Below are 72,089 nucleotides of genomic sequence, written 5' to 3'. Positions count from 1 at the left end.
TAGTTCACTAACTAACCAAACGGTAACAGATGAACAATATAATCATGCTAAGTTGGTGTGGGAGATGTTTAAAATCAAGGATATGGGCCAATATACTGATCTTTATTTAAAAACTGATGTACTGCTTCTTACTGACATATTTGAGCATTTCCGAAAAACGAGCAAAACACATTATCGATTAGATCCAGCATTTTATTTCTCAGCGCCTAGTCTATCATATGATGCAATGTTGCTTAAAACCGGAGTCACTCTAGAGCTTATACACGATTTTGAAATGATTCGAATGATTCAAAGCGGTATTCGAGGAGGCATATGTTTGTGTTCGAATAGATATGCTGAAGCTAATAATATTTATATTGAAAATTATGACAAAAATAAACAAGACTCATATATTGTGTATATAGATTGTAATAACCTGTATGGTTATAGTATGTGTCAGTACATGCCTTATGCTGAGTTTCAGTGGTTGAACAAAAATGAAATTGAGACATTTGAAGTTATGAAAATATCTGATGAAGGGACTTTCGGTTATATTTTAGAAGTAGATATCCAGTATCCTAATTATCTTCATGACACACACAACGACTTGCCGTTTTGTGCAGAGAAAATGATTCCTCCTGGTGGAATGATGGAGAAATTGATACCAAACTTATATGACAAATACAATTATGTCATACATTACGTTCACCTTAAAACTTGTCTTAGTCATGGTCTTAAATTAAAAAAAATCCATCGTATTATCAAATTCCGGCAAAGCTAATTTCTTAAAGAATATATCGATTTAAACACAGAATTAAGAAAAAAAGCAGAGTCCGAATTCGAACAAGACTTCTTTAAATTACTAAATAATAGTGTTTTCGGTAAAACGTTGGAAAATACTGAAAATAGAGTAAATGTAAAATTTATCAATACTTGGATTGATCGTAATAATATTTCTAAAAAGAAAACCGGAGCGTGTGATTTAATAAACAAACCTAATTTTCATCGTATTTCAATTTTATCAGATAATTTAGTTACAATTCAGATGAAACCAGAATGTGTAGAACTTAACAAACCAATTTATATTGGTTTCACAGTACTAGAACTATCGAAAAGCCACATGTACGACTTTCACTACTCGGTTATTAAACCACATTATTCTGATCGTGTAAGTCTGTTATATACAGATACCGATTCATTCGTTTATTCCATCAAAACGCAAGATTTTTACAAAGACTTGCGGTTGTGCTTTTTAGACCACTTTGACACCAGCAATTTGGAACCAAAAAACCAGTTTAATATTCCATTTGTAAGAAATATTTTTATTAATTGTTAATTTCAAATATAAAACACTTGGTCTCGTAAATAGTAAGTGTATTGACGAACAAAATACGTGATCACGTGGTTTATTAAAACGCCTGATCGTGACGTCACGTCCGAACGAGGTGGCGCCATTTTCGCCAGGTTAAAGTCGGCTGATTGTGACGTCACGTCCGATCGAGGTGGCGCCATTTCGCCAGGTATAAAATACCTGACCAACTGATGATCGGGGTCTTTTTCGGTTGAGCTGTGAAACCGTTCACACCTATCTAAGTATTTAAAATAAGTGTTCTAGTGTAAACAGCAACTTATTAAAATAATAATTAATATAATTTTGTAGTGAATTATTTTAACATAATAAAAACCAAGTGACTGAATTTCTGGTGTTATACTTTTGGCCACCCTATTTCTCATATCAGAAGTGGGCATACATGAAGTACATACATACATGAAGCATGACGGGACGGAGCAAAAGAAACAAGCCAAGTCGAACGTCTCGTTCAAGGGACCGACGTTCACGCTATAAGGATGCAGTGCATGGTACATCCAGACGAAGAACGAGTCGGCGAGACCGTAGTACGAGTAGCAGAGAGCGATCCACGGAGTCCACGGCGAGCCACCATGGTGGGAAGCGGAAGTCGAGATCAACGCAGCGCAGGTCGCCATCGAAACGACGGCGGGTAGAACGTCATCATGAGAGCTTGGTACGAGAACGGTCTCCACGTGCTTCGAATTCTAAGCGACAGAGTTACACACCGGCACGAGAAATACAACAGGCGAGTAACATGTTTTGATTTTTTTTTCCTGAACAAATGACTATATATTTTTTTCCTCAAGGGATAAAATATGTAGAAATTTTAATTCGTGGTGATTGATAACACGATTATTGGTTAATAATAATAGTGTTAGATAATTATACATTCACAAATAAATCTAAGGTTCTTTTTTTTAATTATTTTTTTATCAGTAAGAAAAGCATGAAATAAATAGAATGTGTAGGTTTTATAATAATTAGTTGATACAGCAGTTGGTTAATAGTTTTTTTTTATCATAAGTATAGACTTCTAGTTTCTTGTTTTGTGTGTTTTGTGAGTTTCTTTTAGACGATTTAACATTCACAGTATATTAGGAAAACTGAAGAATTGCAAACATATTTGAGTAGTATTATGTTTATGACTACAAAATAGTAAGACCTTAATCTCTGAATTCCAGCAAGAGTCTATCACAGAACCAATGAAAAGGTTAAGAGGTGCTGAGCTGGCAGATGAAACGGATGCGGTGCCTGCACAGCGACAACGAGACGAGAGAGTGGCGGACCAGCCGGTGTTGGAGCCAGGCGAGGGACAGGAGACGACCTCAGCAGCTTCGCGAGATAATGTCGAGGTACCGATGTTAACTTCTAGTTTGACTGATGTTGCAATGTTTTTTCAAAAATTGTTAAAGTCTAATACACATAAAATGTCATATGATAAAAACATCATTCCAAATTTCGATCCTGCACAAAAGAACCAAAAGATAGAAAATTGGATAGCCAAAGTAAATGAGTGTGCTAAAATTTATAGTTGGACGGATGAACAAACTTCTCATTTCGCCTTACCTAAGTTAGCCGGTTATGCTAAGAAGTGGTACGAGGGGTTGCAGTCTATTCTTATGACGTGGTCAGAATGGCAGGAACGATTGACTAGAGCGTTTCCTTCAGAAACAAATTACGCTGCTTTATTAATGGAGATGTTAGATAGGTCGTTAAAACACGGAGAATCAGTTGACGAATACTATTATGACAAAATGATTTTGCTTAATGCATGCGGCATTAAAGGTAAACAAGCTGTCGATTGTTTAGTTTATGCAATAGACGATAAAATCATGCGTTCGAGTGCTATGGCAGCCCGCTTAACGGACCCAGAAGATTTGTTAAAATTTTTAAAGGATTTTTGTAAAGAAACTAGCCTGAGAACGTCTAAGCGACCAAATGCAAGCGCTTCCAATGATGTTATCTGTTTTAAATGCAACAAATCAGGTCATCGCGCGATTAATTGCCGGAATTCTAACAAAACAGAGGTTACGTGCTATAACTGCAAAGAAAAAGGACACATATCAACTAAATGTCCTAAACCAATTGCTAAGTGTGATAATTGTAACTTGATGGGCCATAAGTCTAATGATTGTTTTCGGAACAAATTGAATACTAAAAATACTGATAAGAAAACAATGTTTGCGCAAAGCCGAAAACCTGATTCAAAATATTATAAGCCTGTGTTTATAAACAAAAATATTGAGTTGCAAAGTTTTGTTGACTTTGGAAGCGATTGTACTTTGATCAGACAAGATGTTGTTGATAAACACTCATTACCAAAATCAGAGAGTGACATATCTAACATTAGATTTGGGCCCACTGCATATACACCATTAGGACGTGTAAAGTTCAGTTTGACATTAGGGGAAGTCACAGCCGATGTAGACGCTTACATAGTAGACTCTACTGTATTAACTGACGAAATTTTAGTAGGGCAGGACTTTACAGAAAGACCCGAAGTTTTAGCAGTAAAAACACATGAGCGACTAGACATACTAAAATGTGATACAAACAATACGAACATAGATTGGGCTACCCTGGCAAATAATGTTGAATCTACTAGTGAAAAGGTAGTTCTTAGAATCGTAACTGACACTAAGGTAGGCGCGTTTGAATTTGTGGACTGTAAAAGTAGTGAACAAAGGAATTGCGACATCTTGATTAACGATAGCTTACGGTCTCAGAAAAACATGGATTATAGTGTTGTAGGAGGAGTCTATAGTTTACATAACGGAGACTGTAAAATTGCGGTATGTAATCAATCCACGAAACCAATAACATTGAAGGCTGGATCCTTGTTTGTACGCGCGGATGAAGTCTCTGTTGTTGAATCTTTAGACGAATCAAAAGTCTCTTGCAATAGAATAACTGATCAGACTACTCTTACACCATTCACTAAAGATGATATTAAAATGAATCCAAATTTATCTGATGACCAATCAAAGATTGTAATTGATTTAATCAATAAGTACAGGCCATGTTTTGCACAAAATTTATCAGAATTAGGGTGTACAGATGCGTCAGAAATGGTTATTGAGCTTAAAGACCAAACACCAGTTGTCTACCGACCATATAGATTGAGTTATACAGAGCGGCAGATAGTTAGGGATATGGTGACAGAACTTATTGAGAATGATATAGCTGAAGAATCTAACTCTCCATACGCGAGTCCTATTTTATTAGTTTCAAAAAAAAACGGTGGGCGAAGACTTTGTGTAGATTTTAGGGCACTAAACCAAAAAACTGTCAAGGATCATTACCCAATGCCTAGGATCGAGGACCAGTTAGACATGTTAAATGGGAATAAATATTATTCAAGCTTAGATCTTGCTAGTGGTTATTACCAGATACCTATACGTGAAGACTGTAGACCATATACCTCTTTTATCACTCCTGATGGGTTATACCAATTCAAGAAAATGCCTTTTGGTCTTGCAAATTCACCGGCTGTATTTCAGCGAACCATTCATAAAATATTAGGCAATTCCCGATTTAATTCCACACTCGCTTATATGGATGACATACTTATACCTGGAAAAGATTTTGCTGAACAAATAGTAAGATTAGAAAATACATTTAAACTGTTACTAGACGCGGGACTAACTCTAAATTTACAAAAATGCAATTTTCTTCAAGACGAACTAGAATATTTAGGTTATGAAATAAGTGCGAAAGGAATTAAACCGGGAAAAGATAAGATTGCTGCCGTTGCAAGTTTTCCAACACCACGAAACGTACATGAAGTGAGACAGTTCATTGGCCTAGCAAGTTATTTTCGGAAGTTTATTCAGGGGTTTGCGCTCATAGCTAGACCACTTACTGATTTGACTAGAAAGGACTGTTCTTGGTGCTGGACACCAGAACAAGAACAAGCATTTCACCAACTGAAAGAGTCACTTACACAACGACCCTTGTTAGGAATTTATAATCCACAAAGCGAAACGCAGGTACATACTGACGCTAGCAAATACGGCTTAGGAGGAATTTTAATGCAAAGAGACTATACGACAGGCAGTTTCCGTCCGATAGCTTATTTCAGTCGCAAAACTAGCTTAGAAGAACAAAATTACCATGCGTATGAACTTGAAACCTTGGCTGCTATCTGTTCATTACAAAGATTCAGAGTGTATTTGGTAGGCTTAAAGTTCACTCTTGTTACTGATTGTAGCGCGTTACGAGCAACTTTTGCTAAGAGAGATCTCGTTCCTCGCGTAGCACGGTGGTGGATTGCAATGCAGGAGTTCGATTTCGAGATTCAATACAAACCAGGTCATACTATGTCTCATGTCGATGCACTCAGTAGGAACCCTCAGCCTTGTGGACCGGAACCAATTCAAGACCCTATACCTTCAATATTAAGAATCACACAGGAAGATTGGCTACTTAGTCTACAGTTAAATGACGGCGAAATCCAGCGGATACGTAAAATTTTAGAAGATAAAGAATATTCCGAAATAAAAGATAATTATTTGGTTAAAGATAATAGACTATTTAGAAAAGTAGGTAGTGAGTTAAAATGGGTTGTTCCTAAAAGTGCAAGGTTTCAATTGTGTAAGTTTAATCATGACGACATTGGTCATTTTAGCGTTGAGAAAACTTTGGAGAAAATAAAGCAAGATTTTTGGTTCCCTAAGATGAGACGCTTTATAACCAAGTATGTCCGTGCGTGTATTGAATGCGCATATAGTAAAGAGCCGACGGGACCTAAAGAGGGTTTTTTGCATCCGATCCATAAGGTTGACAGACCCTTTGACACTATACATATTGATCATTTAGGGCCTTTTGTAAAAAGTGCAAAGAGTCAGTCGTATCTCCTGGTATGTGTGGACGCGTTTACCAAATTCTGCTTGCTGAAACCACTTCGAAATCTTAAATCTAACTTAACGATTCGAGCTTTAGAAGATATTTTCACGACATTTGGCTATCCCAATAGATTAATTTCTGATCGAGGAACTTCTTTTACTTCAAAAGAATTTAAGAATTACTGTGAACGATCAAAAATTAAACACATCCTTAATGCGGTATGTACACCTCGAGCTAATGGACAAGTAGAACGATATAATCGGACGATACTTGATTCACTGACGGCGTACGCAAATAAGTTAGGTGAACGCTATTGGGATACTATTTTAGGGAAGGTACAGTGGGGGTTAAATAATACCATGAATAAGGGGATAGGCAAAACGCCTTCAGAAGCAATGTTCGGAGTTAGAATGGTCAGTAAAGGCGATAATGCTTTTTCAGAAATTTTGCACGAGACACGACAAGTCGGTACTATAGAGGATATTAGGGCAGAAATAAGTTCACACATTGGGAACGATCAAGCATCCCAAAAGATACGGTATGACAGTCATAAGATAAAGGCCAGAACTTATAAAGTAGGAGATCTCGTAAAGATACTGAAACCAACCCCAAGTAATGAAGGTCAAAGCAAGAAATTATTGCCCAAATTTACAGGACCATTTAGGATTACAAAAGTTCTCGAAAATGATAGGTATGAAATAGCTAGTATTATAGGGTCTAACATTACACAGAGAAACTATTGTAATGTATGGGCAGCTGATCGTATTAAACCCTGGATAAATACGCACACTGATGATAATGGTGATGACTTTACAAGTAGCTCTGAATCCGAAAGTAACGACCATTAATGAGTTCTTGGTGCACGATCGAAAAAGATTTCATAGTGATTTGAATATAAAACTTATTCGTGTGTGTAGAGTTATGATTAAGTATATCATTTTATATGTATGTGTGAAATGGATAAGAGCTGGAAATAGTAATTGTATCAAAGATATTGTATATACGAAGTTGTTGATCCGAGTAGTTAGCAGTGGCTAAGTGAGAAGAGATAATCATTCGTGAGTGAGATTGAATTGATTTGAATTGGTAGTTAACTATCGAAGTCATCTCAAACTCATAATTCATTAGCTATATGACAGCATTTAATGATGATTGGATTATTAGAGTTATTTATGTTCTTTGTCAGTAATTATTCATAGTAAATATAGTAATGCTAAACTGATTTTAAAATGTTTTGATGATTAGTATTGGTAGTATGGTTAGCAAGGATAGTAAGGGTAGTATGGTTAGTATGGCTAGTATGGTTAGTATGGCTAGTATGGTTAGTATGGTAGTATGGTTAGTATGGCAGTATAGCAAGAGTGGAACGACGGAATTAATAATATGGTTGATGTGTGATGATACCGATAATATGTAGTCATGATTGAGTGTGATTAAAAGTCAGTTATGTAAAAAAATAAAAAAAAAATAAAAAAACCTGTGTACGATATCATTTCAAATATTATGTAGTCCAGTTTGTAATCTTAAATAGGATATGTATTGATGACCATGTTAATCTTTAAGTACCTAAGTTTGGGACAAACTTGATGTCAGGAAAGGCCGAATGTAAGAAATATTTTTATTAATTGTTAATTTCAAATATAAAACACTTGGTCTCGTAAATAGTAAGTGTATTGACGAACAAAATACGTGATCACGTGGTTTATTAAAACGCCTGATCGTGACGTCACGTCCGAACGAGGTGGCGCCATTTTCGCCAGGTTAAAGTCGGCTGATTGTGACGTCACGTCCGATCGAGGTGGCGCCATTTCGCCAGGTATAAAATACCTGACCAACTGATGATCGGGGTCTTTTTCGGTTGAGCTGTGAAACCGTTCACACCTATCTAAGTATTTAAAATAAGTGTTCTAGTGTAAACAGCAACTTATTAAAATAATAATTAATATAATTTTGTAGTGAATTATTTTAACATAATAAAAACCAAGTGACTGAATTTCTGGTGTTATACTTTTGGCCACCCTATTTCTCATACATTAATTAATAAAAAGATTCCAGGGTTATTTAAAGACGAGCTCAAGGGTAAAGTTATAACGAGTTTTGTTGGGTTGCGATCAAAATTATATTGTATCACGACAACACCTCAGGGTACCGACTGTACCAAAAAACCCTATACGGTGAAAAAGGCAAAAGGCGTTAAAAAATCTGTTGTACGTGATCTTAAAATTTCTGAGTATACGGATGCACTATTTTCAGATCAAATAATACGCAAAAAACAAGCGCTGTTTAAGTCAATTAAACATGAAATATTTACGCAGTTTGTAAATAAAGTGGCATTATAAATAAATAAATAAATAAATATTAGGGGACATCTTACACAGATCAAACCTAGCCCCAAACTAAGCAAAGCTTGTACTATGGGTACTAGGCGACGATATACATACTTGTATAGATAAATACATACTTATATACATAGAAAACAACCATGACTCAGGAACAAATATTAGTGTTCATCACACAAATAAATGCCCTTACTGGGATTCGAACCCAGGACCATCGGCTTAGCAGACAGGGTCACTATCCACTAGACCAGACCGGTCGTCAAATTATGTAACAATTATGTAACAAGGATGATAAAAGGTACATTAATACAGACAAAATGTCTACTTTATCATGGGGGCATAAAATGCTTCAAATGTAATAATACAGCACTGTGCAAGTAAATAACTTTCAACATATATTTTATAACATGTATCAATATTTGTAATAAATGACTTTTTTTTTAAGTGTATATGTAAAACAATAATGTATGTGAGGTTTTTATGTTTACCGTATGTATGTAATTAATATAAAAGGGTTTAATAAAGGGTAAAATAAACGATAAACATGTTTTTTTTTACCAATTTTTTCCTTGCAAATCAAATCATGTCAAATTGTTAAATAATTCAGTTTGATATAATATTGAACAGCTTACAATGGAGATGTCAGACGGAACCATTATTATTTTTATTTCTTTGAAAGATGAGTAGTAGGTACATTATTTCGTTGACCTCGACTTTTGTTACCGCATGCATAATCGTGGTATCTGACTGAACTACTATAAAACACCCGCAATATGTGTACCTATATTTATTTATTATGGAGGTAAAAACTGTCTGTATAAACGCATTATACGCCTCAATATTAATCTTTATCTGTCGTTTTGACTTCGGAATTTATTTGTAAGAAACGAATAAAACACAAATTAACTAATCGAGACTTGTGAAGTATAATGCATAGAGGAATATATTTGTATTATAATTTAATACCTCCAGCACCAGTATACCTATGCATGATCTACTCATACTCATACGATAAAATATCTGCAAACAAAAGATAGACAAATACGAGTATAGCGCCAACGCCAACTGCGCGCCTCTGGGCTTTATCTTATTCTTTGAACCTCGTGGCGGTGCAGCGATACAAAATTCACGTACGATCGCAGCGAGCGGGGTAAGCGGGTGGTGCGGGTACAGAGCGCTTAGCTCCGCCCAGACGCTCAAGGGCATTGGGCCTACCTAGCGTCTTAAAAACAAAAAAAAATACTGTAGGAGTCACCACTCTACTTTATAAGTTGCCAAGATATGGACGTTTAAATATCGACATTTATATGGCACTATTTAGCCATTTGTAAGGTGCTTTTGACATCTTTATGGCATTTTTTCGACATTATATGGCAGTATCAAAATTTTTATAGCACTATTTATTATTTTTGTGGCATTTGTAAGACCCTGACGACACTTGTATTGCACCTTTTCGACATTTGTATGGCACTATGTCGACATTTGTATGCCACAATCGACATTTGTACGGTTAAAATAGCCATATAAATGTCGTCATACAAATGTCGCCAATAATATTTTTTTGCGAAATTTCCTACACAATACAACCGATTCACTTATTTATTTTACTAATATATTTTAACACTATATTTGCAACTATTATTATAAAATGGAAACCAATGTTAAGAGGACCATCTCCCCTGTGACGAAATAGCTTCTTGCTTCTTTTGTGGACTTAGTCGCCTCGTACGACACCCTATCCTATGCGAGGACATTGATTTGCAATCCATCTAGGAGAAGGATACTCCAAAATAAAACCCGGAATGGAGTTTCAGTAAGGCGCGAGTAGGGTCCAACCTGAAATATGCGGCAGATTCCTGCAGCCGACCTGTCTCCACACGTATTGGCTCGCCTTTCCTGTGGGATAAGACAGTGAAGCCGAGAGGGTAATTCAGGTGCTGGGCATCCCTGCGTTTCCTTAATTCCGTCCCAGGTGGTGTAATGTATGTTACACCATAAATTGTCTGCAATAGACGCAAAGGCCATTGATGATATTATAAAATACACATTTTTATTTCGACTGTGTACCATCATATTAAGCGTCCATACAAATGTCATTCTAGGCGTACTAAAATATATCGAAAGAGATTCTTACCTGTTTTTATATAAATTAAACTGTTTCCGCATCTACACTCGGTGGTAATCGACGCCCAACTAACCGCTTTTAGACAAAGAAGATTTTAGGGGGTATCTTTAAGTCATAACAAAACAACTGCCGCGCGGGACAACGATAAAAAGGCTTCCCTTGTTTTATTAAATAATAATGCATTAATTTATCCAAATGATTAAATCAACTCTCTAGAATGCTCTTTATGAAAATACAAAGTTAATAATAATACGTTACCTACATCCAAAGTTGTGATTTTTTTTATTGGGCTATGCCGCCACTGGGACATGCGAAAAAGTGGCAGATTTTGCCGTTTTTGGAACTTCAAATGCGATTTTGTCAGAAACAAATAATATTTAAGGTACAATTGTATATTATTCTTAAAGCTTATAATACACTGAATGAAAATATACCAAACCAAACCAAACCAAATGCTAAACCAAATGGCATTTTTTGTACTGAAATTGTCCGAATGGGGTCACGAAACTAGTGTATTGTTTACTGTCTGGATGCATTTTGATTTGATGGTACCCTGCCGCTAAATCTAACTTCGTAAATACTTTGTCACCACTTAACCTATCCAACTGATCCTGAATAACCGGTAATGGGTAACTATCCTTTTTCGTGATTTTGTTTAGCTGACGGTAATCGACGCACATTCTGTATTCTCCTGACTTTTTCGCAACTAATATGACTGGGCTGGCGTATGGTGAGTTACTGGGTTCAATTACCTCTTTATCAATAAGATTTTGTACTATGTTGCGAACAACTTCTTGTTCCTTAAGAGACATTCTGTACGGCCTATGATAGAAAGGCACTTCTGTTGTTAGTTCGATCTTCATTTCTACGTTACATTCACTAGAATTTGGGCCGGAATAATCGTCAAAACAATGGTTATATTTTTGTAATATACTCTCTAGGCGAGTAATATCTTGACTATCTAAATCCAAGTTGATTTGTTTACTTTCACTTCAGGAATCGCAAACCTTAAAATATTTGCACTAATTAATTGAGTTAGGATTTTGTTAGTACTCTTTAATTGAATAGCAAAAAATATAAGTTATGTATTAGAAATACCGTTTTTATTCGATTTTTAATTAAGTAATTATTGTTAAACTTATTTTTACCGTGTGGTGTCGGTTAAAATTTCACTAGTAACATCATTTGGCGACTAGGGCAATAAAAGTCGACACCATAACCAACAAATTAACAAACAACAATAACCAACAAATTAACAAACAACAAAAATTTGCCGTAATATTCCAAAACTCGACTGAACGCAAGCGCACCGAACCGTGTCGCTCCCCTGACGCGACTCACTGTCAAAAAACGTAAGGCCGTGGTATTAACGACAGCGGATAGCTGAGCGGCGAGCGGTGACTGCAGGCGGCAATAAGGTGTTCAGTTAATGTTTTTATAATTTGAAATGACTTCGTTTCCATGTAGAAATAACCAAACAGACTTTAGAAGCATTTCATATTTTATTTGTGGCCGTATAAATTATGTTTTATTGGTAAATTAACTACAATTATTCATATTTGTGGATAAAACAATATACATACTATAATGAATACTAAATTAACATTAAATAAATACATTATTTATGACATAAAAATACATTGCGCGTATTTAACTACTTAGCACTGTTTAATTACGATACTTGCAAGCAAGTAGTAAAGTATATGACTCTATCCTATCCTGTACCACGATATAGAAGCGATAACATTTTTGCGACAGTTTTGTATAGATAATGGATTTGTCGCTAGAAAATTACGATATCGAGATAAAAGTCAGGTCTCTGAGCGCTATTGAAACGTTAAATGCTTTTTACTTATACATGTTTTAAATTTGCCGCGCTTTTTCTAGTCAAGCTGAATGTGTTTCACTATAGAATAGTAATCGAATTGGTTCAGATTTAACGTTTAATGCATATAAATAACATAATTTTGGACTAAGTACATTATACATACCTACATGACATCAGGCTATGGTTTGGCGCACCGTGACCCTGAACGGCGCGGTAATGTGTTACGGCTGTTAAGTGAAGTCCAGACGGGATGATCAAATCGACCGATTTGATCTGAAATGAAATTGGGGTCAATCTCCAAATTAAGCAACAATTAAACAACTGTACCCATATTTGGAACCTCAGAATAATATACCCGGCCGGATACCGGATAGTAACTTTGCTTGATTTCAGAGTAAACAAATTGGATTTAAGAAACAGTCACGGTCCTATTGTACATTACTCGTTTATTATTTCAAAACAATTTAAACATCCACTCACTTGCACGCGTAGGTACCTACTCATTTCGAACATAGAAATGAGTCCGCGCCAACGTTCACCACGAAACAGGTTAAAACCTGCACAATGCGCACCTAAAAACCGAAATGTAGGTATTGTTAAATTTAGTTTGTAGTTAATTAGTTTTTTGGTGTAAGTGTATGAACCAAGGTCTGAAATAAATGATTTTTTATTTTTTTTATTGTTCCGCCGGCCGAAGATTCGGCGGTCGGATACCGAATATTTGGCCGACGGTCAGGCCAAATATCCGGTATCCGACCAAACAACTATCCATTGCATTTCTAATTGAGAGTGGCAACACTATCGTAGGTCGTATTGCCCTTTTCTAGCATATACGTCCCTCGCTCCTACACTCCCACCACACAGGCAGGTTGCTTTGTCAGTTATACAAGGCAAATTTTCAAGTCATTGGCTTGCTGTTTTTCCATCTGGAAGGTCGTGAAGCTAAACTGCTGGTGAGTTTTTGAATTTGTACCTCAGTTTAGCTGACTATATTGAAATAGTTATTTATTTTACAAGGGGGCAAAGTTGTTGTTTAACCGCTCGTGCTAATATTGATACTGGAGCAAGTAAAACATTCGAAACGGAATCTTGAGCGTTGCGAGGGTTTCAAAGCACGAGGGTTAAACAAAATTTGCCCCAAGTGAAACACAAAATGTTTCACCACACCAACCCAAAGCAAATATTAAATGTAAAAATATCATACAAAATCAAATACAAATGAATTTTATTAAATATTTATGATTTAAAAGTCAATTCTACCAGCAAACATAAGAAAACAACTCAAAATTTGCATTTGATTCCTTTGCCTCACTTGTGAATAAAATGAAACTTTGCTCTCAGTTTTTGAAGTGCAAAGTAAGCCTTTCCGAGCTGGTGTGAAATAAATAATTAAATTTTTCACGCCACTGTTCGGAAATGTGGCAATAGATGGTCTAAAACCAAGCTGGAAAGTAGGCAATAGCTGTAGTACCTGAACCACCACTACTACAATGTTTCATTATTATCATCATCTGTCATTGGTGACAGTTCGCTACAGCAATGAGTATAATTTAAAACATAAAAATCAATAAAAGGTCTTTTTTGGCGCAACTTTTTCCTTCAAAAATAAATTTAGGTTATTTATAGGACCAATTTCTTGTTTAAAAAAAACGAAATGTCAAACTATTCATTCATTCAGACAATTCATTCGATTCACGCTTCAGGTGTTTTTTACTTTTGTAACTGTTTGTGGTTTTTTAGCAAAATCGCTTCTAAGTTTAGAGTCGGTTTGAAGCAAACAACATAAAAACGCCTCTTAAATGTGATAAAAAAGAAAAAAGGCGGGATCGGAAAATTCTCACTGAATTGGATAGTACTATAAAATATAAGAAACACGTATCTACGCTCGCTATAAAAATGAGTTCTTCTAGTGAAGAAAATGATATTCTTACGCTGACGCCTACCGAAATTCAAGAGACAGCACAGGCAGTGGCTAGTAATTTGCTACCAGAGAAATCGCGGGCTAGTACTTATAGTTATCCAAATGTTTCCTTATTTCCTCGCAGTAGTCGTGAAAAGCACTATGTAATGCCTCGGCCGGAAACGCTAAAGATGGAGTCGTATTATTCGAGGGCTTCCACCAACGTGTCGGCCCTCAAACTCACTCGTCCATCTTTTAGCGGTTTTCCGCCCTCTCCTACAATGTACTATAGTTGTCCATTAAATTATCTAGCAAATAAAAACGATCCGGAATAGTGATGTGAAAGTGCAAGAGGATATTAGAAAGAGAGATGCCTAAGAGTAGCATACCATAATGAATACATGTGTCTTAGCTGTATATTGTATTGTATGTTAAATAATGTTAAAAATGCTTTATGTTGTTAATGTGTTCCAAATTGTGCCGCTTTGGCATTAGCTGTAAGGTGCAATTTGTTATTTGAAATAAATAAATAAATACAATAAATGTTAATTTTACAAAATGTATCTGTCAAGTTGTATACTTTACTAAATATCTCTCTCCTCACAGGTGTTACAATAAAGGGTGTACGTACTACATAATTAATTAAACACTCATAATATAATTATATTACGTACACATAATAAGTATATCATAGGATATGTATAATCACATTGGTTTGGCGTCTTCCCACCACCAGGCGATAACAAACATGTTTCAATATTATTCTTATGTTCCGAATATCGGTACAGCTGTTTAATGACAGCATTTACACAAAAATAAAACGCTAATTAAATAACTTATCATATTCGGAACTACAGATGCAACGGATAGTTGTTTGGCCGCATACAGGATACCGGATGTACGGCCTGATCATAGGCCGAATATTCGGTATTCAGCCGCCGAATATTCGGCCGGCGGAAATATTCAGGTTTTTCAGGTGCGCATTGTGGAAGTTTTGGCCTGTTTCGTAATGAACTTTCGCGCGGTATATAGGTCTATCACTAGGTACGAAATTAGTGCGCGAGCTAATGAATGGAACGTTTAAATTGTTTTAAAATAATAATCGAGTACGATTATATTCCGATATCAAGCATAGTTATTTAGTACCCTTATTTTAGTATCCGGTATCCGTCTGGATATTAAAATAAGGGCGAGATAGGATACCGGATAGTAACCGAATATCCGGTGCATCTCTATTCGGAACCTAAAGTTTTAATCCTGCATGGTGCAAATATGTATAATTTTGAGACAATGACTTGAAAATTTGTCTTGTATAACTGACAAAGCAACCTGCCTGTGTGGTGTGGGGGAGAGAGGGAGGTATATGCTAGAAAAAGACAATACGACCTAGGGGCTGTCCATACAGGACGTCATCTATTTTTGACGATTTTTGTCGCCCCCCCCCCCCTAAAATCATCAAAAAATCATGCTTCGAATGACACCGTTTATTCCTGCGTCGTTCTACCATCATCCGATGTCCAGACCCTCCCCCCCCCCAAATTTGAAATGACTTAAATTTATGAATAGGCCCCTACGACAGTGTTGCCACTCTCAATATTATTTATTCTTAGGTTCCGAATATGGTAAGTTATTTAATTAGCGTTTTATTTTTGTGTAAAACGCTGTCATTTTAAAGCCGTACTTTTCGCCTTATTGCAAAGGAGTAAGGTGCAAAAGTGTAAACATATATTTCACGTCGACTCTTATTATACTATGTTATACTTATTATGGAACTTACTGTTATACTTATTATGGAACGTAAACTATGAATTGAAAGAGCACGAAATAGTCTATATAATACGTTTGTTGAAAAAAAAAGTCTACAGACGCTTAGGCGCGAAGGGTTATTGTCTCATAGAAAATTTGAATTTCGCGCCTTTTTCTACTGACAAAGTTGTTGGATAGACGTTAATATCAAATTAAAGAGGGGGCCTACACACTTCGCTGTGACAGAATGTGAAAGTGTCACCAAAACTGTCAAATGACTACGATAATAAGTATTCCTTTTATAATGCCACTCCACACTATGCCATTCTGAAATTAAATAAGAACGATAGATAGTCATGCGCAATTTTAATTTTTGTAGTGGGTCATAATTGACGTATATAATTACGAATATAATTTGAACATCAACCAATAATATTGGAAATGATATCAGTTATTTTTAATCAGCTATCATTCACGCGCGCGTTCATTTTGCTTAGACTTGGCCGCACAAATATTTGGTGCGAGCGAGACGCCCGCCCACGTTCGAATTGGCCTGTCACTTGTAGCAACTTGTAGGTAAGTACATACTTACCTACATACTATCCACGCGTCCTTGGCACGAACTCCCGCCACCGCCCGCATTGAAACTGTCCCCGCGCGCCGCAAGGAAATGTAATCCTTAGCATTAGCGCAAAGAGTCCAAATTTGGTAGTTTCATTTAGAGAAATTTGTTAAAATGCACATATTTATTACATTGACCATATTTTTGTGTGATTATGTATTGAATATCACTTTGAACGTTATCAGAACAAAGTCTGCAAGAAATTATATCTATAACCATTTTTTCTAGCATGTTTAAGGCGTAAATATATATACAAGTGATACAAATAATATTGATGTCGGATTCTCGGATAAATAGCTTAATGAGGTAGTTTTATGGTAATTCAATCAAAGACCTAATTATTACTTTTTTTTTATATCAAGTTACGACGTATATCCGTGAGGCCCCGCCATTTATTGAATTAGTTATTTTCCGTGTTAATATTTTGACTGATTCCATTGTCGACTCAGGTGCCCTATTGATATTCCGAAAAAAAATACGCCGATTTTTGTTTCGCCGACAACAATTCGCAGACGGGTTGTTTGGCAGAGTAACGATTCGCCGAATCTCGTTACGCATAATAGTCGATTGCGAGAGTAGTCAATAAGCAGAACATTGATACGCATATTTACTATTCGTAGAATAATCATTTAGTAACTGTCATAATTACCCGAGAAACCATTGGTCGAAACACAATAGGTCGAATGTTCATTTGGCATTAATATTGAATGTTCGTTTTTTTAGCATTAGAAAAAAGGTAAGTAAACAATCTTGACGTGTCTTTTAATTGAAAAACTCTTTTTAAAAATAAGTCATGGCAAATATGTAACATTCACGAATCTAATACGATCATTTATATTCTTCTGCTTTCATAAGTAATACTTAGTTACTGATTTTTAAAAAGCGTTTTTCAATTAAAAGACATGTCAACTTCGCTTACCTTCTTTCTAATGCTAAAAAAAAATTATAAAATAAGGTGAGATTTCAATTATTGATGAAGTGCACCTGATGATGATTGTTGATGATAATGATGATGATTTTTTTAAAGTAGTATGTTTAGCGATTACTCCAGCACCCATGGTCCGATTTGAGTTATTCTTTTTTTGTTTGAAAAAAGTTACCTGCGAGGTATTCCCATAACAATTTTGGTTCTGATCTGATGTTGTAATCCATGAGGAATTGACGGAACCCCTCAATTTTTAAAGGCATGTGTATTATGATTTCGGTATTTTCTAAAGTAACTCAATCATTTCCTCCTCAAATCCACCAATTTCATGAAGTGCAACTGTAGCCTTACCACGAGTTTGACACCACATATTCGCTAACTTCTTCGTAACTTTATATACATATACTTAACGCATTTACTTAAAAAATGATAAAATTTTATTTCATTCTTTTGTTTCGAAAATAACGACTTATATGTAAAATGTGAAACGTTATTCGACTAAACATTGCTTAAACGAAACGATTACTCTGCCAAATGGAAATCGTCCAATAATAGTTCTGCGAATTTACACAGAAGCAAACTGAACGGTATGTGAACCAAGAGTCTACGTAACGTTAGTTGACCAGAAGTTACATTGACAAATAAATGACTCTGCGAAACGATGTTCGGCGAATCGTTGTCGGCGAATCGATGATCTGCTAAAAGTTTATCGGAGAATCATTAGGTACCCCGAATACAGAACCTCCTCCTTCTATGAAATTGAAGTCGGTTAAAAAAGAAACTATAAACATGCTTTAAATACAGTTCACACAAAAACAACTACTTTTCGGTCATTAGTTAGATACACCACCAAAATTGCATTAAAAAGTATTTTAATACACCAAAATTAGATACTTACGCGTTTGCTGGACAGATCTAGCGTCATACGACACGTGCATCATCGTTCAGTGCCAGAGCAGACCTGAAAATTAACAGGTTACTCCACGTTTGTTAGCCTTGTTGCGTTTCGTTCGACCATAAAATTCATTTTCAATATTTACCACCAAAATTTACTATTTTACCAGGACAACTAGTAATGCTTAGTTTAGAGTATCAATTCACTAATCTTCACTTTTATTTTCTTATAATATACGTAGACTAATAACGAGTAAAAGTTTGTGAAGTTTTAGTTAAATCAATGGATGTTATGGTTCTACTATAGAAATCATTCAAGAAAAACGGATTCGGGACACTACACCAAAATTATAATTGCGGCGAAAAAATTTTTTTTAATAAATAACAATAACTTTTATAACATTTTGCGATTTGTCTTAAGATAATAATTTTTTAAGGTTTTCAGAAAAAAATACCATTGTGAAATAATTAGTCCACACTGTCATTATCAGCTCCGCCGCAAAAAAAAATCGTTGAGATAATCACCCTGGTGTGTAGCTAGTCAATTATATCTGCGAGAGTTTTATTAATGTCATCGTTAAAATTATTTATGTCATCTGATTTAATTATTAGAGTAGTGTCATCAGCAAACATTATGCAATCTTGTTTAATATGCAGTGGCAAGTCATTAATATAAATATAAAATAAAGAATAAGGGCCCTAAAATACTCCCCTGGGGTACACCACAGCTGTTGTGGCTGTACTGTGATCGCTTAGTTATCAGTTCTCCATTTTCAATAGTTTGTATTTCCGTACATTGCTTGCGATCTGAAAGGTAGCTATTTATCCAACTGTAGGCATTCCCTCTTATACCATACCACTCAAATTTAAAAAAAAAAAGGATCGAATGCTGGACAAAAATCAAAAGCCTTGCTCAAGTCTAGGAATATAGCTGCTACGGGCATTTTGCTGTTTATCGAATCTGTCACTAGCTTTATAGTAGTTATTCATCATTGTTTTATCATCTTTTTTGTATATCGGTTTAACTATTGATAATTTGAGATCTTTAGGAAAAATGCCTTGTTTAAAGGACAGATTTATTATATGTGCCAAAGGTTTACTGATATATTTTGCACAGAGCTTTATGGCTTTGGTACTTAACTCATCCACACCCAGTCACCCACTGCATTACTGCCGTGTCAAGCCAAACTAACGTATCTTGAGATACAGTAGTTTGGGTTAACCGGGCTAAATCGATTTAAAATAGTGTCTTTTATATGATACAATAAAGATTTCATTACTTTTTGCCCTAATTTTCACATAAAACTAAGTTGTCAAAATACTGTAACTCCGGTTTTAACTACTTATTTATGCCGGATCCATATTGGGTTGCATACAAGTTTAAGTCATATCCTTGATGCGCATAACAACTTGTGTCATAATCATCATTGCGCATACAAATGAAAAGTCATATTATATTGTGTCATACATTTTTAGCCATAATATTTGATGACATACTCAGCAGTTGTCATATATTTTTTGTGCATAGGTATAGGTTTTGATTATAATGAATCAAATGTCATACCAGCTAAAAGCATATGAATCGATTCTTATAATGTTTTTACGTATAACGGTTTGTAGCATAATAATTTTCAACCATAATGGTTTACATAAATAATTTAAGAAACTAATTTTAGCCTCTCAACAACTCCTTGAAAAAAACCTTTTCCCTGATCTCCGTCCAAACACTTAATTCGACGGAGCCCCGCTCACGCGGGGCTCCTATTTCTGCGTAGTTTGCCCTTCGGGCATCTAAAGAAACCTAACGAACCTAACCTACCTACTATGATTAGTTTCTTTTATAAAACCGTTTCAGGAGAAACGGTCCTACTGGAGGGGGCTCCTCTTCTTTGATCTCCTCTTTTATACGGTCTTTGTGTGGTTATGATTAAGACTAAAGTAATATTTGCTTCATAGGTTGCTCACAACCATATATATTTATTATTCATGCTTTGTAACATTTATGAAAAATACATATTATGACCACTAAATATATGACTTAATTTTTTATGTCTATATTAATACTATGCACTGCAATACTTCGAATGAAAAACAATTATGGATTTCAAGCAGATGACTTAAAATATTATTACTTACATTTATGACAAAACCCCAGTTATGCTCAGGAATAATTCTGACTAAAGATTTTTTAAGTTACCATAATAAGCTTAACAAGCGCGACACGCTCGAGGTTTGCCAATCTGTGGTAACTTTCGATAGGTAGTAGCACGGTAGTAGGCAGGTACATGAGTTCGGCGTAACCGTACTAGTAGATACCGCAGCATGTGTAAGTTACGGCAATGAAGGCTTGATGGTTTAATGGTCAAATTATTAATTTTTATGTCCAAAAAAAAAAGTGATATCAAAAATTATGTTGAAATTACAGATTAAGTACTATGTTTATTATAGAGGTCCTTGGAGGTTTGGTGACCATTTTTTATTTCATACAGAATTTACCGTTTATTATGTTAATTATTACTGTATTCATTAAACTACTTTCCCAAAAATGTGACTTTTCTTTAAGTGTTACCTATGTGATTTCATAGCACTATTAAAATACTGGAGATCGGCATAACACCGTCCGTATCTGTTGTGCTGCCAACGGATTAAAGGCCGACGCCATATTACCGTATCTGTAGATGCCGCATTTCGCGTAACTTAAAATGTATGCAATTTTAGACCGTCCATATTTTAAATTTGGCATAATTAATTCATATAAATACAATTTCAGTTTTAAATACGTCTTGTCGGTTGTTCTTGGACTTCTTATTCATATTATATAAAAAATTAAAAAAACGGACCATAATTTTGTAAGTTATGATAAGTTCTTTGTTTTAAACTTTAAAGTCGTTTTTCTCGAAATGGCCATTTCAAAGATACGTGAGTTTGGCTTGACACGGCAGTGCATGACTATTGTTTAGAGACATAATAAGTTTAAAAATTTATTTTTCATCACACGGATTAAGAAATATCGTTTTTGGATTAAAGGGTACTGATGGGTGGTTGCCAGTTTAATTATCATTAGTTTGTTTTGTTAGGTTTATGTAGAAATCGTTAAAAAGTGTAGCTATCGTAGTGGGATCAGAATATATTGTGTGGTCGGTAGTGATACTAGTTATTGTGGGTTGTGTGTGAGTTGGACCACTAATAATTTGCCAAGTAGCTCTCGATTTATTTTTGGCCTGTGCGATAGTTCTTATATTATGTAGCTGTTTTGCTCTATTTATACATTTTCTCAAAAGTATCGTATATCTGGCCCCAATTTCACCACGGTGACAGGTGCGACAATTGTAAAATCACTGTTGCTGACGTCACAGGCATCCATGGGCTACGGTTACCACTTACCATCGGGCGGGCCGTATTCCTGTTTGCCACCATCATTGTATTATTTAAAAAAACTGTATTATATCGGAAAAAAACAGATATTTCTTTTGCGAAGTTTCTGACAATTGTCAAGATTTAGAAGAATTGTAGGTAATTCTTGACAGGTAATGAGTTATATGTCGGAATTTCGTGACAATTGTAGTGTTTCTTCCCAAGTAACAATTTGTGGTTCTATAGTAGTCGATAGAACGTTTCCCAAATACCACCTAAGGTCCTATAAAAGACCAAAGAAGATTGTATAAAGCCGAAATGGCGCATCTTATGTGCCATTCAGTGATATAGTAGACCTGTAGCAGTGTCAGTCGTGACGTTTTAGGTCTATAAAAGTGATGTGATGATCACTTTTGTGCTAATTTGTTGTCAGTAACGCCATTATAGTGTTAATTTATACTATAGTGGCATTGGAGATTCCATTATAGTGCTTGTTTTATACTATAGTAGTATTTGAAATTGTATTATAGTGCTTTTTTATACTATTGTAGAATTCATAGTTCCTTTACTACGAAATTTGCTATCAAGTTTTCCATCAACTGTTGTGAGTGGTTTTGTTGGGTGTTTACTTCACAAAAACGGTACTAAGTAAAATGGTGATAAGTAAAGACTTTATATGAATATGCGCCATTTAGATGTCGAATAATTCGGTCCTTAGTGCAAAAAGTATATGGGACGGAAGTTTTACCGTTAGAATGGTATTAGTTTAATGAGGAATTTTAAATGCCCCCTCGATTTATTTATGTTTTTAATAAAATAATTTAATAAAATATTATGATATTCACCATAGTTACTACTATACAGCCAAGAAGTAAATCCGACGCTTTTATAGGCTAACTATAGAACTTACGACGAAATATTCACCGCCATCATGATTAAAATTAGGGTTCCAAAAGAATTTTGCTGTGACCCAGTTACACATACAAACTCTTTAGAAAGATATAGGATATTTTTTTAATTTAGATGTAGTCATTACTGTTGTTTCCTTTTTCAGTGTGATTGGTAAAAAAAATGTGCTAATAATGGATGTCGATAAATATCTAAACCGTCACGATTTTATGCTTGTATTAAATCATTGATGATAAATCTCACCTACAATCACTAATATCACTGGGGTCTTTTTTATCAATTCATTAAAATATAAAAATATTTTGTACGGAACCACATTATGTGGCTTAGGCCTGAACTTATATAAGCAAGATATAAGTAGCCATTACAGATCAAATTTATCATTTACAAGTAGTCGTTTTCTACCTTTATGTATCTAACTCGGTTTATATAAGACATAAAAACTCAACTATAACGCTGTTGTCTTTTAAAAGAAAAAACAAAACCACTATACAACAGTTTTGTTATATAAAAGAGTCATTGTGACGTTTACAGCGATGAGATATAATAGGGATTTAAAAACTACTAAAGCGCTTTTTAACGCTATAAATATGTCCCAAAAACGCTACTATAGAGCAAAACAGTTCTATAATAGTGTTCATATGACTACTAAAGTATTATGTACTATAGCAGTGATCTCTAAAGCCACTATATCCTATAATCGTTGTATAGTTGGGTTTTTGTCACTGTTTAAACACAAAACTATAGCGGCTTGCAGGGAACCTTAATAGCGCAAACTACTAAAGTATTATGTACTATAGCAGTGATCTCTAAAGCCACTATATCCTGAAATCGTTGTATAGTTGGGTTTTTGTCACTGTTAAAACACAAAACTATAGCGGCTTGGCAGGGAACCTTAATAGCGCAAATTAGTTGCATAAAAGTGATTCCAAATACTATTATACAGTAATATTGCTCTATAGTAGTTATATTTGAACCTGTTATAGTACACGCCTATAACGGCTCTATAAAATGATGAAATAAAGCTTTACATCAATTGCTTATAGAATATATTAGCTGTATAAGCCTATAGAGCAAAAAGGTGTTGCCAAGCGCTTTTATACGACAGGTGGTCACCTCTGAAACCTTAATACGACGTCTATACAAGCTTTTAGCGATAAAAACTAAAATTATAGGACTAAAATGTTACTTGGGTTGTGACAATTGTCATAAACTTAGCAAGAGAAATATCTGTTTTTTTCCGATATAATAAAGTTTTTTTAAATAATACAATGATGGTGGCAAACAGGAATACGGCCCGCCCGATGGTAAGCGGTAACCGTAGCCCATGGATGCCTGTGACGTCAGCAACAGTGATGGTTCACAATTGTCGCACCTGTCACCGTGGTGAAATTGGAGCCTGGTGTATTTCAGTCACAGAACACCGCCTCTAGAAACCTAATATTGGCCATTTTGTTCCCGACGCAAATCACCAAACTGTGAGGTGCGGGAGGGGTGCTCACGGCGTTGCGATTGGTCGTTTCAAACATGGCGCGCTGACACGTGTAAGCGTAGGGATGGGACATGTTCATTACAGTGGGTACTGCTACCAGTGACACCGAAATTTATTGTGGTAAAATTGTTACCAATTTAGTGTACTTAGAGTAAACTTACTTAATAATTATATTGATTAATTTAATATTTCATTAAGTAATTTAACAATGTACCTGAAATTTTTACTTAACATATTAGGGCATTTCTGTTTAAAGTACCCAGAACATGAATTTTAAAGTTTAGAATTTTTATATTATTTCTACTCAGAATCGCAATCTCTTTCGATACCTACGCGAAAAAAGTGTCGGCAAAATCTCATACAATTATTTTCTTTTGTCCGTTTTATTAAGGTCATAGAAGGTTGTATTGAAAACATATTCAAATGGACCAATAACATATGCCTATTACAAATCAACTCCGACTTCTCTCGCACTTCTTTGAAGTTCATCATCAGGTCCATATCGTGACATGAGACCTACCTGCTCACCTAGAGGATTCTAAAAAACCCATACAACATATGTCTATCACAAACCAACACCGAGTTCCCTCACACTTCTTTGAAGTTCATCATCAGGTCCATCTCGTGACATGAGACCTAACTGCTCACCTAGAGGATTCTAAAAACCCATACAACATATGTCTATCACAAACCAACACTGAGTTCCCTCGCACTTCTTTGAAGTTCATCATCAGGCCCATCTCGTGACATGAGACCTAACTGCTCACCTAGAGGATTCTAAAAAACCCATACAACATATGTCTATCACAAACCAACACCGAGTTCCCTCGCACTTCTTTGGAGTTCATCATCAGGTCCATCTCGTGACATGAGACCTAACTGCTCACCTAGAGGATTCTAAAAAACCCATACAACATATGTCTATCACAAACCAACACCGAGTTCCCTCGCACTTCTTTGGAGTTCATCATCAGGTCCATCTCGTGACATGAGGCCTAACTGCTTACCTAGAGGATTCTAAATAACCCATACAACATATGTCTATCACAAACCAACACCGAGTTCCCTCGTAGGTACTTCTTTGAAGTTCATCATCAGGTCCACCTCGTGACATGCGGCCTAACTGCTCCGCTGGCCTAGAGGATTCTAAAAAAACTTACACAACATGTTACCTATATATTATGTCTAAAATGGTACAATACGGTATGACGAAGCACGAAGTTTCCGCAACTGAAAAACCATCATCGTCACATCACTAGTCGAAAGGGAAAGGGATAGCGCATTGCATTTTCAAGTTGACGAAAAGGGACGGACATACTTCGCCTCTGCTTACTGACCAGTATAAAATGAACCCCGCGGACAAGAAACATTATTCAATGAAATAATGAATTTGACTTTCCCGTGGGATGTTATTCCATCTGTTTCGTAAGTAGATGTCTTAGATGACTTGCCACACCATATTACGCTGCAATATCCCATGATTTCCCAATGAATTCAATAGTTTACGATTTATTTTCTTAGACTCGTGCACACTGCTAACAGGTCGTAACCTTGGGCGCAACTGATCGGAGAGGCGCGCGAACAATCTTATATTTGACCTATACACCATACGGGCGGTGACCGCGAGTCGTCCTATAAGCTCGGTCTATAGGGGTTGGTCTGTGATTTCAGTTTATTTTTAGACTTATTTAATATTTCTTGTTTATACTTCAAATATAGGGTCCTTTTATTTGTACATGCTCGTCGCAATCCTTTTGTCAGCCATTTGTTGTTATTGAGTTGGTGATTAACTTTTATACGAATATATGGGAAGCATAATTCATTGAATAGGCACAGTATTTCGTGAAATATTTGAAATGCCGCATTAGCTTCCTCTGTTGAGTACATCGGAGAAATATAATGCCGTTACGCACTTTTGGAATTTAAGCAAATTTTCATGACTGTAATCTCTCTTTTTTATATAGTATGGCGTGGCCTTTAAAACTATTTTTACAGGAAACGTGACGAATTGGGCTGTTTCATGATCTGAGAGAGCGAGTGGAAGGATTTCAGATGTTATTTTCTTTATATTACTCGCTATTTGATCGAGGCATGATTCGCCTCGTGTTGGACAGTCTATGTGCATTTTGTAATTGTAATTATTTAGTAGTTTAATAACTTTCGATGTGCTATTATCTATTTTTAGAATATTGTAGTTCCAGTCTCCACATAACACGACTTTATGTCTCGATTTTTTCAGACCAAAGTGATACAAAAGCGCCTCGAGGTGAAGCAGGAACTGTTCCTTATTACTATGTTTAGGAACACGATAAATGTTTACTATTATGAGTTTATGGTCAGGAATCTCAATTCCACTACATTCAAAAACTGTTGGAATACTAAGGTCAGCACAAATCTGTAAGGGCTTGAATTTTATGTCATGCTTTACTAGTATGCAAGATCCCCCTCGTTTTTTATTCTTACGGGAAAAGGAGCTAGCCAGTTTAAAATTACTCATTTTTAAATTGTCTTCATTACCTTTTCGAATGAAGGTTTCGCTTAAGCAGAGAACGCCCACCTCCTTATCATTCTTTTTTAGCTCCATTAGGACAGCCTCAATAATATCGAATTTACTTAGAACACCCTGTATATTTTGGTGCATAATAGTAAAATTATTATTTTTAGTCTTCACGAAAAAAAAACACGTTCTAAGCTATTTTCGCGCACATTCTGCTCTACACTATTCTCAACGGTAATCATGGCTAATGACTTTATCAAATACGCTAAATCCTTAAATATAATGTCAAGACCTCGACTGTTTATTGTCCCAGATCCAGCTGAAAACATGTAATTAGAATACGTTAAATTTAAATTAGAATCTAATAAATAGGCATATCCATATGTCTGATTATCAAGATACAGCATGTTAGTAAATATTTCAATTCTCTTGTTGCATATGTTTGCATAATTATTTAGTATAAAGGTAGGTGAACAAATTATAATATTAGTGTGTTGAACTAGCTGGATCTGTTCTCTTATAAATATAATTAATTTATGATAATTAGTTGAGGTCCTAAAGTCCCTTTCTCAAACAAAAACCACACAGTAGTCCTTGTGAGTGAAATCTTTAAGTTTTGTTTCAAGTCCTTGGAAAAGTTAAAACCAAAATATTACTTTGCTAATCCGCGAAAAGATAACGTGCTAGTCAATCAGTGCTAACCCGTTATACTTACTTGCGTATTTTTACATGCAATTAATATTCCCACCCTCCCACCGCAAAAATAAATACGCAAATAAATATAACAAACCACCACCAAAAGAATAAACCTCGACACGTGTTTCGCCTCTCTACGAGGCATCCTCAGGAGTTGTTGACGGTCTGACGCCCGGCAACGGAATGACCTGTCTAGAATGGTCGGCCATATTTATACCTTGACCACTCCCCCTACCGTGCAAGTGTGAGTGAGATGGAAAAATTCGTAATAACGGCGATGACGCAACATTCAATTGTTCGTTAAGAATCATGCCCCTATTGTTGTACCTAATTATTTCCAGTTGTTCCAGAACACCCAAACGCAATCCCTTTTCGCAAACATGTAAAATATCAAAAAAATTATTCTCAGATAAAGTGTGACCTGTATCTAATAAGTGCTTTGCAAAATTGGACTTCTCTGGATGGTTATGTCTATATGACGCAACATGCTCTTTATACCTAGTAGTGAAACTACGGCCCGTTTGCCCCACATACACTTTATTGCAATCGTCACAGGTAAGCTTATAAACTCCAGACTTTTTCCCATTCTCGATCTTATCTTTGCCATTGCAAAGCTTTGAGTGCAAAGTATTATTTGTCTTAAAGGCCACAGGAATGTCGTTAGACTTCAAAATTTTGTAAATTGCATCAGACAACTTGCCAACATAAGTTATGCTCGCTTTATATTTTTTAATCGGTTCAGAGGATCGTGCCGCATACAACATAGTGTTGACCATACTATTCCGCTTTTTCCTGATGATACCATCCACAACAGACTTATAGTAACCATTCGAAACTGCTAAGTGATAAATATTATTTAATTCAATCTGATAGTGTTCATCAGAAAGAATTAAATAATATTTATCACTTAGCAGTTTCGAATGGTTACGATAAGTCTGTTGTGGATGGTATCATCAGGAAAAAGCGGAATAGTATGGTCAACACTATGTTGTATGCGGCACGATCCTCTGAACCGATTAAAAAATATAAAGCGAGCATAACTTATGTTGGCAAGTTGTCTGATGCAATTTACAAAATTTTGAAGTCTAACGACATTCCTGTGGCCTTTAAGACAAATAATACTTTGCACTCAAAGCTTTGCAATGGCAAAGATAAGATCGAGAATGGGAAAAAGTCTGGAGTTTATAAGCTTACCTGTGACGATTGCAATAAAGTGTATGTGGGGCAAACGGGCCGTAGTTTCACTACTAGGTATAAAGAGCATGTTGCGTCATATAGACATAACCATCCAGAGAAGTCCAATTTTGCAAAGCACTTATTAGATACAGGTCACACTTTATCTGAGAATAATTCTTTTGATATTTTACATGTTTGCGAAAAGGGATTGCGTTTGGGTGTTCTGGAACAACTGGAAATAATTAGGTACAACAATAGGGGCATGATTCTTAACGAACAATTGAATGTTGCGTCATCGCCGTTATTACGAATTTTTCCATCTCACTCACACTTGCACGGTAGGGGGAGTGGTCAAGGTATAAATATGGCCGACCATTCTAGACAGGTCATTCCGTTGCCGGGCGTCAGACCGTCAACAACTCCTGAGGATGCCTCGTAGAGAGGCGAAACACGTGTCGAGGTTTATTCTTTTGGTGGTGGTTTGTTATATTTATTTGCGTATTTATTTTTGCGGTGGGAGGGTGGGAATATTAATTGCATGTAAAAATACGCAAGTAAGTATAACGGGTTAGCACTGATTGACTAGCACGTTATCTTTTCGCGGATTAGCAAAGTAATATTTTGGTTTTAATTAGTATGGATTTCCGCAAAGTAACGCCTGATTCTATTCACTACTTGGAAAAGTTGATGAATGCCTCCCCCTGGTACCCGATAGTGACATAGACTCATATTGTTAAAGGTTCGTTCAGCTTTAGTCAACATTATTGTATAGTCACTACTAATGATGCATATATACTACGATCCAGCAGCAGGAGTGACAGGATTCATAGGCGATGCTGTCAAGTCACGTGCCTTGCTAGACTCGTTAACTATTTGTTTATTTTCTTCTTTTTGTGTTTCGTCGACTCTGGATCTGTTAACCTTTTTCCTCTTCTTCTTGGAAGACTTTTTTGCACTTGCAGCTTTTGGCGATGGCGTCATAGATCCTGGAGATGTGCACGAAGTCCTGATTTTTTTTTTATTCATACTCCTTTAGTTTTTTTTAAGACAGTGATTCTCCGATGTAGAGTCTCAATTAAATTTTCAGCAGAGTCGTATTTTTCTTGCAGCAGGGATTCAATTAGGAACGGACTGTTTATTGCTACTTCAGGACAACTTCTATTTAGTCTAGAGCCAGCTCGCATGCTAGAGTTATCGTCGTCACATGATTCATTTTCCTCAGATTCTTCTATTTCAGACGAAAATGAACTATGACAAGAGTTTTCTATTGAGTCATTAATGGTGAACTTTTTTTCCGGTGGGTTATTTTCTTTTCATCAGAAGATGTTGGCTGTACATGTGGAGTAGAGCAGTTTTCCATATCATCATCCTTTGGTATTTCAGATTCCGGGTCATATGTTGGGGTTATGTGGTTTTCTTGGGTTTGGCTAACTATCAAACCCGAGTTCCGTTTTCCTTCAGATGATGTCGGTTGCGCATTGTTTTCAGAGTGTGAATTCGGAGTAGAACAGTATGTATGTATGTATGTATAAACTCTTTATTGTACAAAATACAAAACACAAATTTATGGCACAGGATAGGCAGTACAAAGGCGAACTTATCCCTTTAAGGGATTTCTTCCAGTTAACCTTTGAGTAGATGAGAATTGAAGAAGAACGTTAGACAAATATAGCACTGAGTACAATAGACTAGAGGAAAGTCAATAAAATTATAAAAAAGAGGGCAAGAATAAATAATATAAGATAAAAATTTGAAGTTGTACTATATGCCTAAGTTAACATATTAACAGTAACTATACGTTACTGTCTGCAACATAAATATGCGACGCACGTAATTGTATAAATAGCATGTAAGCAATAATAGCCTATAAATATGTTATGTTTAGATTTACTTGCTCTCTCTATACTTGGATACCGAGAATATAACACATCTTCGGTAATGTCTCGTTTCACTTAATCTCCATTCGACCCTCCAACTACCAACTCATCAGATGGCGACCCATACCAGAAGAGGACCAGGAAAGCGAAGTCCACCACAGCGCATCGCATAGCAAAATGAGGATAGAAGTCAAGACAAGAAGATCACCCTAATGAAGATTCAAGTTGAAGAACCTATTTTTCAAGAAAGGAACTTCCTGCGCATTTTCAAGAAAGAAGCTTCCTATTAAACAGAACCCTCCCACACATTTTGAAAACGAAAGAGAAGAAAGAAAAAGATGACCAAGGGAAAAAACTCAAATTAAGAAAAAACGAAGAAAGAAGAAAGAAGAGCGTTGTCCAGGGTTATCCCGGCTCGCAATTCAAGAGGTGTCCAGGGTTATCCCGGCCCATATCAAGAGGTGTCCAGGGTTATCCCGGCCCATGCTCGAGGGAGTCCAGGGTTAGCCCGGCCCGTCATCGTCGTCGGAGCAGAGGCAGCCACATGCAGCGTCAGCGAGTGCCACATGGAGGTGCCAGCTCGCCAGCAGCGTCACGCGACCGCCCAGCCAGCGCGGAATGCAGCCTCGACATAACCTACTTACGGGGGTACATTGCCCGCTACTAATGTAAGTTAGATATAACTTTATCATTATGTTTTAATTGTTTCGTCGCGATATATAGGAAATGTTAGGTATCCTAATTTTAGCCGTTGTATGTTATTAACCGTAGCCGCAAATTTATTATGCTATCTGAGTTAGTGTCCATTCGTGAAAGGTTAAATAAATTAAGAGAAGATATTGTAAAGTTAGGTCCAGAGAGGCGACGGAAAGAAATAGGTAGAAAGAAACTAGACGAATCAAACGAATTATATAATCGCGCGGCGGATATTGTGTCTCAGTTACAGAAGCAAACGGAAAAATATAAAATTTCAGAATTAGAGTTAGCTAATAAGCATATAAACGATATTGCCGACACTTACAGTAGGATAAAGATAGCATTAAATTATTTTGATACAGAATCTCAAACAGACGGAAAAATGGCTAAGCCCAGTTTTGATGTCAAGACGGCCATCGCCTTGTTGCCCGTCATGACGGGGCAGGAGGATACCACTAAACAATTAATAGACGGTATTCTAATGTACAGTTCCATTATTAATAGCGAAACTCAACAGATTTTAATAGACTTCGTCCTAAAAACAAGACTTTCATCTAGCGCTAAGCTCAGATTAAAAACGTCATATAGTAGCGTAGAATTACTTGTCACGGATATGCGCACATTCTTACTACCTAAAAAATCGTCCGAATCGATTCAGGCTCAACTATACAGAGCTAGGCAAGGTAGGAGAACTATAGAGGCATTCGGAGCCGAGATCGAGGATCTTTTCGTCAACCTGACCATATCTCAGGCCGACGGTAACCATAGCAGGTACGATATACTTCGTCCGCTGAACGAGAAATCAGCCATTAAACGGTTTGCAGACGGTCTAGCAGACCCAAAATTAAGCACAATAATATCATCTAGGCAATTTACGTCATTGCCCGAAGCAATCAGGACGGCCATTGACGAGCACAGCTCATCACCACAACAGGATCAAGTCCTACATTATGGACGGGGACATTCTCGTAATAATTACGGGAACCGGAATGCCCACTCTGCGCGTTACAATAGGAATAAGGGCAGAGATTTTAACACAGGAAATAAAAATACATTCGGGACACGGTATTATTCCAATAATAACCGTAACACAGGTATTTCGCAACACGTCTCGACAAATAGAGTTAAACGACCGGACAATTTCGCTGACCGTGCAGCTACAGTCCACCGACCTGCGCGCGCGCCCACTCGCCCGAATACGCGTGCGCAGCACATGCAACCGTCACACGATAATGTAAAACCTAACAGGCAGTTTTTTCGTGACTAATATGAATAGCGCGATATTTAGTTATAATAAAGATAATTATAGCACAGTAACTTGTAGTATAGGTAAAACATATAAATTAAAACTCTTGGCCGACAGCGGAGCAGGCCTGTGTGCTATTAGGTACGAATATTTACAAAACAAACCCGATCTTTTTAGACAAATACAAGGACATAGCATTACTATTAAGGGAGTATGCGGAGATTTAACTTCAGAAGGATATATATATTTAGACTTTAGACTTTAACGGTTTCATTTGCGAAGAAAAGTTTCATGTTTTTAAGAATATGCAATGCGCAGCCCAAGCAATTTTAGGGGAAGAATTTTTCAAACGTTACGATGCAGATATAAGTTATAAACGCAATGCATTAATTTTAGAGGACCGAGGTCAGTCCGTTTTGATACCTATGCAAGTACATTTAAATAATACGTATGTCCATAATATACCTCCGCGATGCGAAGTTATGACTCACATTACGTCACAACTGGTAGACGACTGTGTAGTACTAGCCCAGGAAATGCAAGCAGGCGTTTTTGTAGCAGGTGTCATTTCAAGACCAGACAAAGGTCAAATACCCGTACGGATATTGAATACGACTGATAAGCCAGTTACTTTAGATTTATCAAAGTTGAAGGTAAACCGATTATGTAATTCCCATGCGCCCTATATAACAAATATATAGAATACCTACGTTAAATATAATAAATAAATATATAATATCTATAGTCACGAACAAGTTAATTCCAACAGTACACCGTTACCGGAACATCATCACTAGTTATGTCCGGGTTAGTTGTTACATCCTTTGTTATTTCATATATCGGCTCCTGTGATGTGGTTTCATTTTGTTGGGTTCCAGTATTCGTAGCGTGAATATTTTGTTTTTCATCCGGAGATATCGGTTTGGCTTTGGAGTGGAGTAGTTTTCTGAAGGATCAATAGTATCCGTATTTGGGTTAATAGGTAGTAAGGAGTTTGGCGATTTAGCTACCGGCTCTTTTGGGGTGATTTCGTTTTTCTTTGTTTTTCTTGCCGGTACACTGGACGATGGCATGATCTGTTTGTCCTCCATGCAAGGTGATTTACTTGTCCTTATACACGACTTGCACTTCCAATTTTCTCTCTTTTTACGATCCATGAGATTATATACTTTCTCCGGATACCCATCACAATCAAGATGAAATGTTAATTTACACCTCGAACATACTGCACTTTTCTTTACACCCAATGGTTGCTCACATCTATGACAACTCGCTGCAATCTTGCGGTTGTCGATCTTGGTTTCCAATAAATTACATGTCTACTACAAATGTAAGTACTTTGTGATGCTATCCAAATCTCTTGTATCCACGTTTTCTATATCTGGCACCATTCCTATTAATTGTTGTAGCACTTGACAACGTCTTTCTGTATCTGAACTACTAAGTTAAATAAAAATCCCTTTGTAAAAGATCCGACGTTCACATCACCTGAAAAAAGAAAGAAAAAGGGTAAATTTCCATTCGTAATACTTTCGTAGTACTGCTACGCGTTGGCCTACGTAGGCGTAGCAGTTTTCTAAATACCACATAGGCAAATATTTGCAAAAAGAAGTCTATGGCCGTTAATCTGGAAATATTGGGTTTCAAAATGATGCTAGTTTCGTATGTAAAATCGTGTAGTAACATAACTAAAAGTTTAAGTCAGCAAAATATTTTAATCGTGATGCGTACGACTTTTTAGCGTGGTGTAGACCTATTATTATTAATATATATTTTATTCCAATGCGAAACTTTCTATGAAATCAAAACAACATACCTGATTCTTTAAGCTCCATATTAATAATAATTACTAAAGTCACTATTTAGTCAGGAATTCACCACTAATGACCGATCACTTAATGAGTCTCTGATAAGAGAACGCGTACCAACGGGAGTTGTGTTCGCTTTCGAGGGTCGTTATAGAATTAACGTAATTAGTTATACAGGATCTATTTATATTAAATCAAAGTACGTTTATTGGCAAACAATAACAGCCATTGTAAATTTAAAAATACCACATGCGTTTTATTGAATTATGGCCTACGGGCAGCCCACCGTGCGCTGCTTCCTTTTCTTGTCACGACTTGATTTTTGCTTCTTTTAGAAAACATCCACCCAAACGGAGACATAAAGTTATACTACGACGTGACCTTCGTGGCATAGACATGCGGGCACTGTAGGATGACTTGCGCAATGCTGACTGGCACAGCGTTGGAAGTGTTGGGGATATAGACGGAAGGGTAGAGGCTTTCAATGCAACATTGCTTGCGATTTTTGACCACCATGCTCCTTTGAAGCCGATGCACGTCCGTCACTTTCCTGCACCGTGGCTTACCCCCAAAATTAAAGGTCTCATGGAGAAGAGAAATAGAGCTCGCATTAAACTTAGATCTATCCTTCTGAGAGCAATCGTCTTCGTTATAGTTCGCTGCATAATCGCTGTAACAGAGTTTGTCGTGAGGCAAGACGTCGGTATATTCACAAATCCATCGACGACGAGTGTCCTCCGACAAAACTTTGGAATTTTTTGAAGTAGGGGTGGGTAAAGTTCAACAGCGTCCAGATGGTACTCTCGACTTAGACGGTATGAATTCTCATTTTAGTTACTCTCCTACTACTCTGGACCCATCTGTTAAGCAGACCACAATTTCATCTCTTTCTGACAGGCTACACCCCAACTCCTCTGTTTTCGATCTGGGTGTCATTTCTCCGCAGGAAATACTTTCTATCCTCAAGAATATTAAGACGAAAGCCATTGGTGAGGATAGCCTAAGTCTGGATATGCTCATGGTTACGGCGGATTACATTGCTCCTGTCCTTTCCCAAATTATAAATTACTCCTTTTCATCCGGTACCTTCCCGTCTATATGGAAACACGCCCATGTAATCCCACTTCCCAAAACTTCTAGTCCAATCTCTTATTCCCAATATCGGCCCATTTCCATCCTTCCAGTTTTATCAAAAATAATTGAACACTTCGTAAATCGTCGCCTTTCATCACATCTCAACAGACATAGTATGGTCAATCCTCTCCAATCTGGTTTCCGCCCCGGGCATAGCACTGTCACGACATTGGTTAAGGTAACCGATGACGTTCGTCTTAATATCGAGGGTGGGAAGCTCACTCTCCTTGTGCTCTTGGACTTTAGTAGTGCCTTCAATAATGTAGATTTTGATATTCTCCTAGGTATACTTAATACGCTTAACCTTTCTCAATCTGCTCTCGCTTGGTTTCGAAGCCACCTCTTTGGTAGGCGCCAGCGAGTAAGGGTCGACGACAAGGTCTCCGGGTGGTGTGACCTTACCGCTGGTGTCCCCCGGGGTGGTGTGCTCTCTCCTCTGCCTTTTTCCATCTTTATTGACGGCATTACTGAATCTTTAAGTAAAAAATTAAAACGAAAATATTTCTTTGCTAATCCGCGAAAAGATAATGTGCTAGTCAATCATTGCTAACCCGTTATACTTACTTGCGTATTTTTACATGCAATTAATATTCCCACCCTCCCACCGCAAAAATAAATACGCAAATGAATATAACAAACCACCACCAAAAGAATAATCCTCGACACGTGTTTCGCCTCTCTACGAGGCATCCTCAGGAGTTGTTGACGGTCTGACGCCTGGCAACGGAATGACCTGTCTAGAATGGTCGGCCATATTTATACCTTGACCACTCCCCCTACTGTGCAAGTGTGAGTGAGATGGAAAAATTCGTAATAACGGCGATGACGCAACATTCAATTGTTCGTTAAGAATCATGCCCCTATTGTTGTACCTAATTATTTCCAGTTCTTCCAGAACACCCAAACGCAATCCCTTTCCGCAAACATGTAAAATATCAAAAGAATGATTCTCAGATAAAGTGTGAACTGTATCTAATAAGTGCTTTGCAAAATTGGACTTCTCTGGATGGTTATGTCTATATGACGTAACATGCTCTTTATACCTAGTAGTGAAATTACGGCCCGTTTGCCCCACATACACCTTATTGCAATCGTCACAAGTAAGCTTATAAACTCCAGACTTTTTCCCATTCTCGATCTTATCTTTGCCATTGCAAAGCTTTGAGTGCAAAGTGTTATTTGTCTTAAAGGCCACAGGAAATTGCATCAGACAACTTGCCAACATAAGTTATGCTCGCTTGATATTTCTTAATCGGTTCTGAGGATCGTTCCGCATACAACATAGTGTTGACTATACTATTCCGCTTTTTTCTGATGATACCATCCACAACAGACTTATCGTAACCATTTGAAACTGCTAAGTGATAAATATTATTTAATTCAATCTGATAGTGTTCATCAGAAAGAGGCACAGTCAACATTCTATGCACATAACAATGAAAAGCAGCCAACTTATGCTGCCACGGATGCGTGGAAGAAGCCGGGATAACTGTATCGGTATGTGTAGGCTTACGGTAAATTTTGAACTGATGCCTGTTGTTTACTTTAGTAATTGTTAAATCTGGGTGTCATTTCTCCGCAGGAAATACTTTCTATCCTCAAGAATATTAAGACGAAAGCCATTGGTGAGGATAGCCTAAGTCTGGATATGCTCATGGTTACGGCGGATTACATTGCTCCTGTCCTTTCCCAAATTATAAATTACTCCTTTTCATCCGGTACCTTCCCGTCTATATGGAAACACGCCCATGTAATCCCACTTCCCAAAACTTCTAGTCCAATCTCTTATTCCCAATATCGGCCCATTTCCATCCTTCCAGTTTTATCAAAAATAATTGAACACTTCGTAAATCGTCGCCTTTCATCACATCTCAACAGACATAGTATGGTCAATCCTCTCCAATCTGGTTTCCGCCCCGGGCATAGCACTGTCACGACATTGGTTAAGGTAACCGATGACGTTCGTCTTAATATCGAGGGTGGGAAGCTCACTCTCCTTGTGCTCTTGGACTTTAGTAGTGCCTTCAATAATGTAGATTTTGATATTCTCCTAGGTATAGCTAGAAAATTCAGTGAGTTGTCTTGCTCTAGTTCCTTTTGAAACTTAATTTTTGGATGCTTACTATTAATTTCAGCAATAAATGCATCCAGCAAGCCCATACTACCCGTCCAACAAATAATCAAATCATCCACGTATCTAAAATAGTATAATATATTATTGTTGCCCACAATATGCTGGTTCTCAAAATGGTCCATAAAAATATCAGCCATTAAAGGACTTAGTGGTGAGCCCATAGCCAAACCATCACTTTGCAGATAATACTGTCCCCCAAATCTGAAATAATTTTGTTTCATACAAATCGCTGTTAGATCTATCAATTCATCTACTTCCCCTGGATGTAAACGTTGCCTTTCAAAAAGACCCTTAAGAATCTACAAAGTCTCTCCATATGGCACATTTGTAAACAAACTGTCTACATCCAATAAAAGAAGAACAGCATTATCTGGTATGTTAATGTCCTTGATCTTTTCTATTAACTGCAAACTATTTTTCAAGCAAAATTTCGGCTGGAACTGGGACTTGTCTCTTATAATGGAATTCAACCTTTTTGCCAGATTATAAGTTGGCGCACCCAAATATGAGACCACTGGACGAACTGGGATATTATCCTTATGAATTTTGGGAAGTCCATAAAGAATAGGAGCTCGTGGATTCATAGGTACAACCATACTCTTCTGATGTTCGGTTTCAAAAACAAACGAAGAATTCTTAACTGCTTGTCTAAGATCTTTCTGGAACCCTGGAGTTGGGTCTCTTTGCAATCTCGAAAATCCGTGTCCTTGAATAGGGTCTAGTACTTTCTGATTATACTGTCCCTTCTCCATAATCACAATGCAGTTGCCTTTGTCTGCCTTTGAAACCACCAAATCACTGTCTTGCACTTTCTGTTGTATAGATCTCAACAGCAAAACATCAGAATCAACACACGCACTCTGCTGGACTAGTACTCTTGATAACATTAGCCACCATGGTCTTTGTATCTACATCACCACGGCCCCGTACTATTGCAACCTCAGAATCCACTGCCAAATTTTCTAATGTTCTCTGAGTAATTTTTGTCTGGAAATTATACTTCAAACCTTTATCTAAAAGCCCAATTTCATTTTCTGAGAACTCCACATTAGTTAAATTCTTGACTCGAGGATGGAAAACATGGTGAGTTGTTACTTGCACATCCCTTCTCCTTAAAAATGAACCAGAACTCGACTCTGTTAACCTATGCAATTTGTTAAGCTGGGTAGTATACATCTGGTGTGCAAGTTCAGAAGCAAAGTATCTCGCCTTCTGGTCCAGAATATCGAATTCGAGATTATGCAACTTAAATGAAAGTTCTGAATATAACACTTTAAGATGCAATTTCAAATTATCCCTTACTGAAAACCAGTGGCGAGATTTTTCAGAGAAGTCCAATTTTGCAAAGCACTTATTAGATACAGGTCACACTTTATCTGAGAATCATTCTTTTGATATTTTACATGTTTGCGAAAAGGGATTGCGTTTGGGTGTTCTGGAACAACTGGAAATAATTAGGTACAACAATAGGGGCATGATTCTTAACGAACAATTGAATGTTGCGTCATCACCGTTATTACAAATTTTTCCATCTCACTCACACTTGCACAGTAGGGGGAGTGGTCAAGGTATAAATATGGTCGACCATTCTAGACAGGTCATGGTCTAATAAAACATGGTCTTCTATTCCCAGAGTGACACGGGCCTACGTCACAATAACATTGCCACTTTATTTCAACATAACATGTTACATGGGTACATTATAGCTATGGTTAATAAGTTAAAATATTTCTTTATAATTTTATAATTTTCATTTATAATGTATTTTATCTTAAATTTTACAATAACACGTCATTTTTAATTATTCGTTAGCAATATCTTCCGATTCACGAAAGAAATTTCAGACGTTCGGGTAATTCTGTTTACATTACTGGCAACACAGGATAGCGCTGTCACATTTGACAATTCGGGTCTAGATAACTTCATGCCCTGACCGTCATCCTTGTCGAACGCGTGTTAATTGTTATTTCCTTCTCGCTCAGTGTCAGCAGTCGCAGTGTTTTCCAAACTTTTCACGTCGTAAGCTTGGTAATTAATGTGTAACTGTGAATTAGTTTTTTAAACGTTTGTCTTGTGTAGATAAATAAAGTTTAATTTAATACATTAGATTTGTTTTATTTTACTATGTTTCTACATGAATAACTTAAAATTAATGCCATTAAAATAATTTTCACCGTTGGTTAAAATTCTCCCACATTTTAAAGTTTGAGAACCTGTAAACAGCATGATGACGTAGGCCCGTGTCAGTTAGGTCATACGCGAATCTCGGAATAGAGTACCAGGCGGAGTATATTATTACAGGTCATTCCGTTGCCGGGCGTCAGACCGTCAACAACTCCTGAGGATGCCTCGTAGAGAGGCGAAACACGTGTCGAGGATTATTCTTTTGGTGGTGGTTTGTTATATTTATTTGCGTATTTATTTTTGCGGTGGGAGGGTGGGAATATTAATTGCATGTAAAAATACGCAAGTAAGTATAACGGGTTAGCACTGATTGACTAGCACGTTATCTTTTCGCGGATTAGCAAAGTAATATTTTCGTTTTAATTAAGACGAAACGGGAGCTGAGCTAAAAGTCAATTTTGAGATTTCAAGCTGAATATACCCGTCGCTCTGACGGGGCGTGAGAGACTGTATTTGTGTGTGTAATGCACGCACACAGATGCGTACGCTTGCACCCGCGCGCGCCTCATTGCCGACAATTTGCAATGTCATTTTTCGTGCGTTAAGTACTGCCACGAGGCGTTCACTTATTACTTACTGTGTTGCGATTGAATTTTTTGACCCGGCTTACGTTTACGGAACTCGATAATCTTTCTACTACTGTGACTTGGCTTTGTTTACTTGACTTTGCTGATCAGCTTATTGTTTTGGACTCCGTGAGTTGTGGTTACCTATTGGACCGCACGCAATTCATCTACCTTTATTCAAGTAAGTACCTTTTGTTATACCTACGTGTTGTTTACAAAACTTCTGGTTATAATATTACAATAATTATGACATTTGTGTTGCACGTAGGGTACCTACTTATGATACTTACTGTGACGTCTAGGTTCTGTTGTATTACAAGGTGATAAATAAAACTCAGTTGGTCAGTCAGGTGTGCTCCGCGACCCGCCTGTACGCCATGACAGTTGACAACAGAATGTCGACTTGCAGGTAGTTCGCATTGCACTTTTATTGTATAAACGTCACATCTCTTCCTTTTTGTAATGATTTATTTATTTTATTTTATGCGTTAGCCATGCAACAATAGTTCAGTCATCTCACATCTGTTTATCTTATAACTGCTAGGTTAATTTAGATTCTAATTCCGACATACTACCACCGGTTCGGAAAACAGCGTTAACCTCAGACCCGAGAAGAACCGGCGGAAGAAACTCGGCGAGGTGTGGATATATTCATTTCTCAACAGTTCAACAATAAACATTTTTTAACAATATAACCTTGGAATATTTTCACTATTCCTAGTATCTCTCTCAGTTGCTTAGCGGTCAGCTGGAAGAGATCCTTTAAAGGGATGAGTTCGCCTTTGTACACATTTATTCTATTCTCTTATTGTTATGTACTTGTTTAGCGTAATAAAGTGTTTTAATACAATTATGGTTTTACTTTTACATTGTCTGTCTTTCTCCTTCTCCTTTTTTCAGTTTTGAATTTCGAGTCTGCTTTCTTTTATTCAAATTGATAATAACTCGAGGTTTAAATATCTTACCAGTTTAAACTTAATTGATACATATTTTCTTTGGATGCTTACACTTTTCTAGGTATTTTCATTAGCGTTCAAGCTATATACACGTTTCACACAATTAATACCTATTTCGTGAATTTCCAATAAAATTGTAACATACAGGTCGCTTTCCAATAACATCTCGTACATGTACATTATTTATTGGCAACAACTGATTTCCTCAGTTTTACTTGGCTGTTTGATAGGTAATATAGTATAATATATAGATATAATGCAATTTATAATATACGTAAATGGTCCAATGTTAAGTAAGGTAAAAAGTCATACCAGATATCACAACCTATTTAGTTTTACTTGTGTACTGGTATGTTATTTACGCAAACCATGATCTATACAAATAGATTTCTATTACTCGGGTAAAATGATGTAGGTACCTACATATTTGACCGTTATTATTATAAATTGCATTGGATACATTATTTAATTACCGTTTTTTAATTATACTACTTGCTGAATACAGTATTGACCTCAATTATATTCAAGTATGGTATATCGACTGTACTGTTAATCTAGCAACTTAATGTTACTTATACAATGAATGATATTATTTATGTTATGAAAACAACTTTAATCCCTGCTTACAATTGGAAGTTGATTTTAGCCTTGACTATAGTCTACAATAGCCCTTGACTACAATATACACAGCCTTAATTTTACAGTTACAGTCACATTAATAAATTTTTTTATAGATATTTTGCTTCCCTTAGGTTCAATTACTTACAGATTTATTATAGAGCAAAACTAGCATCTGTGTATGTTCATTTTGATGGTGGCATATATTGTTTAACTCTAATTATGTATATTTTACAAGGAACCAATGGAATTTCATTACCATGAACACGGTTTCACCGACTACATTGTTCGAAGATTTACTTTATTATTATTCCGTTGCTTTAATAAAACCCTACGCCATTTTGGGTTTTAGTTCATCTTGGTACTTAGTACCTGTACGATAATTAAACAACGACTTAAGTAAATATTTCTTTGATAATATATATATGTACTCTTGCAAATATAGAGGCTCGATCTGCAACCTCAATTTACAAGGTTTGTTTGATTTTGTTAGTTTCAACCTCAACTAGGCAAACTGCAATTTGGTGCAATCAAGATCACGTCTGGTCCTTACGTTTTTATACGTACACAGTATAAATTTCCCACTAACGTGCCTTTTTATTACACTTAATTAAAACTCATCTCTATCTGGGTAACTGTCCGATATTGACGCCATCGCTTGGCCGTCCATTTTACGGATTTGGTTACTATGTTCGTATGTGTATGTTTTCACTATTAGGAACAAGTCATATATAAAGTAGCGCAGTGGGAGTGCAAGGTTTCACGCATCGTCACTGATTGGTACTTTGTATTTTTTTCAGCATTTACTTTAGATACCTACACAATGTGTGGCATCTAGCACCCAGCGTCTATTTATTTACCTTAAATTGACCTTTGACCTGATTGTAAATTTATAGAATTACTATTGTGTTCTTTTGGCACTAAAATTAGTTGATTGGCTTTAGGTAATTTATTTATTTTTGGACTTTAATTTAGTCGGCCCGTCGACTTTTATCGGTACTCATTTAGTCCTAGTGCAGCTTTGCATTTTGAATTGGCCTTTGTAGGCACATTTATCACATGCCGGCACATTTTATCTTTTAGGGGGAAGGCGGCGCCATTATCGCAATCCTGTCTACCTGTTTGTTATGTTTGCCCAAAAACTCTTTCAGTTGCCTCCTAACATTTTATCAAATTTGTTCCCATAATCACTTGTTTATTGTAACTGAAACCCCTAGATTCAATATTTTCCTTTAGATCGGCGGAGGCTCAATTTTCCGCATTGAAATCACATTTAGAATCATTAGGAATAGATTAGATTAGAAATTTCCAAAGTACAATTCTTGTTGCATCAGTCGAAACACGAATCGTTCATACAAACTCTGTTTTTGCGAAAAGTATTCTTATAATTTGTCGACAGCAACTTTAAAAATGTCCATTACGCTAGCTTCTGAAACGTGCGTACTTGGAAGAGTGCTCGCAGATAGCAGGCACACGACACTCAGACACATTCTAAAGCAGACAATTAAGACGTCATTGTAATACTAACCGTAAGTAAGCACGGAACATGTGCGTTAGGTAAGTACCTTCTAACTACCGAGTTTCTGTACTTAAGGAGTTATCGAAGTAACCTAACGTGTAACAAACAGAACAGGTAGACACAGTCATATACATAGGATTGGAAACCAAGACATACATTAAAGTTCAACGAGTCTTTAAATATTTTTTTTTTTTTTTTATTATTTTAAATATTATAGGACATTTCTTACACAAATTGACTAAGCCCCACGGTAAGCTCAAGAAGGCTTGTGTTGTGGGTACTCAGACAACGATATATATAATATATAAATACTTAAATACATAGAAAACAACCATGACTCAGGAACAAATATCTGTATCATCATACAAATAAATGCCCTTACCAGGATTCGAACCCGGGACCATCGGCTTCATAGGCAGGGTCACTACCCACTGGGCCAGACCGGTCGTCATCGTCTTTGTGACAATAACCTGAGTTTCACTCCTTATCGTTAATTATAGTCACATATTACTAACAATTTAAATTTTATGGATTTTTTTCTGAGCTATATTTATTTTTAATTCTGAAGAACTTATCATTTGCACTACATGGGCCGATATCCCATGCAGCACTCGCGGAGTTTTCACTCCAATGGTATTTCCTTATTCGGACTTAGGTTCCACTCACGGAGTCTTCACTCCAATTGTAGGTATTTATTTATACGGAACTCGTATCTTGCATAAACTATACATTAATACCATTGTCTTTTCAGCCTATGAAACTCGACTTTTCTAGTTTTCATATTTATAGGCAAGGTTGTGTCAATGTGTAGTTAGTTATTTTAAATACACCATAGTCGGCATCAGCAACCCCGCCCCACCACCATAACCGCGGTACTTGCATTTGAAAACTCGTTTAAATAATTAAATAAAGAACTTATTTAAGGAGGACAAGGTAAGCATTTCATGAGTTTCCAAATGTAATCGATCACCGCGCAATCATTGCTGGCGCGGCAGAATTATTAAGCATAGCCATACCTTCCCAAGGCCCACGGTCCTACCAGCTGTAGTAGGTACTTTCTAAGTTCGGTTCGGTGGAAGAATTTTTTACATTTATTCGGAAAATGGTTTTTTTTTATTATAATTATTTTCAACAAAATCTGTTTACTGCACACATGTACGCCTCTAGATTCTTCAGACTCTCAAGACTCTTAGACCCTTTAGACTTCTTTAGACTATTTAAACTCTTACAATCTTTAGACTCTAACTTAGATTCTGTAGTCTCCTTAAGACTCTTTAGACTATTTAGACACTTTACTTTTTAGACTATTTAGTCTCTTTACTCTTTAATCTCTTGAGACTCTTTAGACTCTTTAGACTATTTAGACTCTTTAAACGCTTTAGACTCTTTAGACTATTTAGACTCTTTAGACTCTTTAGACTCTTTAGACTCTTTAGACTATTTAGACTCTTCAGACTCTTTAGACTCTAGACTATTTAGACTATTTAGTCTCTTTAGGCTCTTTAGACTATTTACTCCTTAGACTCTTTAGACTCTTTAGACTATTTAGACTCTTTAAACGCTTTAGACTCTTTAGACTATTTAGACTCTTTAGACTCTTTAGACTCTTTAGACTCTTTAGACTCTTTAGACTCTTTAGACTCTTTAGACTCTTTAGACTCTTTAGACTCTTTAGACTCTTTAGACTCTTTAGACTCTACTCTTTTAACTCTTTAGACTTTTCAGACTCTTTTCACTCTTTAACTCTTTAAACTCTTAAGACTCTTTAGGTTTAAACTCTTAAGACTTTAGGTTCTTTAATCTAACTTATTTTTATTTTTTATTTCCTTATACATGACGGAGGCACGGGCGACGGCAGTGGGCATAGTACCTCAATGTATTACTTCACAGCTAAATCAGTATGCTACCTTTGGTCCGACTTCTAGCGCGGTCCGATCAAGACTCCCCACCAGCGGCGGAGCCTCGCTGCTCCAGTCCTCCCGCCTCAACGTCAAGTTGGTCAACCTGCTTGACCAGTCCACCAACATAGCGACAAAAATACCAACTCGTGCCTACCTTCACCCAAGAGAAACCTCTTGACGTTTCAAAGCCTTCTACCTGTCATCTTAGTTCAACAATACGCCAATAGACGGCGTTACTCTCTACGTTATGAATTTCGTTACAACTTCCAAATAGCAAACATTGCTAGTAGCCAAACATTGCTAATCATTGTATACAGGCGTCTAAAACTATGAACTGTAACGCTGCAATACGTCCTTCTGGAGTCACGCCCCGACACGGCCGTCCTGCGGTTCACACGTCCCCGTGTGAGCGAGCCGTATCTGAAAAGGAAAATAAATTTGCAACAGTAATTGCTCTAAAACTCGGCCAACCTGACCATGTGAATAATAATAAAGAGTTGACCATGTCACAAAGTATTGTCTTTATTTTATGAAAGTAATGAAAAAAAGTATTCACATGAAAATAACGGACAACAGATAGTTCATTAACCTTAAAGTCCTTAAACATGATACAAAATTACAAGTCTATTTTCTCTCAAACTCTTTGCTTAACTGACCGATAATCCTGGGCAATACTCCAGGGTGACCGAACCACATGGACAACCCCGGAAGACGACCGACATTCCTGGACAATCCTGGGGTAACCGACAGCTACCTTGCCTTAGCTAGGTAACTCCGAGGACAACCCCAGGACGACCGACTTTCCTGGACAATCCTCAAGAACGACCGAAATCCATGGACAGTTCCTGAGGATGACCGACATTCCTGGACAATCTCTAAGGGTGACCGAACTCCATGGACAACCCCTGAAGACGACCGATATTCCTGGACAATCCTCCAGGGCGACCGAACCACATGGACAACCCCGGAAGACGACCGACATTCCTGGACAATCCTGGGGTAACCGACAGCCACCTTGCCTTAACCAGGTAACTCCGAGGATAACCCCAGGACGACCGACTTTCCTGGACAATCCTCAAGAACGACCGAAATCCATGGACAGTTCCCGAGGATGACCGATATTCCTGATCAATTCTCAAGGGCGACCGAAATCCATGGACAGCCCCTAAGAAAGACCAACACACATGAACAATCCTCAAGGACGACCGAACCTCCTGGTCAGCCCCTGAGTACAACAACAACTACAGAAACTCGCTCAGAAGTAAAGTTCTAAACAGAAGTAAAACATCTCAAAATAATCCCAACGAAATGTGAACTGCTCACCAGATTAATAAAGTATGATGCACGCGTCCAAAGGAAGTCCAACCCAAGCACGACGGCTGATGCTTTCCGCCTTGCAGTTGCCGTTGCTGCAGCAGATGGCAGGATGCACGATGTGGTTTATCGTAGCTGGCTGATACTGAAATCATCATTTGCACGGTATCAGGTTTATCATGTCTGCAGGTTCAACTTCAGGGTTTGTGAATGTGGCCTAGTAGCGGACACAAAAGACATGTTGCGATAGAATACGGGACTTTAAAAAAATCTCAGAATAAAATTTAAACTTCAATGAGTGCGTTTTATTTCATTCTATGAACAAACAAACACGTGTTCCAAAAATAAGTAACACCGTAAAATGGGCCAATACGAAAAGTGACAGCTTATTAGTTACGTTCGACTGTTATGCTTCGCCATTACACTCAAAATAAAATTCACTAATAAACAATTAGAACGAAACCTGTCCTTTTATTTCCAAATCTCCAGCACAGAAGATACTGCACAGCTGCTTCTGTGTTACGTGCGTAATGGTGTCTGCAAGTTCGCTCGGCTCTGGCTGCAGGACACTGTAACATTAATTTTCATATGCGTAGCTCATGTTTCCATAGTATGCACGATTTGTGATCTATCACGGCATTACGGGCAATAATTTGACGCAATTTTATTAATTACTAAACGTTACAGGGTAAAGCATTGGCAAATCAGCAGGATCAATTTCTAACGGTGCATTGTATTTTCGTGAAAAACATTTTTTTGAGGGTAGATGCACAAGTGAGCGATGAAATAATATCACGTAGCGACAGCCAATATTTGGTTTTAATTAACAATATAGATTTCACATTAAAATATTGTAAGATCACTTAGATTTAAATGGATTTTAAAAATTAATTGTATTTTCATGGAAAATCAATTATTGAGGGTAGATTCACAAGTGAGCGATGAAATAATATCACGTCGTGATAGCTAATACTTGGTTTTAATTAACAGTATGGATTTCAAATCAAAATAACTCAAGATCGCTTCGATTTAAATGGATTACAAAAATTAATTACAAAGAAACGTAACGGTCCCAGAGATGACGTCACGTAACAACCGTTATGCTAGACTGCCTCAATCATAATTCACAATTTCACAATAATTCTCACCAAATAACATAATGAATTGCACTCACCTTTCAATGAAGGTTAGACACATGAGCTTACCATTAACACGTGTCCAGATTATGGAATGTAGGTCACCAAAACACACGGAAATACACCACGCTCCCAGGGCGTGGCTGTGTAAGCAATACATGAGACACGGGATCCCAACTTCTGATGACGGAGGCACGGGCGACGGCAGTGGGCATAGTACCTCAATGTATTACTTCACAGCTAAATCAGTATGCTACCTTTGGTCCGACTTCTAGCGCGGTCCGATCAAGACTCCCCACCAGCGGCGGAGCCTCGCTGCTCCAGTCCTCCCGCCTCAACGTCAAGTTGGTCAACCTGCTTGACCAGTCCACCAACATAACGACAAAAATACCAACTCGTGCCTACCTTCACCCAAGAGAAACCTCTTGACGTTTCAAAGCCTTCTACCTGTCATCTTAGTTCAACAATACGCCAATAGACGGCGTTACTCTCTACGTTATGAATTTCGTTACAACTTCCAAATAGCAAACATTGCTAGTAGCCAAACATTGCTAATCATTGTATACAGGCGTCTAAAACTATGAACTGTAACGCTGCAATACGTCCTTCTGGAGTCACGCCCCGACATACATATATTATGTGATGTGAAAAGCAGTATGGGTCACATGGTAGCAAAATTATTTTCACTTTGGGCGTTAACACTTGAATCCCTCACTACGCTCAGTATTCCAATTTAATACCTCGCTTCGTTCAGGATTCAATGTTCGCCGTCGCCGTAACCATGACATTTTGCTCCTTAGCGACACAACCTAATGTTTAATTGAAGCAGAGTTGCATCTGTTTTGCTTCGTTCCATTTTAAACAAAACAAAATCAACCCTGAATCCTACACTATAGATTCAAATTTCAATAGCAAATTTCAGATTTTTTCCTTGTATGGCTGGGCCCCAGGAGGGTGAGTGCAATATTAACACAACAACATTTACAACCATAAAAGTATTCCATTTCTGGAGAATACTCGTATTACGCTTAAGCTTTACGACAAATTTCACCGACAGTATCAGTTTGTTTACTTATTTTTCCTTTTGCATTATAGAAACAAGACCCAGATAATATTATGCTGATTTGGTTAAATAATTTAAATGCATATCTAACTAGCACACGTAAGCTAAGTAGCACCATGTTGTATAGCAGATGATCTGTTGATTTTTATTGAGTCTGACGCTAAATAAAGCGTACACTTATTATTTATTTAGGTAGATAACTTCTGGTTAAAAGTGTTAACCCTATTATGTGAACTATTATTAAGCATTTGTCGTTAATTTGATACATTTGTGAGCTAATAATAAACTACAGCGCACCCAGATATTGTTTCAACAACCGTTAACGCAGACAGCACCACGTTGGTATACTTAGTTACCTGTAGTAAATTACCGGTGAACAGACATATTCAGCACTACACAGCAATATGCGCGACAGTTTATTTATTATACGTATAACTTAATTATAGTTTTACACGCTTCCTTAAATACACAGTCGCTATAAAAGTTTTATTTCTATTTTATAATAACTTATTTTACTGTATTTGGCTTAATTTCTGTTCACCGACCCGTTTTTTGGAAAGGTAAAAGCATTAAATAGTATTTAAACTGAATAAGACGTTGAAATGTGCCCTATAGTAATAATATTAGCGTAAAAATAGTTCTTTTCTCGATCAAAATATAGTTTCAATACCAGAAGTGTACCTTATAAAGATGTTTATGTGCTCAGAACTATAAATTAAGTCCACAATGGGTCCATCATACCTGTGCTATTTGGGTCATTCGTCTCCCTCCCTTATATTGAAAAAATAATTTCAAACTGATAACTTTTTGTCGGTTATTTAGCAACTACATCGATTTTTTTTGTTTTTTCTTACGTTCTTTATCCTCGTCGCCATTGTGACGTCTAGGTTCTGTTGTATTACAAGGTGATAAATAAAACTTTGTTGGTCAGTCAGGTGTGCTCCGCGACCCGCCTGTACGCCATGACAGTTGACAACAGAATGTCGACTTGCAGGTAGTTCGCATTGCACTTTTATTGTATAAACGTCACACTTACTTATAAAGAATTCATGATAACGTCAAATAATGAGTCAAAAGGGTAGGGAAAATAAATCGTGTACTTACTTATATATACTCTTACACTCAACAGCCAACTTTAACATTAGAAAAAGGCACTAAATTTAATTTATTATGGGAGGTCGATCATTGTCGATTACATTTTTTTTAAGTTTGCTGCATTTTTCTAATGTCAAAGATGACTTGCCGAAGTATAGGTAGGTACCTACATACATATAGGTAAATCGTGTTTATTAGTTACACACATAATATTTAATGAATATGGCAATAGAGTTTGGAATTCATACTTACCTACTATTCTAAACAACTTTCCTAATAGAGTTTTACTAGAAATAAGTAATAAGCCTAATAAGATTAAGTATATAATAAAAAAAGAACTGAATACCATAGTACAAGAATAATTATTAGTTAAGTAAGCACATAAATATAATACATATACCTACACATAAATATACATTATGTATGATAAGTAATAAATATATTAGAACTTAAGATTAGGGAATAAATTTAATATGTCCCCCTCATCCTAGTTACTAAAATCTTAAATATTAAAGATTATAACTAGGTTAAGAACGTGTAATAGTATTATTTTTTGTGAATTCAAAACAGATTTCATTAAAAAAAATTTTAATGTAAAATGCCTATGTACGTTTATATAAACCTACTTCGATTTATGAAGCACATAATTCTTATAAGCACCATATACCTACTGTATTCTCATAAGGCCCAGGTACTCAAGAAATATGACCAATATTTGCCAGTATCATATTAGTTTTATTTTATTTGAAAATTTAAGGAACTAAAACATCTCTATTCCGATTGAAAGTAATTTATTTAAGTATCTAAATTTCAACGAACTTAACCTCTAAGTATTATACTATAAAGGTACCTGAGGGTATTATTATTATACGAAACATTATTTTAAGAATACGAGTATTCATTACTTTAAAAGGTACCTACTTATAGATTTTATTGCGTGATGCACATATGCGTAATTAGCCGAAACCTTTATAAGAGTGTAATTCATAAGAAGTACATAAGATATAATTTATGTACTGGTTTGCTGTTAGCTTTTAATTGTATCACTCTACTATATATGTTACTCAAATAACTAACACGGTTACACTGTTGTAAGAACATTATTTTTCAGGTAGGCCTTATTATACCTACTATAGGCCTTATTACCTCCTAAAGTCCATTCCAATAGAACTTGCTAACTTTGTCAACAAAGCACGTAACTTTGTTTTGTCACTGTTTCTCCTTGAATTTTCACATAATCTCATCAAACACCATTGTGAAACACATACACTATACACTATTAAAGCGGTCGTTACCGTAAAATACAACAATATATAACTGTATCTTGGATATTTCATTAAAAGTTTAAAATGGTTTCATAAGTTAGGTTATTAGGCCCTGATGTAATGACGTTTTTGTTTCTTTTACATTCTACAATTGTCTATGATGGGTAGTGTTGTGACTAAAGTTGGTGATATACTCGTAAAGCCGCTACACACTACGCGACTCACGGTCTGTACCTGCCAACGCGGTTATATATACTACGCGGTAGTTTGACAATTTTAAATTTCAATAAATATGTAAACTCAGATTAATCGTTTTAATTCCTTTTTTTTAAATAACCTTTTCCATTCTTTCGCACCATTTTTAAACATTATTTTTAAACTACGGAAAATTATAACTGGTTGTTTTGGACTGTTCATAAATAAAAATCTACCCTACATTTGACAAAATAATGACTGTTGAATGATTGACGGTTTCAATATTATTTTACTCGTTCACTGTTTTTCTTGGCATGTACGCGTATCCATAGTCTAATAAAACATGGTCTTCCATTCCCAGAGTGACACGGGCCTACGTCACAACAACATGGCCGCTATATATAGCGCTATCGCATATTATCATATAGCGCTGTCGCATGATGACGTAAGCCCGTGTCAGTTAGGTGACCTAGAAAAGACGGGAATGGAGTACCAGGCGGAGTATATTATTATACCATGCGCGTATCTTACTTCTTTGTTATTGAATTTTCTAACGACTTGGCCTGATTTACGGATTTTGTTTTGCATTGTGATCTGGATATTATTTGACTTTGGAACGACGACTTATTGCTACCTTACACGGATTCTGATATTGCTTATTATTGCCGGCAACGAAAAAATGAGTGATCAGCCAGGAACATCTCAAACTTCGGACTTGCAACCACGAAAGAGAGCGAAACACACTCCAGTTCAAATGACGGAAAATGAAAAACAAATTGCTATTAATGTGTACAAGTACGTAGAAAAGACATTGCCATCCTATCCCCATAAAAAAGACGTGCTACCGATTGTTTCAGAAATAATGGGAGTTTCTAGCCATACAATTGATAACGTGATTAAGTTTTATGAAAAAACTGGGACGGTTAAACAACCCGCAGCCAGCAGGCCACCAAACCGCGCTAAACTTAGCAAATTTGATAATTTTACGTTGACGGCTATTAGGAGAAAAGTACATCAATTTTATTTTGATGGTGAATTGCCCACTGTTGAAAAAGTGACGGCAGCAATCAACGAAGATTATTATTCGATATGGTTTGACATAAAAACTGGGCAAGTGCGAGTCGGACTCGCGCACGAAGGGTTCCGTACCATAAAGCAAAAAAAAAAAACGGAAAAAAATGCAAAAAGAAAACGGTCACCCATCCAAGTACTGACCACGCCCGACGTTGCTTAACTTTGGTCAAAAATCACGTTTGCTGTATGGGAGCCCCACTTAAATCTTTATTTTATTCTGTTTTTACTATTTGTTGTTATAGCGGCAACAGAAATACATCATCTGTGAAAATTTCAACTGTCTAGCTATCACGGTTCGTGAGATACAGCCTGGTGACAGACAGACGGACGGACAGCGAAGTCTTAGTAATAGGGTCCCGTTTTACCCTTTGGGTACGGAACCCTAAAAATGGTAACACACTATCGCACCGCACCACGACCTTGGTGCGTCGCACCCATAAGTGATATATAGTTCGTTTTTAGCATTAAAAATAAGGTAAACAATCTTTATGTCTTTGTTTTTGATTGAAAAACACATTCAAAAAATAAGTTACGGCAAATATGTAACAATAATGAATCCAACACGATCATTTATATTCTTCTGCTTTCATAAGTAATAGTTACTGATTTTTAATAAGCGTTTTTCAATTAAAAGACATGTCAAGATCGCTTACCTTCTTTCAAGTTCTTTTTAATGCAAAAAAACGAACTATAGAGCGAGAAAGAGATATCTGTTTCTCGCTCTCACTTATGGATGCGACGCACCAAGTTCGTGATGCAGTGCAATAGTGTGTTACGGCCTTAAGTAAAGGACCAAGTAAGACTCTTGCCCATCACTAGCAAATTCATCATTCAGAGACAATTTCAATATGGCGGTTTGTTTACATACTTTGCAAGTTCTATTGGAATGGACTTTAGATGGGATTAAATTAAGGTATGTTGTGGCTTATATCTGACACTTGACAGTGACAGTACTGACATTTCTTTTTAATTTTTATATTGTTGCCAGGGTTTAAAGTAACGTTACGTTACTAATAACGTTTTTTTGGATCGTTTTTTTTTCTGTATGTTTATTTTTTCAGTTGAAACGTTTTAATTGCAGTACTGCTGGCGGGTAGTAGAATGAAATTTAGTCGTATATTTTAATCATTTTATTTTTTAATCATACACATTATTTTATATATATATATATATAATATTTATACCTATATCATTTATTTTTTATGACACAACATAGTTTAGCTTGCGACAGTGATAGTGGTGATGAGTTTACTTCTTTATCGTCCGGCGGAGATGACGACAGCTTCCACAGCCTTCCGCCCTCCCTTCATGACATACTTAACGGACAACTAGTCGACGTGCCTAAAAATTTTAATATTGTACATATCAACGCCCAGAGTATTCCCGCCCACTATAATGACCTTCTATTAACCTTTGATTTAAATAACATACATGCCATTCTTGTTTCTGAATCCTGGCTCAAACCTTGCTTGCCGTCCACCTCATACTCCCTGCCTGGATTCCAGTTGGTGCGGAATGACCGCTCCGGTAGAGGCGGTGGTGGGGTTGCCATCTATATTCGATCTCACATTCCTTTTTCTATTATTAGTATGTCACCCACTTGTTCCAACGAAGCAGAGTATCTATTTCTTGACATTTGCTTATCCCATTCAAAGGTTCTTCTTGGTGTTTTTTATTCTCCTTCTATGCACATAAGTTACTTTTCTTCACTTGAAAAACTCCTCGAAGACCTTAAGCCTTCATTCAATCATCAGATTATTATGGGTGATTTCAATACATGTTTATTAAAAAATGATTTCCGATCCAAATCATTAAATTCCTTAGCTAGCGCTTGCGACTTAGCCATACTCCCTTCTGGTCCTACTCACCACTTTCCCAATTGTTCTCCATCTTTACTGGATCTGACTCTTGTTTCCTCTTCAAGTCATGTTGCTAAATACGAGCAATACCCGGCAGTAGAATTCTCTTACCACGATTTGCTTCTCTTATCTTATAAAATTCGACCGCCTAAATCTAAACCCAGAATCCTATTACAGCGTAGTTTTGGTAGAATGAGCGTTGAGCACTTGTGCGATGATGCTCTTCAGATTGATTGGAGCGTGATTTCTAAGGCTAGTGATGTCAATGACAAACTTCTCTTATTTAACTCTCTTCTATCACAGCTTTATGATACCCATGCCCCAATCCGTCCCGTTAAAATTAAGCATCTTCCGGCTCCATGGCTGTCCGATAACATACGATCTTTGATTGCTAAGAAAAACGTAGCTAAAGCAAAATACAGGATTAATCCATCTGACAGAAATAAGGAAAAATACCATACGTTGCGTAACAGATGCAGCACTGTCTGCCGTGATGCCCAGAGACGTCACATCCACGGTTCCATTGAAAATGGCGATCCTACTAAGACCTGGAAATTCCTTAAAACATTAGGAGTAGGTAAATCTCAGCAATCCCCTGTGAATAAGGATGTAGATCTTGATTTGCTCAACCAGCATTTCTCCGCTTCTGCTACTTTCAGTGGACCGGTCAAGACTCAGACTCTCAACGATCTGTCTAATTTCACAACTTCTGTCTCCTCTCAATTTACTTTCTCAAAATTTTCCGAATGTGATGTTAAGAAGAACATACTATCAGTATCCTCCAATGCTGTTGGAGTAGACAATGTGAGCCGTAATATGATCCTCCCACTCCTTGATCTCCTTGTTCCTATCATTACCCACATCCTTAATAGTTCTATTTCTTCTAGTATTTTCCCAACGCTTTGGAAAGAAGCTCACATAATCCCTTTACCTAAAAAGTCTAAACCTTCTTCCTTTTCTGACTACCGTCCCATATCCATTCTTCCTTTTCTTTCCAAGGTTCTTGAGCGCTTAGTCCATCAACAACTAACTTCTTATTTAAATAGATATAGCCTCATGAACCCTTTCCAATCCGGTTTCCGTTCCGGTCATAGCACGGTCACATCGCTTATTAAAATCACTGATGACATTAGAGAGGGAATGGATAAAAGGATGGTGACGGTATTAACGTTGTTGGATTTTAGTAACGCGTTTAATACCGTCGATTTTGACATTCTCATTTCAGTATTACGTTCCCTTAATATATCACCTCCAGTTATTCAATGGTTTAGAAGTTACCTTGTCGGTCGTCGGCAGAGAATTAAAGTAGAAGGTTCTCATTCCTCTTGGTCCAACACTCTGGCCGGCGTTCCGCAGGGTGGCGTTCTATCCCCACTACTCTTCTCGATATTTATTAATTCCATCACCAGTAACATCGTCTCTTCTTATCACTTGTATGCTGATGATTTACAAATTTATTCTCAGGGTGTGCTTGACGATCTTCCATCCGTTATTAGTACTACAAATATTGATTTAGAAAACATTTTAGACTGGAGTCATCGCTATGGTCTCATTGTCAATCCATCTAAAACGCAAGCAATAATTATAGGTAGTTCAAAATTAATCTGCCGAATAGATTTTTCTAATTTACCTACGATTTTATTTAACGGCACACAGATTCCTTATTCGTTTCAAGTTAAAAATTTAGGCATAATTATGGACCGTACTCTATCTTGGATTCCCCAGATCAATGAGGTTAGTAGGAAAATGTTTGCTGCTGTAGGATCCCTACGGCGGCTTCGTAACTTTCTACCGCTCGCTACCAAAATTGCGCTTGCTCATGCTCTGCTTCTCCCCATTTTAGATTATGCGGACATCAGCCATCCCGATCTTTCTGTAGAGCAACTAAATAAACTCGAACGTCTTCAAAATCTATGCATCCGGTTCATTTATGGCTTGCGAAAATATGACCACGTCTCGTATTACCGTTCGGAGCTCAAGTGGCTCCCCATACGTTTGCGACGCAATTCTCACATTCTTGCTCACCTGTACGGTATTCTCTTCAACCCCTCTACCCCTATCTACCTGAAGGAGCGTTTCAAATACCTCTCTTCTTTAAGATGCTCCCAGAACTATCTGCTTGCCCAAATTTCTTCTTCTTCTAAATTCTATAACGGTTCTTTTACCTTCCAAGCGATTCGGTTGTGGAATGCTCTGCCGTCTGAGCTAAGACATGCTAAATCGCTTCCCATTTTTAAGGCTCAACTCAAAATTCACTATCTGTCACTTCCTCAAACTCGCTAATAATTAGATTCTGTCTGTCTGTCTGATTCTGTGTTGTGTGATATATGTATGTATATATGTATTTATATATTTATTTATTTATATATCTCTTTAATGTATGTATTCATATTGTTATATATTTAGTTGTGCTGTTTTTTTTTTTTTCCTGATCTTGCACTTCATTTATTTTTGCTACCCTTATACTTATTTCTTCCCTTCGATAATTTCTACTACCTGAAGGTTGTCTGGAAGAGATCGCTCTTTAGCGATAAGACCGCCTGTTGTTGCTTAGTTTTTTATTAATGTTAATTTGCTGTATTTAATAATGTTTTCATTGTGCACAATAAAGAATATTATTATTATTATTAGATGGGCAAAAATTTTGCGTCCATGTCCACCAGTGAGTAAGTGATTGAGATACCTAAACATTTAACTTTATAATGTAAAATGATATAATTTACTAACCTACTCGTTTAATTTCAGGTAGGTTGAATAAGGAACCAAGTAACCATGGGGAGGAGCAGTATTTACTAACATTTTCTTTTTGGGTCTTCAGAGTGTATCGTTTCCTTTTTTTTGCACATATTACACTTAAATATATATTCTCTGTGTAAACCCTTACGTCTTTCAATGACAAAGGCAAGATCAGCAAATATACACTTTGTATGATCGTGCCTGATATTTGAGATCACAGAAAATAAATATTTTAAATCCACTATTCTGCGACCTTCTAAAATGTTGTTTTTCCCTTTGATTCATGATCAAAAAGCTCGGATTCAATAGTCATATCAAACGTCGATTATGCAGTTGATGATGAGCTTGCATTTTCTACCATTGGTGCTGCAAATGCATCAACCGGTGGCGATAAACTTTGCCCTCTTGTAAAACAAATTACTATTGTGATTGTGTCCAGCAAAAGGCCAAAATTCGGTTTACTTTCCTGTTTAAAATATTACTAATTTATTCATATTTCAGATTAGGTACATAGGTAACTGTCTGAATGTTACAATGCCAGCTGGCAAATTCTATCACATTTGTTTGTTTGGTAGTCATGGTAACATTCACTTACATTGATATCCTTATTAAGATCTGTATCTTATTATCCAGACCTTAAAATATTGCCACCGTTGCCCTTTAAAAAAATACTGTTTAAATAATTGGCTACTCAAACAATGCTTCTATAGTATAAATAATGACTACACAAAAATGGGTAGTATTGTATATAATGCACGAAATAAGGCCCGATTCTTAAGCGGGTTTAAATTTTGAGGCCATGTCCGCTAATACTATAGACAAAATATCAAGTTTAATAAACACAAAAAAAAACATTGATGGGCCTTATTTTATAATTTAGGCCTTACTTTGTAATTTAAAGTAGAGTTAGGCCAAGAAAAATCTATAGCGATTTTGATAGAACACGCAGTGCAAGTATTATTTCAAACGTCGCTTCTATGAAATTATGACATATAAATAACACTTGCACTGCGTGTGCTATCAAAACTGCTGTAGACTTTTCTTGGTCTGACTCTAAAATATTCTTTATTACACCACAAACATAAAAACAAATTTAAAAAAAACCGGCGAAGTGCAAGTCGGACTCGCACACGAAGGGTTCCGTACCATTATTTATAAAAACGGTCACCCATCCAAGTACTGACCCCGCCCGACGTTGCTTAACTTCGGTCAAAAATCACGTTTGTTGTATGGGAGGCCCCACTAAAATTTTTATTTTATCCTGTTTTTAGTATTTGTTGTTATAGCGGCAACAGAAATAAATCATCTGTGAAAATTTCAACTGTCTAGCTATCACGGTTCGTGAGATACAGCCTGGTGACAGACGGACGGACGGACAGCGGAATCTTAGTAATAGGGTCCCGTGTTTTACCCTTTGGGTACGGAACCCTAAAACCGATTTACAATGTAGATAAAGGTAGCAACAGGCGGTCTTATCGCTGTTAGTTCTTATTCTTCGTTTGTTTAGCATTAGAGTGAAGGTGACGTGTCTTTTTTAAGCATGCAATCGTATAATTATTTAGCTTTTTTTGTAATAGTTATGTACTTAGTGGTTAATATTAGTATTTACTATATTTTTTTTCAATAATGCTTAAAAACGAAGTATAGACATGACAACCAAATATTAACGCCATTGTAGGGCAGGATATACAGAACATGAATCATTTGTACTGTCATGCTCCGTGATTGTTGAGCCATTTAGGGTTCTAGCTAAATTGGACATTCCATAGAGCACGAGTAAGTATGGAACAACCAATTCAGCTAGGACCCTAAATTGCTCGACAATTACGAAGCGTGCCTGTAGGTACCTAAAAATTTTGTTAACCCATTTTAACCATGCAATAAAATATTTTTGATTTTGATTTCTAATTTGAAATATTAGAATCAAAAAGTTCATAATAGATTGTATACTTATCATAACTACAAAAATGTGTTCCCTACTCTCAACCCAAAACCCCTTGTATCTTAGGATCTAGATATTTTCACACAAGACGGTTTATCGATAACTTCTTACATCACTAGATTATCGACATTAAATGTCGACTATTGCCCATCACTTTTCTGGCTGTGTACGTATTTAGAAACTTGACTCCGCCCCTAAAATTAGTGCGATAGGGACAACTGCAGCTGAGGCGAAAAATCCTGCGTAAAAATGACAAAAATCGAGGTTTCGTAGTCCTCTTTTTCCTCCCCCAAAACTTAACCAATCGTAACCAAATTTGGAAATCTAAATGATTATGAAATTATCTGTGTCGGACCGTTTTGCTTTTTTGGCTAATTGATATCAGTTTTGAATACCACGCCTCTCATTGCGGCATAGTCTATTAGGCCATTTTGGCCGTTTTTGAAGGGCTCTAGCGCCTTAAAAAACAAGAATATCAAAAAAAGCAAAACGGTCCGACACAGATATTGACAATATTAATCTGTGTTGAAAAAATCATTGCTCTAGCTTCAAAAACCACGGAGGAAAACGAGGACTACGTTTGTATGGAGAAATGACCACTCCTGTTGGCTCTTAATATGGATTTCCGCAAAGTAACGCCTGATTCTATTCACTATTTGAATCTTTAAGGTCTAATTACCATCTGTACGCAGACGATTTGCAGATTTACGTGGCGGCTAACATTGACGAACTTCCTTCTCTTTTCAGTAAGATTAATTGCGACCTAAGAGCTATTTGCAACTGGGTTTTGAATTTCGGGTTACAAGTGAACGCTAAAAAATCGCAAGCAATTGTAATTGGCAGTCCTCATTTTGTCTCCAAACTAGCGGATATGGTGTTACCCGATGTTATCTATGACGGGACTTTGATTCCACTTTCCTCTACTGTCAAGAACTTGGGTGTCATCCTAGACCAGACACTCTCAATGGACGCCGCATATATCGGAGGTCAGTAGGAAGCTATTTGCTTCGCTGCACTCTTTGAGGCAACTGCAAAACTTTCTTCCTCTTTCTACTAAAATCTGTCTTGCTCGCTCTCTCTTACTGCCACTCCTCGATTATGGGGACATTGCTTTTGTGGACCTAAGGGAGGAACTGCTTGACAGGCTAGAGCGCTTGCAAAATGTCTGCATTAGATATATATATTTGGGTTACGTAAGTACGATCGCGTGTCTGCCTTCCGCTCGCAGCTTGGCTGGCTGCCGATCGTAGGGATGTGCATGTTCTGTCATTACTCTTTAACGTGTTATTTAATCCCGCATCCCCTACGTATCTATCAGAAAGAATTAGATTTCTGGCTACTGTTTGCGGTCACCGTCTGCGATCTATTGCCAATCTGACTTTAGCCATTCCGCCGAAAAAGTCGCGTGCGTACTGTAGGTCTTTCACTGCCTACTCAGTTAAGCTGTGGAACGATCTACCAGTGGACGTAAGGAAATATCAATCTGTTGCCTCACTCAAGGAGAAGTTGAAAAAGTTGTCCTTATTAGACTCCTGATGTAGTTAGATCTGAATACTTTATTGTATATATATACATTTATATATAGATTATATGTTTATGTATACATATATGTCGACGCTCAGGTGATGTAATTGGTAAATTGAAAATAATGGGCGCTTACATGACATACTTACGATTTATCAAAAACACTTGTAAGCGACGTGGGTAATAAAGATGTCTGTTCAAGAGGCTATGGGAGCGTATTAGAGGCGTCAGGGGTTTTTGTAACGTCTGAATGTGTTCTCGGAAATTGCTCTGTTTGATAATTAATTAGCTTATGGTTTTTGTGGACTAGAATAAGTGGGATCGCCAGGCTGCAGGCTGGCGTCACTCTGGGATTGAATCTCAATCTGGTCGGACAGTAGCAATAGAGACTGCATTACGCCTCGCGTACTTGTACTCGCGTTAAATATCTACGCCCTACGGATGTACCACCTAGTGCATCTAGCCATTCCTGAATACCTAAACCTACATTAAGCCCCGACATCAGATCGAGGGATCGTAACGCGAAAGTACTGCGGGGTACTGTACCTAAAGAAAATTCGATGCATTGTGAATGTTGTGATTTGTGATATCGTGGAATTATGAACTCAAGAGTGAATATTTCAATTCGTGCAAAGACGTAAGGTAAAACTGGTGGTTTCCTGTAAATCCTGTTTGGAGTGTCCTGGACATCAAATCGGGTCAGTTCGTTCCATTATGATTTATGATTGTTACCTTGATGATTTATCATTCATGTCGTTAATTTGCCTGCATGGGGTTGATCCTTAAAAGTGGATTGTTACGTTTTACGTATAAGCGGAAATGTTATTCTTGAGTATTGATTATGAAATTGAATCGAGTCCTTTATCTCTACTTAAAAAACATTGTGGCATTTGTCCGACGGTGATATAGTATGTAGCCTGTTTGGAGAATTTGTAATAATTTTCCAAGACCATAAGTCGATGTTTTTATATGGTAATTAATGGAAAAAAGATACGAGTTGAAATCATTTGCGATAGAGATTTAAGATAACGATCGAAGAGTAATTATCTTCGTTCGCCATTTCCCTTTCATGTCTGAATCCCTGCCTTTGCCTGGAGGAGATCGGCGTTTGGCGATGAGTCCGCCTGTTGTTACGTACCTACCGGTTTCTATTTGTCCTCGATCCTGTACCATTTTTTTGTAGTGAACGATGAAGCATTTTTTTTTGTTTTTATTATAAACTCGTAGCTGGGCTAACACTATCGAGATAATATGAAATTCCTGATTACTTACTAATATTTTGTCTATTTCTAGACTAGAGTTCTGAATGAGGTATTTAAAAGCGAGTATTTTCAGATTACGAAATTGTCGCTATTTATAGCCTGTTATGGAATCTGTTTTTTAGTATACCTACTTTAAAACTAAAACAAACATTGAAGTTAGTTTCTCATTTAATCCGTTAATTAATGCAATAATTTTCAATGCTTCATTTTAAGCGAGTAATACGTACCTAGTTACTACGTTGTAAAGAGACATTTCGTAGCAAACTAAAGAATTATTTAGTTATGTTGTTTAAATTAACGGATATTGGTTGAAAATTTATTTTTAAAGGAACTGAGGTTACCTACTTTAATTTTGATTTGATTTGAATGTTTCGACTGAACAGTTGATTGTCCACCCATCCATCATTTTATGGACTTTAGCTTGCATAGTTATCGATAAAAAGAGTTTTGTCCGTTCTTAAGTATCTGACTGGTATTTTGGTTTTGATAAACTCGAATAATACGTTAAATTAGAATGAATGCAAAGATCAATGAACATGATGCAAGAGCAATGAGGGCTTGAAAAATCAATGGATGGATTGAAGTTATTCGATTAGTAACCTTTTGTAAGGTAATTGTTTTTATGGCGACTGGAGAGTTCAACAAAAAAAATCTTTTACTTAGTCACCTGGTTTTCAATTAAAGATGCTCATGTACCTAAATTAAGATTAAAGCTTTTAATCTGATTATTTTGGTCTAGATATGTGTAACACATTACTTATCGACATATAGTCAAAGTATTACAACCGATAAATTACGAGATGTAAGATGTACGCCCATTTCTGTGAAGAATAGAAGTCTTATTATCGATTAAAATAGAGTCTAAAGTATTTTGGCGATGAATCAGTGAAATACAGTGTAGAACTTCGGAGTGTTGCTATAATGGGTAATGGGCACCTACCTGCTGTTTTTTTTTGTTTATGGCCGAATGTTGCACAACTTGTACAAGTGTTGTTTGTCTTTTAAAGTACCCAATGATTTGGGTCGAGTTTTTTTTGGTCGTCAAGATGACACCAATTGACGTTGTTTGATAACGTTGTTAGTATAAAAATGTTAAAAACATTATAAGTGATAGGTACATTTAATCAATACCTAACTATTAAAAAAAAAACTTTGTGAATTTAACAACGAATGAAATGCCGTGATATTTCTTTATTTAGGTTCTAAAAACTTTTAAATCAGCACTTTCCAATAATATGAATAGCTGTTAATTTTTTTGAGAGAATGAACCTTTTACGTTTTCTGGTTACATTTTTAATGGTACGGAAATAAAGTTTTCGAGACATTGAAAATGCTAATCTAAAGTTAATATTACAGGTTCGATTCCTGGTTTGAGCTGCTAGTAAATGCTCTGTATTTTTTTTTGCTGAGACCAAGTAACAAAGAATAGTCAGTTATAGCCGTTGTCGACGCATAAGAATGTATATTCTTTGAATAATTTGGATGGCTGAATATTGGAACTGAAATTCAGTTGGTTTATGTGACTTCAATGCAAAGTTATTTTAGAAAGTGACAACTAAGAGTAATTTGAGTATTGATGACTTTAGTGACTTATGTAGGTGCATCACTTTGTGTTTAGCTTGTCGGTCGATCGTAGGTCACATACCCGAATCAGATATATTCTCACGCATATTTAGTGAAAATGTGTTTGGTAAAGGAGGCTGCGCGGCGACCACAGGTGATGATACATAGTGTTAGGGATGATGATGACACCCGTGGTGGTGTTGATGCCTTGTGTGGCATGGTTTGGGTTCCTGTGTGGAACCGTTGGAGTGATCGGTGTATCACTTTGGAAGTGGCCTGAGTGCTGCTGTGGTCAGTGGACCATATGTGTTGTGATGTGACAATGTGAGTCACGCGTGTTGTGGCCGGCGTGCCACAGGTTTTGAGATGTGACAAGGTATGTCGCATGTGTTGTGGCCGGTGTGCTACAGGTATTAAGACTGTTGAGAGTTGATATGTGATAGTTGAGACATGACATCTTTGTGACTTGTGATGGACGTGGTCGGTGTACCACACGTGTTGTGACGTGACAAGGTGTGTCACATATGTTGTGGCCGTGGTGCCACAGGTATTGAAACGGTTGAGACATGACAGCTTTGTGACGAACGTGGTCGGTGGACCATGTGGTTACGGCAGGCGTGCCGTGTGACAATTACTATGAGAGACAGTGACATTTAGCGCAAGCCTTATCGCCTGTAGACTTGCAGTGGTGGTGCCCGGATGTGGTGCGGGCCATAGTGCTTTGAGATTTGAGATTTGAGAAGTCACATAAATGTTGTAACAACGAGGTGTTGTTTTGATCAACGTAATTTAAATGATATTGATGATGTTCTTATAAGAAAATATAGGTACTCAAACTATTCTTTGTTGCTTGTATTTGTAAAAGAGTTCATTCGATTCGAGCATTTTATTGATTATTTATGTTTGTACTCTTAACGATATTCGTGGCAGAATAACCTTCGTTAGTTAGGTCGAATCTTCGCCGATCGTTCGTCGAAAGTTAGGTCTGATCTGTAGCGATATTAATTGCCTAATGTATCTTAGTGACCTGTAGTGATGTTAATAGCCGAATGGATCTTAGTGATCTGTAGTGATATTAATAGCCGAATGGATCTTAGTGATCTGTAGTGATGTTAATAGCCGAATGGATCTTAGTGATCTGTAGTGATATTAGTGGCAGAATAGCCGAACGGTAAAGTTGAATTAAAATTTGCTGAGTTGTTATAATGACTATTAAATGTCTTATTGCACACGAGGACGTGTGACAGTCAGGATCGCCGTGTCGACGCTCAGGTGATGTAATTGGTAAATTGAAAATAATGGGCGCTTACATGACATACTTACGATTTATCAAAAACACTTGTAAGCGACGTGGGTAATAAAGATGTCTGTTCAAGAGGCTATGGGAGCGTCTTAGAGGCGTCAGGGGTTTTTGTAACATCTGAATGTGTTCTCGGAAATTGCTCTGTTTGATAATTAATTAGCTTATGGTTTTTGTGGACTAGAGTAAGTGGGATCGCCAGGCTGCAGGCTGGCGTCACTCTGGGATTGAATCTCAATCTGGTCGGACAGTAGCAATAGAGACTGCATTACGCCTCGCGTACTTGTACTCGCGTTAAATATCTACGCCCTACGGATGTACCACCTAGTGCATCTAGCCATTCCTGAATACCTAAACCTACATTAAGCCCCGACATATATGTATATGTGTATTTTATGTAAGTATATGTCTAAGTATATAGGTTTATATATATGTATGTTTATAGCAGGGATGTTACGGAGCTCCGGTTCCGTTTCCGTTAAGGCGGAACTTTCGTTTGGTATTACACATCCGTTTCTGTTCCGGTTCCGTTATGTTTGAAACGGAAGTTATAACGGATGTCAATGCTTCGCGCGGCGGCGGCGTACATCAAAAACAAACAGGTTCATACCAGTCATTCGCTCATCGCCCCGCTTGCCACGTGCTACGCTAATTTGTTGTTTGTTTTATTCGTGTTATTAAAATTAAAATCGTATGTGTTCTGTTGTGTACTGACTACTGACTGCGTGTGGTGAATGTTAGTGTGTAAAAAAACGCACAATGAAGCCGAAATCAAGTTCGATTTGGAACTATTTTGATGAAGTTAGTGGGGACACGGCTAAGTGTAAACTTTGTCTGAAGGTTTATTCTAGAAAGGGGAAAACGACTACATCGTTAAATTCGTTAAAAAGTCATTTGAAGTGTATGCATGTTGCAGAATATGATCAATTTAACCAATCAGAAGTTGAAAAGATAAATACACAGCCTTCGACATCCAAAGACACGCCGCTTCAAGAGGCGAAAAAACAAATGACCCTTAAAGAGACTTTGCTAAAAAATCAAAAGTGGTGCAATTCCAATCCAAAATCTACGGAAATAGATAGATTGATAGGTATCTGAATTATTGCCTTGCAAGACCTTCCCTTTAATTTCGTGGCGGGCGTCGTGTTTAGACGGCTCATGCAGTTCGTAGTGCCAAATTACCAATTAAGGGGTAGACAGTTTTTTACGGATTATATTTGTGGTGAGCTATACGAACGGTTAGCAAAAAAAATTAATGATTTGCTAACCCAATTTGAGAAAATCTCATTTATACAGATATTTGGAGAGATCCAAGTTCGAATGTGTCTTTATTAAGCATAACTGCCCATGCAATAAACAAGGACTTTGACAGACTTAAAGTTATCTTAAAATGCCATACATTCAAAGGAACACATACAGGAGAAGAGATAGAAAAGAAAATTAACGACATGTTATCTGAGTGGAAGATTACGTATGAGAACATTCATTGCTTTATTCGCGATTTCGGCTCGAATATTGTACGAGCAATGAAACTTGCTAATATACCCGGTGCTAGTTGCACCGTTCATCAACTACAACTACGTGTGCGAAGTGCGAAATACATTAGATTGCGATAGAGAAATTCTCGAGCTTAGACTGCATTACTCGGTGATTTCCGAAGAGAAGAACCGCACGCGTTGACTGGACGCGCTGGCCGGAGCTACTGCTGCAGGTTACCGTCGTTTACCACCATTACCGGGTATTGTGTCAGGTTAATAAGAACACATTATTTAGTTTAAAAGAATACTTGGAGATTGTTGGGAGGCTGTTGCCTCTAGTGATGCTGATTGATGAGTGACAAGCACCCAGGGCGGGGGCGTTGATATAGTGTGGGTTTCCTTCGACACCCTTTTGAGGGGGTGTGAGTGGCCTCTTCCGCCTTCCGGCTGCGCCTGCGGAGCAGTGTTGGGCATTCAAGAATAAAATCATTATTTGAATAAGAATTCGTAGGAATAAAATCATCTCGATTTTATTCCCGTCAAAAATATTCAAATAATTTTGGTCGGGAATAATTCGTATGAGAAAAAATTGAATGAGAATAACTTATTCTTAATCAAATAAATATAATCATGATTTTTAATTGAAATAATATTCCACGAATAAAAATGTAGTTCGGGTACCGTATAGGTACTAATTACGTATAGTTAGGTAGATGTAATAGTAGTTAGTGTCTTGTCTAATTTATACCTATTTTATGGAATAAAATCTTACAAATTGACTGTCGCATAACGCATAGTTTCAGTAACCGTATTATTTTTAATTTACTAATCAAATCATTAGGTTCAATTTAACTGGTCTAGGGGCCTAGTCAAGATGCCAATCGTTTGCGCTCCGACAACGAAGCGCTTTGTCTCTATCACTCTTACATATTAGTGCGATAGAGAGACGGAGGTAGCGTTTCGTTGAAGTAGCGCAACCCATTGGCATGTTGGCTCCGCACTCAAGGTGCCTAGCCAAGATGCCAATTTTTTGTTTTTAATTTAATAATCAAATCATCAGGTAAATTTAACCGTTCTGGGGGCCTAGTCAACATGCCAATCGCTTGCGCTCCAACAACAAAGCGCTTTCTGTTTCTATCACTCTTACATATTAGTGCGATAGAGAGACAGAGATAGAGTTTTGATGTCGTAGCGCAAACGATTGACATATTGGCTACGAACCCAAGGAACCTAGCCAAGATGACAATTTTTGTTTTTAATTTAATAACCAAATCATTAGGTAAATTTAGCTGTTCTGGAGACCTAGCCAACATGCCAATCGCTTGCGCTCCAACAACGAAGCGCTTTCTGTCTCTATCACTCTTACATATTAGTGCAATAGAGCGACAAAGATAGCATTTGTTGTCGTAGCGCAAACGTTTGGCATGTTGGCTACGCTCCCAATGTGCCTAGCCAAGATGCCAATTTTTTGTTTTTATTTTAATAACCATACATTAGGTATAGCTGTTCTGGGGGCCTAACCAACATGCCAATCGCTTGCGCTCCAACAACGAAACGCTTTCTGTCTCTATCACTCTTACATATTAGTGCGATAGAGAGACAGAGATAGCGTTTCGTTGTCGTAGCGCAAAAGATTGGTATGTTGGCTATGCATCCAAGATGCCTAGCCAAGATGACAATTTTTGTTTTTAATTTAATAATCAAATCATCAGGTAAACTTAACCGTTCTGGGGGCCTAGTCAACATGCTAATCGCTTGCGCTCCAACAACGAAGCGCTTTCTGTCTATCACTCCTACATATTAGTGCGATAGAGAGACAGAGATAGCGTTTAGTTGTCGTAGCGCAAACGATTGGCATACTGGCTACGAACTCAAAGTGCCTAGCCAAGATGACAATTTTTGTTTTTAATTTAATATTAATCTTTGGATACAATTTAGCTGTTCTGGGGGCCTAGCCATTGCCGCCGTGATAGAGACAGAAAGCGCTTCGTTGTTGGAGCGCAAGCGATTGGCATGTTGGCTAGGCCCCCAGAACAGCTAAATTTACCTAATTTGGTTATTAAATTAAAAACAAAAATTGGCATCTTGGCAAGGCACATGGAAGCGTAGCCAACATGCCAAACGGTTGCGCCACGACAACAAAACGCTATATGTCTCTCTATGGCACTAATATGTAAGAGTGATAGAGACAGAAAGCGCTTCGTTGGCGGAGCGCAAGCGATTGGCATATTGGCTAGGCCCCCTGAACAGCTAAATTGTACCCAAAGATTTGGTTATTAAATTAAAAACAAAAATTGACATCTTGGCTAGGCACCTTGGGTGCGTAGCCAATATGCCAATCGTTTGCGCTACGAGAACGAAACGGTATCTCTGTCCCTCTATCGCACTAATATGTAAGAGAGATAGAGACAGAAAGTGCTTCGTTGTCGGAGCACAAGCGATTGGCATCTTGGCTAGGCCCCCAGAAAAGCTAAATTTACTTAATGATTTGGTTATGAAATTAAAAACAAAAATTATCATTATTGCTTAGCACTTTGGGTGCGTAGCCAACATGCCAATCGTTTGCGCTACGACAACGAAACGCTATCTCTGTCTCTCTATTGCACTAATATGTAAGAGTGATAGAGACAGAAAGCGCTAAAAACAGCTAAACTGTACCTAATGATTTGGTTATTAAATTAAAAACAAAAATTGGCATCTTATATATAAGTGCGATACAGAGACAGAGAGAGCGCTTCGTTGTCGGAGTGCAAACTATTGGCATAATGGCTAGGCCCCCAGAACAGCTAAATTGTATCCAAAGATTTGGTTATTAAATTAAAAACAAAAATTGTCATCTTTGCTTAGCACCTTGGGTGCGTAGCCAACATGCCAATCGTTTGCGCTACGACAACGAAACGCTATCTCTGTCTCTCTATTGCACTAATATGTAAGAGTGATAGAGACAGAAAGCGCTAAAAACAGCTAAATTGTACCTAATGATTTGGTTATTAAATTAAAAACAAAAATTGGCATCTTAGCTAGGCACCCAATCGTTTGCGCTACGAGTGCTACGACAACGAAACGCTATCTGTCTCTGTTATAAAGCTTCTATAGTAGAGCTTAGGCTGGGTAAGACGTTACAGTTGCTGACGAACCGCGTTGCTGCGACGATGCTCCGTAGCGAGAGGGTCTCCTGACGCCTCATGTTCGTCTTGTTGGATCTGCAACAGAAAGAATACCAGGCTGGTGAAGCGTAAGTTAGTCGCGATCGGACGTAAGCTTTGTACAGACCAAGGTTGATCCGTACAGGGAGCTTACTGCAGAAAACCGGGCGGAGGTTCATACGAGCAGTTTTCGCTCCTATGATCGTCTCCGCGACGTATTTCTGCATGTTGAGCCTCCTGTCTATGGTCACCCCCAGGTATTTCACTGTGGGTGACCATGTGAGCGGCTGGCCTAGAAGAGAGGGAGGTGGGGGCAGGGCCCTGGCTGCCCTGTGATGAGCGCTTGCGTCTTGCCCACATTGACTGATAGCCTCCATTTGGAGAGCCAGTCAGGAAGGGCGTCAAGCGTCGGCTGGATCTTGGAGACTGCGTCCGGCATCTGGAAAGAGGAAGCAAAGTAAGCGGCGTCATCTGCGAATAGGGCTAGTTGCGCTTGTCCTACGAATGGAATATCGTCGGTGTAGCGCACGTAGCATGCGGGCGACAGGCAGCTCCTCTGGGGGACGCCTGCCTGTATCAGGCTTTCCTGGGACAGTGCGCCTTCCACTTGAACGTGGCAGCGTCGGTTTGCCAGGAATGAAGCGATGACTCTCACGATGCGGCGGGGGGCTGTGGACAGAGAAAGTTTATATATTAGACCTTCGTGCCAAACTCGATCGAACGCTTTCTCCATGTCTAGAAGGACAGCGACTGTGTACTCCTTTTTGTTGAGCGCCATGCCCATGTGGTGTAGGACACGGGTGAGCTGCAACGTGGTGGAGTGTTGAGACCTGAAACCAAATTGCTCCGGCCTGGGTGTCAGGTGTGGCGAGAGGTGCCGGAGCAACAACATCTCGAACACCTTTGATAGGTTGCATAGCAACGTGATGGGCCGGTAGTTCTCCGGCTTTCTTCTGTCCTTCCCGGGCTTGGGAAGGACTATGACCCGTCCGGACTTCCAGATGGTGGGGAAGTGCCCCGACCGCAAGATCCCATTGAACAGGCGCGCCACTGCCGCTAAGGAGTTTAGCGGCAGTTGGCGGAGCGCCATGTTTGGGATCTCGTCGGGGCCCGGCGCCTTCCTCGGCTTGCAGTGACGTCTGATTGTCGCCTGGACCTGTGAAGGAAAAAAGTAGAGTGGATCATCGTGGGTCTCTACGGGCACGCTGAGGTAGTCTCGAACGTGCCGCACGATGTCCGCTGTGTGTTGCGGGTCGGTGTCGGGGAATGGCCTGAATTGCTGCTCAAGGCTGCGAGCGAGTATATCCGCTCTGTCCTTGGCCGCGTACTTCAGTATCCCGTCGGTGTCGTCCACTAGGGGCCGTATCGGCTCGAGTGTCGCGCTGAGTTGTCTGCATAACCTGTGGATTTTTATTTTTATTTTATTTTATTTTATTTATTAGGCACACAAAACAGATAACATTTATTACATGGAATAATTCTTTTTAGAGCAGGTTTTTGGTTGGGAATGCCATCCAAAGCATGTATGCACATCATGAAACAAATATTAGAGCGAAAACTACAACTATACTAAGACTAACTTAATTACACAATAATACAATTTTAGGCACTGTTGATGATGAAAACTGCAGATTCTTGCTATTAACATTTATTTCTTGGAAAGTTACATGCTGAACTATTTTCTATTTTAATTTTTAGGGATGCGCGCGCGCGCTCGTCTCGGTGGTTGTATAGGCTCTGGCGCGGGGCCGTCCCCCGCGGCCTTCTTTCCCCTCTGTCGCCTTACGCGGTAGGACTGGTCCTGGACATCCTCCCCGCCCTTGGAAGGACTTGCAGCTTCTTCCAAGACATCAGACTCCTCCGTTGTGGTTGGCAAAGGGCAGACTTTGTTGACGCCTCGCCGTTCAACGCCTCGGTAAGTCAGAAAGTCAGCGACTCTGGCCACTCCGTCATCGCCGGGGTAAAGTTGCTGAACTCGGCCGAGTCTCCATTTAAGTGGTGGTAAATTGGGTTCTTTGAAGACCACCAGATCCCCTTTTTTAAGGTTTATCTGCCGGGTACGCCATTTTGTTCTTTTCTCCATCTCTCCCAGAAGTTGCATCGGAGCTGTTCGACCAACTGGTACCTTGTGCGAATCTTCATGTTTTCAGGCTTCTGCGGGCTTGGTAGTGACGTCAGCGGCCGCCCGATGAGGAAGTGCCCTGGGGTCAAAGGAGAAAGGTCGTTTGGGTCAGGTGATAAAGGAGTTAGGGGTCGGGAGTTAAGGATCGCTTCAATTTGAGTGAAAAGCGTGCTTAACCCCTCGTATGTAAGACTAACATTCCCTGCTATACGTTTAAGATGAAATTTGGCACTCTTTACGCCAGCCTCCCAGAGGCCGCCAAAAGTTGGAGAGTATGGGGGATTGAAAACAAACTTTATGCCCTTATTAGTCGCAAAGTCAGTTATGCTACTTAGGTTTGACTGCAACACTCTGCCTAACTCATTGTTTGCTCCGACGTAATTTTTGCCATTATCACAGCAAATGTAATCAGGTTTACCTCTTCTAGCGATAAATCTCTTAAAGCAAGAAATGAAAGCTTGGGTTGTGAGATCACTGACCGTCTCAAGGTGCACAGCTTTAGTAGAGAAACAAATAAAGATGCACAGATAGCATTTTGTGGTTCTACTGCCGCGACCTGTTTTGCTGGCAATCATGAAAGGGCCAGCAAAATCGGTTCCAGTAACCTGGAAAGGATAAGATTGAGACACCCTAGTCGTAGGTAGATTACCCATTAATGGTTCCATCGTCCTACCTTTCATCCTGACACAAGTGACGCA

At 37.6% G+C, this 72,089-nt stretch overlaps 1 protein-coding gene and 1 long non-coding RNA gene across 2 annotated transcripts; one reads left to right on the top strand and one right to left on the bottom strand.

Moving 5' to 3' along the window:
- The first annotated feature begins 31,299 nt into the window (after nucleotides 1-31,299).
- Nucleotides 31,300-34,699, top strand: LOC134805919 (uncharacterized). The gene is made up of 2 exons (XM_063779111.1): nucleotides 31,300-32,219; nucleotides 34,641-34,699. The coding sequence occupies exons 1-2, from the start codon at nucleotides 31,340-31,342 to the stop codon at nucleotides 34,697-34,699; spliced, it is 939 nt and encodes a 312-aa protein (XP_063635181.1). The 5' UTR covers nucleotides 31,300-31,339.
- A 691-nt stretch (nucleotides 34,700-35,390) lies between these two features.
- On the bottom strand, nucleotides 35,391-60,469 carry LOC134805905 (uncharacterized). Its single transcript, XR_010146426.1, has 2 exons — nucleotides 59,676-60,469; nucleotides 35,391-35,906 (listed from the first exon to the last, which is right to left on the bottom strand). It is a non-coding gene; the product is annotated as an uncharacterized LOC134805905 (long non-coding RNA).
- Nucleotides 60,470-72,089: the final 11,620 nt, after the last annotated feature.

This window comes from Cydia splendana, unplaced genomic scaffold (assembly GCF_910591565.1).
Source record: "Cydia splendana unplaced genomic scaffold, ilCydSple1.2 scaffold_80_ctg1, whole genome shotgun sequence".
In the NCBI taxonomy this organism is placed as follows: domain Eukaryota; kingdom Metazoa; phylum Arthropoda; class Insecta; order Lepidoptera; family Tortricidae; genus Cydia; species Cydia splendana.
Note: the sequence above shows the minus strand (reverse complement) of the source record. Positions and strands in the feature narration are given on the sequence as shown.

Coding starts and splice junctions, on each gene's coding strand:
- LOC134805919 (XM_063779111.1), top strand. CDS start 31,340: ATGCTATCTGAGTTAGTGTCCATTCGTGAAAGGTTAAATAAATTAAGA. Junction 32,220..34,640: donor TTATGGACGGGGACATTCTC/GTAATAATTACG, acceptor TGCTTCTTTTAG/AAAACATCCACCCAAACGGA.